Raw genomic sequence first — 72,089 nt, forward strand, 5'->3', positions numbered from 1 at the left:
GATGCTCTAATACAGGAGGCTAGGGGTTCTATACATAGGGCAAGTAACAATGGGGATAGTGGGCAACCTTGTCGGGTTCCATTTAGGATGTCTATAGGTCTAGATTGAAAGCCCGCCGCCCCAATCATGGCAGTCGGTGTCGAATATATTCCCCTAATTGCTCTCATAAATGTCCCATCAAATCCCATTTCAGTCAAAACTCTAAACATGTAATTCCAATCTACTCTGTCAAACGCCTTCTCCGCATCTAACGAGAGAAGCAGAGAAGGTGTCCCCGTCTCCACCAGATAGTCCCTTAGTACTACTGTCCTCCGAACATTGTAAGGGGCTTCCCTATCAGTGACAAAACCCACCTGATCAGGGTGAACTAGTAGTGGTATTATTTTTGTAAGTCTGTTCGCCAGTATTTTTCTTAGAATTTTAACATTCTGATTGATCAGGGAAATCGATCTATAACTCTGACAGAGTTTTGGATTTTTACCAGGTTTTGGAATTACCACTATTTTCGCTCTCAGTATATCGGTCGGTATCTCAGTCCCCTGCATTATAATATCACAAAACTTTGTGTGATATCAATCCAACTTTAAATAGTTTATAATATTCTCTTGTCAGACCATCAAGCCCCGCCTCTTACCTGCTTTTAGGTCTTTTATAAGGTTAAGAATCTCCTGTGTGGAAACTTCAGCATTTAATATTGCTTTATCTTCTACACTAATACGATTAAGTTTGGCTCTCAGTAAGAACTGTGTCAACATTTGTTTTGTCTGGTCATTCTCCCTAACTTTGTGACCGTCATATAGTCTATCATAAAATGTAGCAAAAGTATCTGCTATATCTTGAGGATTGGAGGTCTGGGTTCCATCCATTTTCTGGAGAACTGGAATTGATTGTGCCTTAATCTTCTATCTAAGTCTGTGTGCCAGGTACTTGACAGGTTTGTTGGAGAATAAAAATTAGCTTTAATTTTCTGAGCTGCTCTTATTGCTTTGGCATCTAAAATCTTTGCCAGGGTGTCTCTTTTCAGCTGTAATTGAATATATATTGTCTTGGATTGCGTCTGCCTGTGTTGTGATTCTAATGTCTGTAGTTTCCCCTGTATTTGGTTTATAGTGTGGTTGGAGATTCTAATATGTCTTGCTTTCTCTTTAATTAGAAGGCCTCTTATGAAAGGTTTGTGGGCTGCCCAGGTATTTATTGGGTTGGTAGTGGAGGCTTTATTAAGCTGCCAGAATTCTGTCATTGCTTTCAGAATCTTATTGTGAGTGAACTTATTCTTAAGTGTTATGGGATCAAAAGTCCATGAACGTTGCCTGTGTGTGTTGATAATTCCTGCCATGTCTACCAGAACAATGGAATGATTGGACCAGACACACGCATGGATGGAAGAGGAAGTCACATTACGAATTAAGGTCTGACTGACTAGAACGTAGTCCAGTCTTGAGTATGTATGATGCGCTGATGAGTAATAAGTGTGATCTGTTGTATTACCATGTAGGGCTTCCCATGTGTCAATGATTTTATGTGATGATAATATATCCTTTATATATTTGGAGATAGAGTTATGTCGGTGTTGTTTACTGGTCAATTTAGTCCTCCCTACATTGACCCAGGGTGTTAAAGAGATATTGAAGTCTTCAGCTAATATTATGCGGGTTTGGGATCACTGGGTAAGAAGGTGAGTGACTGGACGGAAGAAAGTATCTTGTTTTTTGTTTGGGGCATAGATGTTACATAGCGTAACCTGTATGTCTTGTATTCTACCCCTCACTATTAAGTATCTACCCTCTGAGTCTGTTATTACTTCCTCATTAGTAAATTGTACCGAAGAGTGTATGAGAATGGAGACACCTCTTTTCTTTTGGTCAGTGGTAGAGTGAAAATGTTGCCGAAACTGCCTATTCCAGTACTTCGGGATTATTTCCTGGATGAAGAGAGTCTCTTGCAGAAAGACTATTTTCACATTTAATCTATATTTGGCTAGCGCCTACTTCATTTTGATGTCAGTATTGAGACCTCTCACATTATGGGAGAGAAGTGTTATGTCATTTGTCATGTTATATCAGTGTAATTTCCCACATACCCTTCACCACTTCTGTTCATGAAATTTGTCTTTTCCTTCACCATGTCTGGGATAAACTTGAATCTTTCTCGACCCTCCTCGACCTGGTTTAACTTGAAACCACATAAAAAAAACATTAAAACAGCAAAATAACAATTACAATAACAACATCTCAGGTTATCTACCTGAAAAACAAACATATACATTCCATCGTTCAAGTGCAGTAATATCAACATGACTTTTCTCTATTATTTGTAACGGAAGTCTTAACCTGTTTAGGAAAATATATTGGTAAAAATCAACTCCACAAACCCTTCAATACCTCCTGGTAGAGTATCCCTCTATTTGGGGTTTTTGACAGTTATTACTTATCAACAGTTTCCAAATAAACGTATTCGTAAGTAAATTCTCTAACAAAAAATGGTTACATAATGTCTCAGGTTAGTCTGTAGCACCCCTTATGGTATTATGTTAGGCACACTTTGGGTGCAGACTGAGTCACATAACCTGGTTGAAAACAAAGGTATTAACTTATTAGTAGGACAGTTCATACTCATCTGCGTGGGTATCCCTTAGAAGATTATTTCTTGGGTGAATAAGCAGCATTTTGTGTCCCTTCCCCATTCCACAGTCAGGGTTTCTGCCTCTTTTTGGTGATTTTCGACCATTTTGACCTTTTGGATGGGCTCTCCCCCCCCTTGTAGCACTGTTTCCTTCGGATTCTTGTTGATTTAAACAGTTCTCCGGGACCTTTAGCTTGAGGAACTCACAGATTTCTTGAATATCTTTACTATCTTTCAGCGTAATAACTCTTACCTCGTGTTGGATTTTGAGAGCGAATGGGAACCCCCATCTGTAGTTTATTTGATTTTTCTGTAGTAGGAGAGTCAGAGGTCTCCGTTGTAAAGTCTGCACACAAAGATCTTGGTAAGAGTGGACTACTGTGCCCTGAAATTTGAAAATCGGGTTCTTCCTAGCCGCAGTGAGGACGTCCTACTTTTCTTGAAAGTGGAACATTTTAATGATTGTCTCTCTGAGGGGCTCCTTCTTTACGTTTAGGCTTTAGGGCCCGATCTGCCCTTTCTATCTGAAACCTGTCCTCCACTTGTCCTGTGATTGCCTGGAACAGCTGTTTAAGGTAGTGCAGGAGTTTGTTTGGTGTAATAGTCTCAGGAACACCTTTGAGTCGGATGTAACACCTGCGACTGCGATTCTCCAAGTCCTCCATCTTTTCTTGGATAATTTCCAGCTCTTGTTGATGGTCTAGTACTTGCTGATTTAACTATGTTATTTCTACCGCTACTGTGTTTTCGTTATCCTCTAGAGAGGATACCCCAGTCCCAAGATCTTAGATATCATGCTTTATTTCTGCCAAACTGCTAGTCACTGAGGACTGAAACGCATCCATCTTCTCCCACATTTTCTCGAAGATGGCAGCAATATCTTGCTTGGAGACTAAAGTTTTGATATCCGCCTTTGTTACTGGGGTCAGATCTTCAGAAGACCCTGGAGAGGTTGTGTCAGTGTCCTCAATAACATCCTCAGCTAGGGCTTTGTAACCAGTGCAGTGTCCCCCTTAGGTGATCTGAAGAATAAGCTCAAAGCCGTTGTTTTCACTGGTGCAGAGGTTTTGACTTGCATCCTGGAAGACATGATTATTATTATTATTATTTCTAGAGGACAAAATATATATTGGGCTTTGCTCCTTATCTTAAAAGCTGTGGCTTGTTAGTTATACCTTTAGGAAGCTCTTTTATATTCATACATAGGGAACACTGCTTTCTATATCCGTTGCAGGACCAGCAATCTTTTCAAGACTTGGTGCTATGTCTGAGTGCCCTACCCCTCCGGTGACTTTTCCTCTCTGTGGGGTGCTATAGTGACATCCTGATATAGGTAGTGCCTTCCTGGTTTCTTTCCCCTTTTGTGTGTACCAGATAGCTATGTGCTTTTAGTGGAAAATCAATCAGCAGTAGGAAATTTTGGGTAATAACTTAGATATCTTTCACAAAGAGCCATCCGCATGTTGCAGGTTTTGGAGTTTCAAATATTGATTGCTTTACCCACTTTTGCTGTGGTGGGGCCCTGGAATTACATGTGTAGTAGGTCCGTTGTCAGAGGGGTCTAGTGGCCCATTACTGCTTGCATTCATATCCTGTCTATCGCCACTATATTAACTGATTCAGTTAGGGAAAGTCTCTGTTACCCCTCATGGTCCCCTGTGTGTCTCCTGTATTAACCCAGTCTGGCTGCAGGGCTGATTGCCCTGATTCTTACCGCCATGTGGCTCAGCAAGATGGCGTCCCCACTCTGTTCAGGCCGGGTTCTTTTTGTCTCCAGTCCAACGTCAGCTCACATCTTACTACAGGGTAAGGGCTGCGACCAGAGCGTCTCTAGGGTCCCCACACTTATTTTCAGAAGGGTTAGTCAGGGTTGTGGGCCTTCCGTTATGCTGTCTGCACAGATCTCTTAACTTATGTTGCCCTCATCGTTCCGCTCCCAGCCTCAGGCTGCTTTTTAGAAGGTTGTGCGCCTATAAGTTGCTCCCTGTGAATGCTTCTGGTGTAGTGATCACCTCCTCAATTAATGTAGGCACTAGTTTAGTGTTTCTCAGGCATAAAAACTAAGTTTTAAGCAAACTTTTTACGGAGCTGCAGCTTTGTTCTCTCGGTATTCTTAGTTGAAAGCTAAACTGAGGAGGTTCATATGGTAATTTCTTAGCCCTTGATGGCCGCCTCTTATTTTAATGCATTTTGACATTTTTTCACAACTAGAGGGCATTAGTTAATGTGTGCCATATATATAACATTGTGTTCACGCCTGTGGAGTTACCTAGGAGTCTGCACTGATTGGCTAAAATGCAAGTCTGTCAACAGAACTCAGATAAAGGGGCAGTCTGCAGAGGCGTAGATACAAGGTAATCATTGAGGTAAAAAATATCTTAATATAACCGTGTTTAGTTATGCAAAACTAGGGATTTGGTAATAAAGGGATTATGTATCTTTTTAAACAACACAAATTCTGGTGTAGACTGTCCCTTTAAGGGATATTTGTAGTTTATTTTTAGATTTTTTTTTATTTTGGAGTGGGTTTTTTTATTTTGGGATTTTAGAATAGGCATAACTCTTTTTAAAAAAATACATTTTTTGTAATGTTAGGGTTTTTCTTTTTAAGTAATGTTATTTTTTTTAAGTAATAGTAGTTTTTTCTTTTTTGGTAATTGTAGTTTTTTTTGTAATGGTAGTTATTTTTGTAATAGTAATAGTAGGTTGTTTTTTTAAAAGGTAAGATTCGATTTTTTTTTTACTTTCACGGGTTAGTTTTATTTTTCTGGGAAAGGTAGGGTTAGTCTATTTTGGGTTAACTTAGGGGTTGTTAGGTTAGGGTGTTTAGATGTTAGGGGGTTATTTTGCGTTAAGGGTTGGCGGTTTAGGGATTATTAATGCAGTGGGTTACTTCGCATGGGGGGCTGGTGGTTTAGTGGTGAAAAGTGTAGTGAGGACTTTTGGGTAGGCTATGTTGTATTTTAGGGGTTATTAAAGTAGGGGTCTTATGGCGATTCAGGTTAGCGCTGAGTAGGGTGTTTTTTTCTCTACTGACTCCTATGGGGGGATAAGTTATCACATACATGATAGTGTAAGTTCTGCTTTTTGCACTTGCCATTTTAGCGCTGGAGCAATAACTTTTTACTTTCAACTCATAATACCAGCGCAACCCAACGAGCGCAAAATACTTACTTCTAGCGCAGTTACCACTCTAGTGAAAGCGCTAATTAGCGCTCCACTTTTAATCTACCCCATAATCTTAAATGATCCTTCACAAAGAAATGTTTTCTATATTATCAATGACAACACTAGTAACAATATCTATATCATCATCAATGCCATTAGTAGTGACATAACCCATAACAACGTCCTACACAAAGAAATGATAATTTCTATATCATCAGTGACATCACTAGTGACATCAATGACTTTAGCAAATGCTTAACCCATCAAATCATTCTTCAAATCAGAAAGATTATATTTCTAAAAGTATAACTCCCTAACAGCCACCACAAAAAGTATAACTCACTAACAGCCACCACAAAAAGTGTAACTCACTAACAGCCACCACAAAAAGTGTAACTCACTAACAGCCACCACAAAAAGTGTAACTCACTAACAGCCACCACAAAAAGTGTAACTCCCTAACAGCCACAACAAAAAGTGTAACTCCCTAACAGCCACCACAAAAAGTGTAACTCACTAACAGCGACCACAAAAAGTGTAACTCACTAACAGCGACCACAAAAAGTGTAACTCACTAACAGCCACCACAAAAAGTGTAACTCCCTAACAGCCACCACAAAAAGTGTAACTCCCTAACAGCAACCACAAAAAAGTTGAACTCATTAACAGCCACCACAAAAAGTATAACTCCCTAACAGCCACCACAACACACAGCAATTTATTTCTGCTTTTTAACCCTATTTTCCTCACCCTAGCCCATATCTTCATCTGTACACACTAACAGCTCCTCATTCCTCCATCTTATTTCCTTCCCTCGCACACAGCCTTACATTCTATGTTGCGCCTTATATCAACTACGTCTACATCACACTAGCACTTCATGACTCTTAGTTACCTTAATATGCACCTGTAATCTGTGGCCTTCCCCTTCCCCCATTAGTCTATTTTATCCCCCTCCTTCCTTTTCTCATATGGAGTCCTTTTCTCATCCTCTCCATTAATCATGCTGTCTTTCTCACCCTCTTATCTTTCTCTCTTATACACATCAGTCTTCTCATCCTTTACCTTTTATTGCCGTAATTTCTCAGGCACATGCAGCCTCTTCTGTCCTCTTGTACATCTCTTGCTTAGTTTTCTCAGACGTAACTCATCTCCTATAGCATTTTTATCCTTTTCCCTAACATAGAGCATCTTCCTATTCCTCTTACACCTGTCATACATAATCCATTCTTACCCTCTTAGGTCCCACTTAACACATTATATACAATCAATTAAGTAAATACAAACAACCTACTATATATCTCACTACATACTTTATTTGTCTAATGGAAACATTCATACATTTCTTCACATTGCTGTATATGGTGGTACCATTAATTACATCATACATGATGTCATAAACAATATTGCACAAAATAATCTGAGATATATTGTAATACATTGTTTCCAAATTTCTCTGATGTGTAGAAAATTGTCATGGGTTATGTCACTAACGATGTTACTGAAGATGTCATAGGTGATGTCACTAGTGATGTCATTGATGATTTTAAAAATATATAATTTCTCTTATCTGGGTTATTTCACTATTGATGCCATTGATAATGTCATAGATGATGTCACTAGTGATGTCATTGATGATGTCATCAACAATGTCATGTGTAATGTACTCAGTGATGTCATTGATGATGTCATGCAAAGCACCCAGGGCTGGGGCAGTTTAAGTTGGGAATTTCCTTGCTTTTTAAAGTTTGATTAAGAACTTAAACTCTAGGCAGTTTTTTTGCCAATTCATTTCCTTGAATGTTTGAATTCACACTCATAAGCACAATGAATATTTGTATACTTAAAGAAAATATAAATATAAAAAAAATACACAGAGAGGATAAAATTGACCAAAATGAGGATTAGATCATAGAGCAATTAGTAATTATTTAAACACTTTACACACAGTAATTACCATACAACACTATACAATAAGTCTGACACGCTGAGCTGTGTACCAAACACAGTGATTGATTACTATACAACACTGTACAATAAGTCTAACACGCTGAGCTGGTTACTGACACACAGTGATTACCATACAACACTATACAATAATTCTGACATGTTGAACTGTGCACCACACACAGTGATTGATTACAACATGAGGGGAAAGGGTTTATCAGCCAGCATGGCTATGTAAGTAATTTTGCTTACTTATTAAAAATATTAAAAATACTTGCCAGCAATAATTAGACTTTTTTTAATGCAAACTACTTTTACTTAATTAACATTTTTAGGATATGCAGACTGAGATCTCAACATGTTTTATGCCACTTTAAGTCTATGGAATTTTTAATTCATAACCCTAGTTTTTGAATCTCAAATATCTCAAAACCTACTTTAAGGGATACTAAACGCACATTTTTTTCTTTAATGATTCAGATAGAGAATGCAATTTTAAGCAACTTTCTAATTTACTCCTATTATCATTTTTTCTTCGTTCTCTTGCTATCTTTATTTTAAAAAGTATGAGGAGCTAGCCCATTTTAGGTTCAGCACCACGAATAGCACTTGCTTATTAATAGCTGACATTTAGCCACCAATAAGCAAGCATAACCCAGGTTCTCAACCAAAAATGGGACGGCTCCTATTCTTTACATTCCTGCTTTTTAAATAAAGATAGCAAGAGAATGAAGAAACTTTCATAATAGGAGTAAATTATAAAGTTGTTTAAAATTGCATGCTCTATCTGAATCATTAAAGAAAACATTCGGGTTTAGTGTCCCTTTAACCAAATAACTTGAGCAAAAATATGCTTATGGTGCCATCTTGCATTTTAGTGTAAAATAACTCAAAAATACTTAATAGACAAATTTTCACCCAGTTTTGTAGTGATTCCCAGTCTGGATCTAAGTGCCAAATTTCAACCAGATATGTAATTCCACTCCAAAAATAAGAGCATTGGAAAAAATTGATTTATAATGCACAGCTGTTTTCACCATCTTGGATTTTAGTGTAAAATAAATCAAAATATCTCAAAAAATAATAATCAAGTTTTCACGCACTGTAACCGCACATCCTCACCACACATCTATTTCAATTCCGGATTTCAAACAAATCCATGTAGCCAATTCTTAGATACATTTTTATGGTTTTCCAATGTTAAAGGCATTTTCAAGGTATTCTGTTTTCTCAATCTCAATCTGTGCCTTGTGCATTGAATTTAAAAAAAAATGCTTAGGTTGGAAAATATCATACCTAAGCAATGTGTTTCTATCTGTCGGTTTTCTATATAATCTTGATTCCACTAATCCATCACATTTTTAAAGTTTAACCTCTAGAAACTCTATGTTCGATTTACCCCACTTGGCTACTTGTCTTATGGGCCCCTGTATTTGATTCAAATCATCACATCTGTCTCAGATCCACCCTGTTGAAACTTAACACATCATCTATAATATATTAGGACATATATGTTATATTACCATATTACTTAAAGAGTAGTAGAGACCAATTATGGGTCTGTTCAAAGAATGCATTGGCATAACTAGGGGCCACATTGGACCCCATAGCTGTGCCAAAAAATTGTAAAAAGATTTTCTTTTCAAACTTAAAGACATTTTTATGGAGAACAAAATGCAAAAGTAAGAGAACAAATTCTATTGGCAGCCCTTTGTATTCAGAATGATCTGTTAGCAAAGTTCTAACTGCTTTCAAACCCTATTCATCAGGGATACAGGTATACAAATTTGAGACGTCACTTGTTACAAATAATAATGTCATTATTACAAAACTCTGCTGCTTTTAACTGCTGTACAAATTCAAATGAATCTCTAATGTAGGATGGGATTTTATGGACAGTCTCCTGTATTAAACTATCAATAAATTTAGCTTCTGATTTATTTATAGACTCCCTAGATGATATTATGGGTCTGTCTGTAAGTAATTCTAGTCAATAATGCTCTTTTGGGAAATTATAAAACACTGTCAATTTGGGGTTCTCAGTTGTCATGAAAGACCACTCAGCACTACTAATTCAGTTGTAAGTAAGTCCCATTCTTAGGATCTCAAGTTCTTTTTCTTTTTTTTCAAACAAACTTTATTAATAAGATTTTGTTACCAAAACAGCAGTAAGAAACGTTATTGTACAATATAATTCTTTGAACATGTGGAGGGTTAGAACATACAAAAGCGAACAGACTCTGTCAGTCCATTAGAATCGTAAATCAATAGATACACAAAAATTAGGGGCAGAATGAAAATCCACCTGACAAGTAGATTGAATGTTCTCATTTCGAAATAATAAATGTCTGTATTAGTCCTTGGGTCAAAACGTGTTGACAAAGCTTGATAATTTGAAATTTTTAATAGATTTAAAACATAAATCAGTTTCGTGATAGTCAAGCCGGAAATGAGCTTATAAAGTAAGAAATAAGCTCAGAAGGGGTCAAAAGTAAAGAGAAAAGAAGAAAGAGAGAGAGAGAAAAAAAAAGGGGGGGGAGGGGAAGGGGGGTGTTCATCTAGGGAAAAAAGGATGAGGGGAGTTTATTTACTATTCAGTTGCATAGAGGGCAGGTGTGTGTGAAGTGGGTGTTGACCTGCTTATTGGTGGCCATTAAGGTGCTGTGCCTTTCCAAATCGCCAACATCATCTCATGGGTTGCGGGCTTTTTAATTTTCATGTAATGTAGTTACTCCAGATTCAACAAGTCTTCCACCGCGTATTGCCATTCGTCAAGGGTAGGAACCCGTGAGGACTTCCACCCCCGAGGAATAAGCCTTTTGGCTCCAGTCAGCATAATCAGCATAAGTGCCCTAGTAGGGTCATCCCTAACCTTGGGTAAGCGTAAAAGTAGCAAAGTCTCAGGTGTATTAGGAATAGAAATCTGTAGCCTACGAGACATGTCCCCGAACACAGCCGTCCAGTAGTCCTGTATTCTGGGGCATGCCTACCAAATGTGAAGGAGCGTGCCATGGCAACCACAGCCTCTCCAACATAGGGAGCTCGCTGCTGGGAAGAGTCTATGTAATTTTGCCGGGGTGTAGTACCACCTAGTCAAGAATTTGAGGTGGATTTCTTGTACAACCGCCGAAACAGAGGATCGTTTGGTCAAAGTAAACGCTTTAATCCATTCATCCTCATCTATTGTATTGTTAAGGTCATTGCACCACATCAACGTATACGTAGGTAACTGTAAACCTGGTGGCAAGAGCTGGAGTTTATATACCTTAGATATCAACCGCCTAGGCGGAGTGTGTTCCACACAGAGGGCCTCAAACGGAGTGAGCTCTCTGTCAAAACTCCCTCTGTTTTTGTGGTGTCTCAGCCAGGATTGGAAGAGCTCCCTGTGGCACTCCGATAACTCATTCAACGTCCGTAGTTTTCCCGCATCCAGTGCGAAATGCACTATGCCATCGCGGAGACTGTAGCTAGTGCCCAAACGAGTACCCAAAACATGATATGGAAGCTCAGGATTCTCTATAATTGGGACCATTGGGGAGTAGGTCGATGCGATATGGGTGCTAGTGGCAATCACTCTATCCCATTCCTGAAAGGTTGTGATAGTTAAATGGTATTTGTGAATTATTTTGGGACGGCTCTGTGCGGGGATCCACGCCATAGCGCCAACGTTGAGTCGTTTGAAGATTTGACCGTCGAGCCTAACCCATTGTTTATGTGGCATGTTTCGGGACCACTCAACTAGTCTTTGCAATAGTATGGCTCGTCTATATTTAGACAGATCAGGGAACCCCAGTCCCCCCCTCTCTCGGGGGAGGTATAGAGTCCTTCTAGAGACCCTGGGTCTCATGCCATGCCAAACAAACTGTTCCAGAGAGCGTTGTAATTGTACAAGGAAGTCACTAGGTAGTGAAATAGGGACTGTTTGCATAATATATAATATGCGCGGCAGGATATTCATTTTAATCAAACTGATCTTTCCCAGCCACAATAGCATTTTATTTTTCCAGGATGATAGATCAGTAATTAGATCTCGCTTCAAAGTTAAATAATTGTTTTTAAATAGATCAGTCGGGTTAGCAGTCAGGTATACCCCCAGATATTTCAGTCTGGTAGAGACCAAAGAAATATTATGATTTAATGCTAAAGATTGAATATGTTCTCTGGGGGTATTAATGTTTAGCATCTCAGACTTTTTAGGTGAAAGTTGGAGAGATTCCCGTACTGTTCTAATTTGCGTAGGAGTTCCGGGACCGAGGTCTCCGCGTTAGTGAGGGTATAAAGAATATCATCCGCATAGAGCGCCTGTTTGATTTCAATATCACCCACACCAACTCCCGTGATCTTTGGATTCCTTTTAATTGTTTGCGCCAGCGCCTCGATAGATAACGCAAAAAGGAGCGGTGACAGAGGACACCCCTGCCTTGTCCCATTCGTAATTTTGAAAGCGTCCGATAACGTGCCATTTACCCGAACCCGGGCATTTGGGGCTGAATAGAGAGCGAATGTCATGTTTATGAAAGAATCCCCAAAGTTCATTGCTCGACACAGAAAAAGCCAATCGACCCGGTTGAAGGCCTTCTCCGCGTCGGTCGAAAAAAGGACCAATGGAATACCCACGTTTTGAGCGTGGCTGATCAGTTGTATCACCTTATTAGTGTTGTCTCGCGCTTCTCGACCAGGTATAAAACCAACCTGGTCAGAATTAATTAGAGCAGGGAGAAATTTATTAAGTCTTCTTGCCAATATCTTAGCAAAGACCTTTATGTCCGAATTAAGTAACGAGATTGGGCGGAAATTGGCAGGAGAGGTAGGGGGCTTGCCCGACTTGGGTATGACCGCAATATGAGCTTCCAACAAAGAGCTTGTAAGCGTAGGATTATGAATTAGCGAGTTGAATAGCGCCAGCATATGGGGGCCCAAAGCATCCAGGAAAATCCCGTAATACCTGGAGGTAAACCCATCCGGACCAGGACTCTTCCCGCTAGGGAAATCTTTTATAGCCTGAGAGAGCTCCTCCATGGAGATAGGGGCATCTAGGGAGTCCCTGTCCACGTCGTCTAATTGTGAAAGGTTTAATAAGGCCAGGTAGTCATCTATCGCCGCCTGTCTGCGCAATTCAGCGTTAGCCCTATGTTCGTCCTCTTGCATGGGAGAGATATTGTACAACTTATTGTAGTAAGCATGGAAGGAGTGTGCTATCTGCTTGCTGCCTTTCAGTATTGCGCCATCAGGGCCTTGTATGAAATGAATATATGTTTTTAGTTGCTGCCTCCGTATACTTCTAGCTAATAATTTGCCTGGTTTATTGCCCCCCTCATAGTAGTGTTGTTTTGTAGCTAACATCTTGCGGTGCAAAACCTCCAATTGATATTTTCGAAGTTGTTTTTTAGCATCTTCTTAGGTCTTATAAACCTCCTTATTAGTAGGGTCGCGTTTATGGATAGTTTCAAGCTGTGTAATATTATCTAATATCTGGTTATGCTTCTGATTTTGCATTCTGACCAACCGCGCCTTGTGCTTGAGGAATATGCCATGGATGACACATTTATGAGCCTCCCAAAAAGATGTTAGTGATGTGTGCGAAGGGTCATTGTGTAGTAGATAGTCTGAGAGGGATTTCTGAACATCCGCTTTAAGTTCTGGATTCTCTAGAAGAAATTCATCTAGCCTCCATATATAAGCTGTGGGGGGTATGTCAGGCCATTGTATGCTACAGGTGAGAGGGGCATGGTCTGACCATGTAATTGGGCCTATTGTGGAATTACTAACCATATCCAACCAAACTGAGTCAAACAGAAAGTAATCTATACGAGAATACTTGTTATGAGGTGGTGAGAAATAAGTGTAATCCTTATCTGCCGGATGTACTGCCCTCCAAACGTCATGGAGCTGTAAGTCTGCTATGGTTGTTTTGATAGATTTAATAGTTTTACTGGGTATGCTGGATGAACCATTAGAAGTGTCTATACTTGCATCAAGTGGTGTGTTGAGGTCTCCTGACAAGAAGACCGGCCCTTTAGCTAGGTCCAGAACAAGCTTCGCTATTTTTTTAATAAAGTGGTGTTGTTCTAGGTTTGGTGCGTACAGTGTAGCTAACGTCAGAGGGTGGTCATATAGTGTACCTGTCAGGAGTAAGAATCTGCCGTCAGGGTCTTTCTCAATATGAGTGATTTTTAAAGGGACAGACTGGTGAACAAGAATGCCCACCCCACCTTTTTTAGTGTTACCCGAGGCAAATACTGCCGTGGGATATTGTCTAGGGTTCCATTTTGGCTCCTTGCCCTTACGAAAATGAGTCTCCTGAAGGAAAATTATGTGACTGTGTAACTTACCAAGTTCTCTCATTGCTATCGATCTCTTGCCCGGATCATTAAGACCCTTTGCGTTAATCATGGTAAAATTTAGATTATGGAGAGTAAATCTACTTTGCGAGGGGGCCATCTTTATGCAGGGGGAATAGGGGAGAGTAAAGGGGTGGGAAGGAGAAAAAAAAAAAGATAGAGAGAAAGAGTTTGTTAAAACTGAATGCAAGTTTTTAAGAAAACAAGAAAGAAGAAAGTTATTACTTAAGGGTATTCAGACAGTGAAAGGAAGTGAAGAATAAACTTTAAGATCAGGAAAATGAGAACCTCTAAAAGAGAGAAATAACAACTGCCCGAGCCGTTAAGGTAAACCGCTCATTCAGATGGAGAGGTGAGATAGGGAGAGTAATCCTTTGGCAAATACAATCTTTATTATATTATTAGAAGTTTTCCCAGACCTAGGAGTTCCTAGGTCGTAGGAGCGTTTTGAATATGGCACCAGGGGTTAGAGGAGGGGGAAAGGGCCTAGATAAGAGGACTGGTAGGAGAAGTTAGATGAGAGTGGGGGGGATAAGCGAAAGAGGGCGAGGCTGCGTGGGAGGAGGGGAGAGGAAGGGGGTAAGAAGGGGAGGAAGGAAAAAGGGAGGAAGAAAGAAGGAGGATAAAGGAGAAGGGAAAGTGAGGGAGGAGGGGGCAGTGGGAGCGAAAGAAAGGGGATAGGGAAGACAAGGGAGAGGAGGGGAAAGATAGTGAGGAATAGGGAGGGGGGGTGTAGTGTCGATGAGATGGGGAAGGGGAAGAAAAAAAGAGGGGTGTGGGAGAGGGGGGCGGAAGAAGAAGAGAGGAAGATAGGTAAAGGAGGAAATAAGGAGGGGGAAAGGAGGTAAGAAGCGAGAAGGAGGTGGGAAGGCAAGAAATGCAGGTAAGAGGAGAGGGGGAGGGATAAGCGAGGGAAACTCGGTAATATACCAAAAATCATTTACAGAAACAGTGCTTAATTGAGCGAAGTAAAAACATATTTAAACATTGACATTGCTGCATAAATTTGTCCGTATCAATGACACAAATCTGAAACATATATAAACTTTGAACAATAGGAATACACCAATAAATATTGAGGCATTAGAATACACTCTAAACTATGAGTCAATATACTCTGCATGACCCAAAAGGAAGGGATAACATCATCCATTAGATCATTATCTCCAGAAGAGGATACTGGGTTGGGTCATGCTAATGGCTTAGCAAACTATTCCGGTAGACTAAATATGTTAGTGTTCCCTACAGTGTGAGTTAGGAAGGGGGGAAAGGGGAAGAGGGGGGTGGCGAAGGGTGGGGGAAGGGAGGGGAAGGGAGGGGGTGGGGGAGGGGGGGAGGTAGAAGGGGAAGAAGGGAGGGGGAAAGGAGGTAGGAAGAGAAAAGGAGGAGGGAGGGATAGGGAAGCTGGGGAGGGGAAGGGGGGGGAGAGACAACTTGGCAATATATTATAACTTATATACTGAGATAATGCCTATCTGAGCAAAACATAAACATTTTTAAACAATAACCTTGTTGCATAGATTTTTCCGTGCTAGTGGCACGAGTCAGAAACATGTATATCCTTTAAGCATCAGAGATGCAACAATAAACAGTGAAACATTAGGGTTTGGTCTGGCCATGGGTCAGTGTACTCAGCGTGACCTGTAAAAAAGGGGTGCCAACACCCCTCCGATCCCTAACTCAGAGAAAGAAAAAGGATACAGGATCGCATCATGCCAACAGCTCAACAAACTGTTCCAGTAGGTTGTATGTGCAGATTTTTCCCTTTGTTACGGTGTCGATATTGAGCTGTCCGAATCCGCGCCCCGTGGGATTCTGTTGCTGTCTACTAGCAGGTTGTCTAAGAAGGCCTGGGCGTCAGTTCCAGGATGAAAGATTGTTGTTTTGTTGTTTCGTGTGGCGATGATAGACACAGGAAAGCCCCATCTGTATGAAATCTTGCTAGCTCTCAACTTTGCCGTTATGGGGGTCAGTTCCCTTCTCTTCATCAGGGTAGCTGGTGAAAGGTCGGAGAAAATCTGTAAATTCTCCCCTGCATGTTGAACCTGTTGCATGGTATGTGCACATTGGAGTATCTCTTCTTTATCCTTGAAATTTAAGAAGCGGACTATTATGTCTCTAGGGGGTGCCTTGGGAGGTGGTTTTGCCCGCAAGGCCCTGTGAGCATGTTCTAATGGTAGTTCAGGGGATGTTGGTGTATTTTTAAGTGTGCGGAACAAACTTTGCAGGTACCCTTCAATAGCTGGAAGATGGACTGTTTCCGACACTCCTCTGATTCTTAAATTATTGCGGCGCCCCCTGTTATCCAAATCCTCCATTTTTTCAGATAAAAATTGTATAGTTTCAGATTGTTGCTGGATTTCTAATTGCATCTGTGTTACTGAAGTATTGGTTTCAGCTTGTTTTGTCTCAGATTGCGACAGTCTGGTGTCAAGTACATTAATGTCCTTTTTGAGATCATTAAACATGTTGCACATTTCTTTTACTGCATTTCTAATGTCCTCCTTTGAGGATAAATGCTGTAGATCCTCTCTTGTTATTTGATGTGCAGTCTGCATGTCTGTTGTTTGCAGGGATGGCTGTGTGAGTTCAGGTTCCATGTCACCTGCATGCACTGGGATGGTCTGTTCAACCTGCTTTAGATATCCACTTAAGGTACGCAGTGGATTGCCTTTATCTGGTTTATTTAATTGCTTCTTACAAGGCATTTTTTGTTTTAATAAATTAATCTGCCTGTCTGCCCAAATGTTACAGTATATGGGGGGCTCATCAGCTTTTATTTTGTTTTGGGACTCGGGAGCAATGTTTTCTATTTTCTATCCCCATATGTCTTATTCATTTGTTGTCCTGTTAATATTGCAAATACACTGTCTAATTCTCTTAATGTGCAAAAGCGTTACCCAGGGCCACTCACCCCACTCCACTTACTTTCCGTCTGTTAAAGATTAAATAAACTTTTGATAGGCCCAGAAGAGCTTTAGAGAATGTTCAGTATTCAAGACCATAAGATTGCAGTATTAATTCGAATGTCATAAAAGGATTAGCTTTTTCTGGCCACCCGTCTTTTAGTCTCTTTTTATGTCCTCTTTGTTTACTTGTAGCTACAGCTAGCTAGCGAAATGGAGAGCTATGCTTTGCTGCTACTCAGGATGCAGCAATTGTGAAGGAGCTGGTGAGGCTAGTTCTAAAATAACAAGTCTGCCGTGTGATGGGGTGTATGAGACATTATCGTAGTTTTACTGCTGTAGTGCTGAGGCGTGCGTGTGCTTATGGCGGAGCGTGTATGCTGTGGGTATTGCGTGAGACTTCGCTGTGCAAGCTTTCAAACGGAGATCTTACCCGGCTGCAATAAGTGTAAGTAGACCTCCTCACGCTCCTTACTTGCGATCGCTTGTTTGCTGTAGGCTCCAGTCAGACGAACAGTAGTCCCCCGCAGTCAGTGCGCCTCTGAGATTTCAGGCCCCAGGCTTCGCGCCAACACAGGCCCCCACCGCTCCGGTTCTTCTTTTGCGTGCTGAGAGGTACCAACAGGCTGTAATTTTAGAGACCTGTCAGGCAGTATGTTAGTCCAAGTTATCCCTCAGTTTTTAGGAAAAATAAATTAGGAAAGTGCCATTTTTATTTGATTATATTGCCAAAGGATTCAGGAGCTTATTCAGTGCACAGCCATTCGCCTGCGTGGCCAAGCTCCGCCCCCCTCAAGTTCTTTTTTATATTCACATACAGGATTTTTTTCCAATTCCTTATAGCATTGAGAATCTGAGAGTTGCCTCTCCACATCATTTTTATATTGCTTGTATTCCATGATTACAATACTGCCGCCCTTGTCGGCTGGTTTAAGGGTAAGGTCCTTATTATTCTTCATTAAAAAATATAAACTGGAAATTGTATTTTATGGTACATTATAATCCATACAACAAATTAGTAGAAATATAATATTTAGCAATAAAAATATAAAAGATACATTTTAAAACACAAAATTCTGATTGTGCTGAGGGATAAAAAAATAATAATCTAGTTTGGACCCTATCTATATTCTATCTATAGTCACATTCCTGGTTTCTGTCAGGAAATCGTTATTAGTATGATGACCACTTGAACACTTAAAAGGAACATGAAACCCAAAATTTTCTTTAATGATTCAAATAGAGAAAATAATGTTAAACAACTTTACAATTTATTTCTATTATCTAATTTGCTTCATTCTCTTAGTATCCTTTGTTGAAGAACCAACAATACATTACTGGGAGCTAAATGAATACATTATGTAAGCCAAAAACAGGAGGCATATATGTGCAGCCTCCAATCAGCAGCTCCTGGGCCTATCTAGGTATCTTTTTAAACAAAGGATACCAAGAGATTAAAACAAATTAGATAATAGAAGTAAATTGGAAAGTTGAGCTATGAAAAAAAAGAGAAAGGGCGCCTCCTAGTGTAGCCAATACTCAAAAGAATAATAGCACAAGCAAAAAAAAAAAAAAATGGGTACTCACAATTTGAGAAGGCAGAGATAATGCCTAGGTGTGTGGTCTGGGAACTCTGCAGTGAAGACAATAATTATGTGAGTGCATGAGTGAAAAAATATTGATATACGTACAGAAAAATTACGTGATGCAATATCTATAAATGTGAAATGATATAAAATAAACAAGTATCGATGATTACATATATAAGGGGAGAAGAATAACAACAACATAAAGACAATAAAAAATGATATGGTCACTTAGGAAAAAATGTGACTCGAAAAAAAAAAATCTAAAATATGGTGTTAGCAATATTTGATATAAAGTGCAATAATATAGAAGTAAGTGAAAGAAATTATATAATAAATGTGATGCTATACAATAATATACAATAAATACTTAGTGCACTATCTGTTTAGATAGAATATAAGTTATATGATCATATTACCTGTGGAGTTTCTATAAACTATGTGGTCTTATTACTTGTGAAGGTTCTATATCTGTGTGTCATTGTTTATATAAATGTGTAATTCTATTGAAAAGCAGTAGTGTCGATGACTTCGTTGAGACCCTCTGGATACAAAGAGCCACATTTGTATATCCAGAAGGTCTCCCTCTGACGAAGCCTGTACATTCTATTTTGTGAATAGATCAAAAGGATATTTTCAAGTGGGGTGATAGTCATAAAACATTTGTTTGTGCCATGTGTCGCACGGTGGTGTCTAGAAGTGCTGTATTTATCAGATCCCCATAAAATACATCTAAGGTGTTCTGACCATCTCTGTCTGATTTTTCTGCAGGTGCGGCCTATATATTGTAGGCCACACAAACATGTGATGCAATATACAATATATGTTGAGTTACAAGTCATTTTTTGTGTTAGTGTAAATGATTCTCCAGTGCTATTAGATCTAATAATTTTCAAGCCATTGGTAATGTATTTACACATACTACATCTGCTTTTATTGCACCTATAGGCTCCTATAGGGGGTGATTGACTCCGATTCAATAATGTCAATGATGTTTCATTAGGGGCACTAAGTATCTGTTTACACATAACAATTTTACTTGGCGCTAACTTTTCTTTAATTGTAGGTGCTCTTCTGAAAGTGCATAGAGGTTTGTCTCCTAAAATCAATTTGAAGATAGGATCTCTTCTGAGTAGAGTCCAGTGTTTAAATAAAATTTTCTTAATTTCTTTATGATTATCATTATATCTAGTGATAAAAGTGGATTCATATCCTGAACTATGGATTAATGTCTCTTTCTTTTTACTTGTTAATAATTCCTCTCTATTTAGAGACCGGGCCTTCTGATAACCGGATTCAATTAATGCATCCGGATAATGTTTTTCCCTTAATCTGTCTTTTAAGATCATACTTTGTGTATCATATGTAATAGTGTCAGTACAGTTGCGTCGTATTCTTCTGAACTGACTGTAAGGTATATTTTGCTTCCAACTGGAATAATGGTTGCTATTATAATCTAAAAAATTATTGCTATCTACTGTTTTAAAAAAAGTACATGATTTAATGTGGTTGTCTTCACCCCATATTAGAGAAATGTCTAAAAAGTCTATTTTTTCTTCTTGTATATTCCAAGTAAATTGGATGCCCATCTTATTTGCATTTAATTCATTTTGAAAGGCAGTGAGGGATTGTAATTTTTTTTGAGTCACATTTTTTCCTAAGTGACCATATCATTTTTTATTGTCCTTTTGTTGTTGTTATTCTTATCCCCTTATATATGTAATCATCGATACTTGTTTATTTTATATAATTTCACATTTATAGATATTGCATCACGTAATTTTTCTGTACGTATATCAATATTTTTTCACTCATGCACTCACATATTCTTTCACTTATGCACTCACATAATTATTGTCTTCACCTAAATGTATATTTTATCCCATATCTTCCAACATACACATCACACTATTATAGCGTAGACACATCGCATCACATTTCACTTGATAGGTTGCAGATTTGTATAGCAATTATATTTCATGGCTTCTTTCTTTAGTTTTTCTATTATTCATTATCATGCGACACTCGCTTCTATATCCCACACTTGCTTTATATATGCGCAATATTACAGATGTCTGTTACGCTTAGTTTAGTTTATATATATTGCCTTTCACACTACACTGACTGCATGAAATATAGTGATCTAAATGCTGGGGGGTTTTTTTTAAAAAAAAAAACAAAACAAAAAAACCATTTTTTTTTACACATACTAAGATCGTAACTATTTAAGGAACATCCTACCATTGGTTGATATAGACAAACCCCCTTTTTTTCTTAGTGTTATTATCGAGTGGTGATTCTATTATGCGACACCACTGGTCTAGACTGACACATTACTTTCAGCCTTGTATTACAACGGCACTATGTATTGTTATTATCATTTTACACCCTTATATATGATTTCTTCACTTTACGATATTTATTACAATTGTTGCCTGATTGCGCTAATACAGATGTTTGAAAAAAAGTACATTTGTCATTGGGCTTATACTGCAACAGCAAGTTTCAATAAACACATAGCTATTGGTTATAAACAAACACACCCCCAGTAGGAATATTTTCATTGGCAGTTCGACTGCACAAACTTTAGAGATACATACATTTGCAGTAGGGATATTGGGATTGGTTCAATTACGGCACAAACTTTCACATTGAAATGCCGTTTAAATACTGTGTTAATAGATTTGAGTTAAAGCCTCCAACAGCGATCTAATGAAAATAGTAACTTTAGTACAATACATTGAACAAACAGGTGTTACAATCTGCAAGGTAACAATAATATAAGTGTCATCCTGCACGATTCAATAAATGTATTTATTTCTATGTTAGTTATAAGTTCATGCTAAAATCTGTTTACAATATATATTTGTTGTTTATTTATAATATAGTAATTTGCTGCTGCTTTGTTTTTCATTGTTGTATCTTATAAATATTATGTATTCATTGCTGTTTAGAAACTGTGTAACACAATTGTTTTAATTATTTTAACACTTGTTGAATAGGGCTGAATTAGGGCGTAGCCGGCTACAACATTGGATAGTGGTTACATAAATAGGAGACTTCAGTCAGATACCAGTACTACCTGCCTGAGGAAACAGCGTGGTTAGCGCTGAGAAACGCGTAGCGTGTTTTACTGAGTATATTTCATTGTATATTTTATCTATGAATTGTTTTTAATACTTTGGATCATAAAGCAATTATTTTTATACTGGAGTCTCCTGTCCTTCATTCATGGTATACCAGCTTTTGGAACAGAATACAGCCTTGGTATTTATGTGCGCTGGGCCACTACAATATACCCAGCTTGCTTCATTAGCACTACAGTGTGCCGAATGTTTTGTGAGAATCCATTTAATTGGTAACTAGCAGTGGGTGCTTCTTGGACTTACTGATCTAAATTGGAAAGTTGTTTAAAATCACATGCTCTGTTTGAATCATGAAAGAAAAAAAATGCCCCTTTAAGGATTGAAAACTCATATTTTGAATAGTAGGACGCAACTCTTTGAAATCATGAATCTTGCACTATATTTGTGTGCTGAGAGATGATAAGGGTATCTTTATAGTTGCCAGAAATCCCAAATTATTTTACCTCTTTAGCTGTCGTAACAAACACATGATTCTGATACAGTGTGACATGTTATACAACTTTCCAGTTTGCTTTTATTATCAATTCCTTTGCTAAAGAATAATTATTGGTGAGCTCAGGAACGTGCATATTTCTTTATCTGGCAGCAGTGTTTTCAACAATGTTTAGAGCAATGTTATACATTGTTACAAAGACTGCTGTCATAGAATGCTAAACATCTGCACATTTCTAAGCTCCTATCATCCTACCTATATTTACTCTTCAAAAACATAACAAAGCAAATTTGACAATAGAAGAAAATATAAAAGTTGTTTAAAATCGTTTGTTCTATCTAAATTATGATCATTTAATTTTTACTTTATTGTCCCTTTAACCAATAAGAAAGACAGTGAATAGACTGTTTAGTTTGTTGCATTTACTAAACTCATAATGATTATAAAAAATTTCTCTTGTGCTTTTCAACTCTAATTATCCTCCTATCCAAAAATATGATTTACTTGTATTGAGACGTAGAATCACTGACATTAAAAAAAAACTAACTTACTATTACCAACAATTCCATAGAAATCCTTTACTGCATTTACAGAATATATTCATATGATATTTTTAATACATGAGCAAGTGGGAATCACAGAAGAGCAAGGGATTTTTTTTAACAAAAACAAAATCACTGAAACGTGATGACTGAAGGTTTCACAAAATCATGAGACAAATGGGGTTGGAAATGATGTAATCTATAACTGGTGCTCAAGAGACTAAATTAAAAAAGTACACGAACAGAAACAAACACACACATACACCCACTCACACACACATACCCACTTATACACACATATATGCACACATACATACAGATATACACACACACACATACACAATCACACACGCACACATACAAACACACACATACACCCACTCACACACACATACCCACTTATACACACATATATGCGCACATACATACAGATATACACACACACACATACACAATCACACACGCACACATACAAACACACACATACACCCACTCACACACACATACCCACTTATACACACATATATGCGCACATACATACAGATATACACACACACACATACACAATCACACACGCACACATACAAACACACACATACAAAAACACACATACATACACACATATACACATACACACACATACACAATCTACACACACACACACACACACTCATAAACTCATACACACACATACACCCACTCACACACACATATATGCACACATACATACAGACATACACACACACATACACAATCACACACACACACACACATACATACACACACATATACACAAACAAACACACACATACATACACACATACACAATCTCACACACATACACAAACCCATAAACTTATACACACACAAACATACAAATGTACACACACACACATACATACACACACATAAAACAGAATGATATCTTCCAGCACTAGTGATTGGAGTGCAAGCTTGAAGAGCTCCTGCCAAAGCCCCAAACAAATAGATCAAATACAAAAAGTTCAAGCAGCACCTCCACTTGTACAAAATATTCAATTTTATTGTACCAAGGCACACAAAATCATGACGTTTCGGGCTCAAATGCCCTTAATCATATGATTAAGGGCATTTGAGCCCGAAACGTCATGATTTTGTGTGCCTTGGTACAATAAAATTGAATATTTTGTACAAGTGGAGGTGCTGCTTGAACTTTTTGTATTTGATACATACACACACACACATGCATATACATACATACACACAAATACACACATATAGACAAACACACACATACACAAACACATACACCCACACATACATACACACACACATACACCCACGCACAAATACACAAAAGCACACCCTCACCCTAACACACACAAACGCACAAACGCACACATGCAAACACACACTCATACAACCACACACACACAGAAACCCACACATATATACAGTACTATGCAAAAGTCTTAGGCCACCATTAGATTTGTTGTTTTAACAAAGTTTTAATGACCATCCATATTTATTTTTTATATCTTTATTAAGATACAAACAGAAAATAGATGAAATATGTACACAAAATATAAAAAAATAAAAATGTTATAACAAAATGGCTTCTTTAGGCAAAAGTCAGTATTTAGTGTGACCTCCCTTGGCACTAAGCACATCTTGAACTCTTTTGGGGAGACTCTCTTTTTCTGAAGTAAACTTCTGGTATATTATACCTGGCTTCTTTCTGCACTTCCCAGAGTTCTTCCTTAGATTTAGGTTGTCTTTTATTTATTTGTCTGTCCAGTTGATCCCATACTGCCTCTATAATATTTAGGTCTGGACTCTGTGGAGGCCAGTCCATGACTGTCAGTGTTTGTTTTCTTTCCAAATATGATTTCACTGCATTAGCAGTGTGCTTAGGATCGTTGGCATGCTGAAAAATAAAATGATTCCCAATCAGGCACTTTTCAGAAGGAATTGCATGATGAATTAAAACCTGTCTGTACTCTTCAGCATTCATGATCCCAACAATTCGGACAATATTGCTAACCCCAATGGCAGAAATGCAGTCCCAAACCAGGTCAGACCCTCCACCATGTTTCACTGAAGGCCACAAGCACTCATTCTTCCAACTCTCTCCAAATCTTCTCACATATTGTCGAAGATTGGAGCCAAAATTTCAAACTTAGATTTGCCACTCCATAATACTCTGTCCCATTGATCTTCATTTTAATCTTTGTGAGCTTTAGCATATCTTAGCATTTTCTCCCTGTTCTCTTCTGAAAAAGAGGTTTCTTGGCTGCTACCCTTCCACAAAGACCAATCCTGATCAAGCTTCTTCAGGATTTTAGAAGGGTCAACTTGGCATCCCGATGAAGCTGGCAGATGCTGAGCCAGGTCCTTGCTGGGCGTCTTCCGGTCTCTCAAAGAAGAAACTCTGAGAAAATTCTCAACAGATTTTGACATTTTTTCTTGTTTTTCTATGAATTCTTCAAATTTCTTAATAACATCTTGAATACCATCTTGAGTATCCAGTTTGTTTGCTGATTTCCCTTTGAGAGTGTCCTTCCAGATGCAAAAGTATGATTTTTTTTTCTGTCAAATTCTGTGATCTTTGGGATTTTGAATGGAATGATGTTATTGAAAGCAAGCTTCCAATTAATTAAACTTATACCACCTCAAACCTGGTGTAATAGACCTTTTTCACAGCAGTCATTTTGACATGGAATAGTAAGACATATACAGGTGTTAGCAATGGAATTACTTAGGGTTCAATTCCATTTAGGTTAAAGAACCAGGTTCCTACTATTGCTAAAATGTAAGGGGAGGTCACACTAAATAATTGCCACTTTTGCCTACAAAGCAGTTTTTTCTAAAATAAAATCTGTTTTTCAATACTGCTTACACATATCTTATATTTTCTGGTTGTATTCTAATAAAGAGACTGAGAAATAATCATATATGTTCATTATACCATTGCTAAAACAACAAATGACTTTTGCACAATACTGTGTGTATGTATGTATATATATATATATATATATATATATATAATAGACAAAGTGAACTCCAAACTTCACCAATATGGCCTTGGGTGCAGCAAACAAAGTATCCAATCCTGCAGTAAGAAAGCGCACTCCAAAGGACTTGTACAAGAATCCACTTTTAATTTGTGAACGTTTTCAAGCTTAACAAGCTCGTCCTCAGACAGACAAAGTATCAACAGTTTCACTTACCACCACCGTGACTTTATACCCAATACACCATGCCGTCACGCTCTACACGTAGGACACGTCCCAGAGGGGAAGGGTCAGCCGTGTCAACGTAACGGAGTGGTGCAAACACCCCAAAGTGACATGTAAATCATTATAAGCCTAATAAACTTAACAACTCTAATGCGGATATTTGACAAATTCAAGAAAAAGACACAAGCGGAGGCAATAGGAATATATGTATCATGCTAGACGGTTCTAAAACCTAGTCATAACATGTATCCATGGAGACTGACAACAGGAGCCACGATTGGCTGGAGTACATGGCCAATCGAGGCACTAAAATACTCTATCACCGGTTGCTAACAGAACATAATATGAATCAGAAAAGCCTGTCTCTATGCTAATAGGTTTAAAGAACACCTGCATCTGAATGTTTAAAAAATGACAGATCTCCAACCCGTTAGTGTGAGTGGGACCGCGATCAGGCAATCCGGGCAAAAATCACCCTTCTACTGCACAACCAATCAGATGGTCGAGGTGTCACACACAACAGCGTAAGTGGAGTATCAACAAACATACGGCTAAAACCAGCTATGTATAACACATTCAAGAAATAGACACAAGCGGAGGAAACAAGAATATATATATCAAGCTAGACGGTTCTAAACCCTAGTCATAACGTGTATCCATGGTGACTGACAACAGAAGCCACGATTGGCCAGAGTAGATGGCCAATCGAGGCACTGAAATCCTCTATCAGCGGTGGCTAACAGAACACAATATTAATCAGAAAAGCCTGTCTCCATACTATTAGATTTAAAGAAAACCTGTATCAGACTGTATAAGAAATATAACAGATCTCCAACCTGTTAGTGTGAGTGAGACCGCGATCACACAATCCGGGCAAAGATCACCCTTGTACTGCACAACCAATCAAATGGTCGAGGAGTCACACACAGCAGCGTAAGTGGAGTATCAAAAAGCATACAGCTAAAAGCAGCTATGGATAACACATTCAACGCTAGAATATGCATCTGTAAACCCTATAGTACTTAATGTAACCAAAAAATAAGTGAGACAAGACTAAGAGACATACTGGGCACAGTTTAGCAGGAAAAGAATGAGAACAATAGAAGCCAAATCTAAAACAAAATGTCCCTATCTGTGTGATAATTAAAAGGAAGAGACAAGAAGACTATAGCTATAATGCTACCTGATATACTAATTCAAAGAGTAAAGGCTATGAATAAAAAGGCAACTAGAGGCCTCTGTTGAATGGATTATGGCTCTCAACATGGTACTGTAATGAATTTATAGGAACACCTGCCAGTCAAGGAATGCATTAAGTCCCTTAGGTGTAACCGTTTCCAACTGAATTATCCATCGCGCCTCTCTTTGAAGCAATATTCTGTTGCGATCACCCCCTATAGTTAAAGGGGGAACATGGTCTATGATTGTATATTTTAGATCAGCAACCTTGTGTTGGCAGTCCACAAAATGCCGTGCTTGGTGCTGACATTTGAGTAAATGGAAGAGATTTATCAGACATAACGATATTCCAATGTTTTTGGAATACCCCTGAAATAGCATTTTTGTCACCCGTGAACGTAGTGACAAAAGTCATGCGCTGGTCTGTCCTTTCCTTTTGAGGTATATCAGTCAGGTCTAGAGTTAATCTCTGTGCAGATATTAGGTCCTGGGGATAATCCCTCATGCGGAACCTCAGTGACATCTCCTCAAGTTGTTTTGCTTTGTTCTCCTCCTCTGTGTTGTTCCTTGCAACCCTCAGTAATTGCGATTTCGGCAATGATCTTTTTGTCGCAGGGGGGTGACAACTCGTGAAATGTAGCAGCGAGTTCCTATCCGTACTCTTCCGGAACAGGGTAGAATGTATCTTGTCTTGTTTTTTGTACAGGCGGACGTCCAGAAAATCCACTTGAACCTTGTCATAATGGATTTTAAATTCAAGGCTTGATTGGCCTTATTGAGATGTTCCAACCATTCGTCCAACTCTGTCTGTGACCCTGACCAGAATAGAAGTAGGTCGTCAATATATCTTCTGAAAAAAATGGATTTTTTTAATATCTGAAAAGTTTGGTTCCGAATTCCTCGAACCACGCCATAAACAAATTGGCGTATGAAGGGGCAACATTTGACCCCATCGCTCTTCCGGTAAGTTGCAAATAAAACATTTGCTCGAACCTAAAGTAGTTTGTAGTCAGACAAATTTCCAATATATGGAGTAAAATTTCAGGTGGTGGCCCTATATAGGGAGTTCTGGATAAATGGAACTCAACTGCTCTAATAGTATGGAGACAGGCTTTTCTGATTAATATTGTGTTCTGTTAGCCACCGCTGATAGAGGATTTCAGTGCCTCAATTGGCCATCTATTCTGGCCAATCATGGCTTCTGTTGTCAGTCACCATGGATACACATTATGACTAGGGTTTAGAACCGTCTAGCTTGATATATATATTCTTGTTGCCTCCGCTTGTGTCTATTTCTTGAATGTGTTATACATAGCTGCTTTTAGCCGTATGTTTGTTGATACTCCACTTACGCTGTTGTGTGTGACACCTCAACCATCTGATTGGTTGTGCAGTAGAAGGGTGATTTTTGCCCGGATTGCCTGATCACGGTCTCACTCACACTAACGGGTTGGAGATCTGCCATTTTTTAAACATTCAGATGCAGGTGTTCTTTAAACCTATTAGCATAGAGACAGGCTTTTCTGATTCATATTATGTTCTGTTAGCCACCGGTGATAGAGTATTTTAGTGCCTCGATTGGCCATGTACTCCAGCCAATCGTGGCTCCTGTTGTCAGTCTCCATGGATACATGTTATGACTAGGTTTTAGAACTGTCTAGCTTGATACATATATTCCTATTGCCTCCGCTTGTGTCTTTTTCTTGAATTTGTCAAATATCCGCATTAGGGTTAAGTTTATTAGGCTTATAATGATTTACATGTCACTTTGGGTGTTTGCACCACTCCGTTACGTTGACACAGCTGACCCTTCCCCTCAGGGGGCGTGTCCTACATGTAGAGCGTGACGGCATGGTGTATTGGGTATAAAGTCACGGTGGTGGTAAGTGTAACTGTTGATACTTTGTCTGTCTGAGGATGAGCTTGTTAAGCTCGAAAACGTTCACAAATTAAAAGTGGATTCTTGTACAAGTCCTTTGGAGAGCGCTTTCTTACTGCAGGATTATATATATATATATATATATATATATATACAGTGACCTTCACTAATATTGGCACCCTTGTTGAATATGAGCAAAGAAGGCTATATTTGTTAGATATATGTGTGGCACAATTATTGGCACCCCTATGAATTCATATGAGAAAAATATATTTGAAATATATTCCCGTTGATAATTAATTTTTTTTAGCACACCTGGTTGTTTAACAGGGGAATAAATATGAGGTAACACATAGGCCAAATTCCCTTAGTCATTCATCACAGTGGGTAAGACCAATTTATAGCTGTGATATGCGGCAAATGGTTGTTGAGCTTCAGACAAGGGGAAGTCGCTATAAGAAAATAGCAAAAGCAATAATTAAGAAGTTCCAGTCAACTGAAAATTTTGTAAATCAGCCTGGAAGACGTGTGTCTATATTGTCTTAACGCACTGAGAAGAGGATGGTTTGAGTGGCCAAAATATCTCTAAAGATCACAGAGGGTTATAAATTCTCAATTTGCTAAATATACAACTTAAACAGAAATGTTTTCACTACAATTTAACTTGTATTTGTCTCTAGTTTACTTTCTGTCAGTTAAAGGGCCAGTAAACCTAGAAAATAGTGTTATATAATTCTGCACATAGTGCAGAATTATATAACATTATATTAGTGCTAGCTTTATGCAACATAATATTGCGGTTACATTTTTATTAAAAAAGAAGGTTTTTCAGACCCGCCCTCTGTGCTCTACTGAGCGGGTCTGTTTTTTTCACTGAGCACATCTGGGCAGCTGTCTAGTCACAGCCTGGCCCGATCACGCTATTACACTCAATGTAGCTCGCTCCTGATCCATCTGACAGCGGGAGCAAGCTACATTGAGTGTAATGGCGCGATCAGGCTGGGCTGTGACTAGACAGCTGCCCAGATGCGCTCAGTGAAAAAAACAGACCCGCTCAGAAGAGCACAGAGGGCGGGTCTGAAAAACACTCTTTTTTAACTGAAAATTTTGTGAATCAGCCTGGAAAACGTGTGTCTATATGTCTTAACGCACTGAGAAGAGGATGGTTTGAGTGGCCAAAATATCTCTAAAGATCACAGAGGGTTATAAATCCTCAATTTGATACAAATACAACTTAAACAGAAATGTTTTCACTACAATTTAACTTGTATTTGTCTCTAGTTTACTTTCTGTCAGTTAAAGGGCCAGTAAACCTAGAAAATAATGTTATATAATTCTGCCCATAGTACAGAATTATATAACATATTAGTGCTAGCTTTATGCAACATAATATTGCGGTTACATTTTTATTAAAAAAGAGGGTTTTTCAGACAGAGCAGGAGCGAGCTACATTGAGTGTAATGGCACTATCAGGCCGGGCTGTAACTAGACAGCTGTCCAGATGCGCTCAGTGAAAAAAACAGACCCGCTAGTAGAGCACAGAGGGCGGGTCTGAAAACCCCTCTTTTTTAATAAAAATGTAACCGCAATATTATGTTGCATAAAGCTAGCACTAATATAATGTTATATAATTCTGCACTATGTGCAGAATTATATAACATTATTTTCTAGGTTTATTGGCTCTTTAAATAAATGTATTGTGAACTTTGAACAAACATTATCTGCATACAGCAGATTATATACATCGGTGAGACCTGCAGGTGTATCAAGCTTAGAGAATATAATACATTTTTCAGAGAGAGCTTCAGGCACACCCAGGGACGCAGGAACTCCCTTGTCCCTTCTTCTTTTGTTGGTTCCAGTCTGAGTTGAGGCACAATAGTGAAGCAGCTTAGGTCTGCCTTTTGCTCCGACAAACCTACATCCATATTTAATATGAAATAATATAATAAAATATACTGTGTTAGTGTTACTTACTTCTTGCCAAATAAAAGTGTTTGTTATTTTTGTAAATTTTAGGAGGAAATACATTTTTGAAAAGTCTTTTTTTTTTTTTATTCTAAACATATATGTAATTATATTATATTTGTTTTAAATTCATTGGCAAATTTATTGGCAAAAAAAAACTTTTGTTAAAGCCAGAAGTTTTACTTCTTAACTATTATAAAATGCTCTGATCTACTGTTTTCTGGTCTTCAGGCATGTGTATGCTTCCTAATAGAACATTGCTGTCTGTCAATCTTTAAATACATCCATAAAAAAAAAAAAAATATTTTGAAAATCTGAATCTGTAGCCAATCATCATCCTGCCCAACTGGCCTACTTTAGTGACAAGAATTTATTAATGAGCATGCGTGTAGTTGCGCAATTCTGTCTTTCCTTCGGATCTCCTCTTCAGTCTTTGTGCGCGTTCACAATATAGTTGCGCATGCGTATTGACTCTGAAGCGGAGACTGAGTGACGTAGGGGTAAACAGTGAATCAGAATTTTGTTCTTGATTCACCGTTTACTTGTAGCTATAGAAATTTAGAATTGGAGCATGCGCATTGATTAACTACTTCTTGGGAGTGCGCAAGAACGGTCACATATATATACTGGGTTGTACTGCTATATGCATCACTCGGATGCAGGGCAAAATTAAAAAAATACATCACTCGGATGCAGAGGAAGATTAAAAAAAAATGATTGCCCACTTAATACTTTTAAAACATATTTAGATTTTCTTAAATTTAGATTTTTTTTTAACAAGCGGTTGCAGTTTACAGAATCAGATTGAATCAATAGGCAGTATAAAATAACAGATTGTTTGCCATCACTTTAACACAAGAACTTCACCTCTAAAATGCCCTCAGGTACCAATATACATAGCCAGTGACTGGTAAGTACGCTCTTTTTGTGTGCATACAGAAACAGAAGCACTCTACCAAGAACAAACAACAGCTCAGTAGCTTGTTCTATGGCGAGTTATCACCTAGGAGCAGTCATTTTTAGCCCAATTGTAGAAAGGTGAGTCCACCCTAAAATACCAGGCAATCCTCCTCTAAACAAGAAACTGTAACGCTTGTAAGATACTCCTCTATCAGACCGAACTCAGCCAGTAGTCTTGTTATCCCGGCGTCGAGTCGGAATGATAGGGAATATCCCAGAGCAGAGAAAGTTAGTGAGATGAGGAAGGCGGCACTCACCACAGGCAGGACAGTCCCATGCGGCAACAGCAGAGCAGTCCAAGGATGAACCACTAGAATAGTCTGGCAGGCAGGGTTTGGCACCAGCAAAGCAGTCCAAGGATAAACCACTAGAATGATCAGGCAGGCAGGGTTTGGCAACAGTAAAGCAGTCCAGCAGATTGAGGGTTAAGGCAGGTAGAGTAGTCAGACAGGCAGGTTCAGCAATAGTAATCAATCCAGCAGTTAAGGGTTAAGGCAGGTAGAGTAGTCAGACAGGCAGGATTAGCAATAGTAATCAATCCAGCAGTTTAAGGGTTAAGGCAGGAGAGTAGTCAGGCAGGCAAGTTCAGTAACAGTATTTAGGAACTTAGAAAGAACGATCTGTCACACCAAGGAGTACACAAAGTAACACCTATACTTGGGCTGTGACAGATCATTTGTGGAAAGTTCAAATAGGCACAGGATTAGCGCCACAGAGGTCCGACCGGCATCAGGAGCGTGTGGCGATGACGTAAGCACTGAACGCTTCTGAGCCGACACTGCCCCTGGTAACAAGCAGGGAAGGAGACGCCGCACCCCTAGCAATGGTTAGAGCGGCGCGGTGTGATAGAAACATAGCAACCACAGATGATTGCCTTGGCCTTCTGTGTGCCTTTTCAGTGAGATGCAGCCATACCCCTCTAAGCACATTGGGCAAGGAATCCATGTCTGGTTTTCACATAACCCTTAGGGAGACTTCCCCAGGCTCATACTACAAATGCATACAGAAGGAGAATCAATCTACCAGGAATGGACAACAGCTCAGTAGCTTGCTCTATGGTGAGTTACCACCTAGGTGCAGCCTCTTTTAGCCCAGTTGTGCTTTTTACAGAGGAGAACTTTTCTGAAATATATATGCTCTTTTTGTACTATCTTACGGCTAAATTACGAGTCTTGCGTTAGCCTTAAAAAGCAGCGTTGAGAGGTCCCAACGCTGATTTTTAACGCCCGCTGGTATTACGAGTCTGGCAGGTACAGGTGTACAGCTCACTTTTATTCCGCGACTCGAGCTTACCGTATCCTATCTTTTTAATGGGATTTGCCTAATGCCGGTATTACAAGTCTTGGAAGAAGTGAGCGGTAGACCCTCTCCTGTCAAGACTCCTACCACATTTAAAAGTCAGTAGTTAAGAGTTTTACGGGCTAACGCCGTAACATAAAACTCTTGACTAAAGTGCTACAAAGTACACTAACACCCATAAACTACCTATTAACCCCTAAACCGAGCCCCCCCCCCACATCGGAAACACTTAAATAAAAAATGTAACATTGCCGCCACTGTAATAAATATATTAACCCCTAAACCACCACACTCCCGCCTCGAGAACACTAGTTAAATTTTATTAACCCCTAATCTGCCGTCCCTAACATCGCCAACACCTACCTACATTTATTAACCCCTAATCTGCCGCCCCCAACGTCGCCGCTACTATATAAAATGTATTAACCCCTAAACCTAAGTCTAACCCTAAGTCTAACCCCCCTAACTTAAATATAATTTAAATAAAACGAAATAAAATAACTAAAATTAAATTAATTAATCCTATTTAAAACTAAATACTTACCGATAAAATAAACCCTAAGATAGCTACAATATAACTAATAGTTACATTGTAGCTAGCTTAAGGTTTATATTTGTGCTTGTGCACAATTTCCCCATAGGAAACAATGGGGCTGAGCCGGCTGAAAAAAAAACTAACACCTGTAAAAAAAGCAGCGTTCAGCTCCTAACGCGGCCCAATGATTCATATGGGGAAAGGAATTTTATGTCTACACCTAACACCCTAACATGAACCCCGAGTCTAAAAACTCCTAATCTTACACTTAATAACCCCTAATCTGTCGGCCCTGACATCATCGCCACCTACATTATAATTATTAACCCCTACTCTGCCACTCCGGACACCGCCGCCACCTACATTATCCCATTATCCCTATGAACCCCTAATCTGAAGCCCCTAAAATCGCCGAACCCTACATTATATTTATTAACCCCTAATCTGCCTCCCCAACGTCGCCGCAACCTAACTACACTTATTAACCCCTAATCTGCCGCTGCAAACGTCGCCACCGCTATAATATAAAGTTATTAACCCCTAAACCTAAGTCTAACCCTAACCCTAACACCCCCCTAACTTAAATATAATTTAAATAAAGCTAAATAAAATTACTACAATTACCTAAATTAATCCTATTTAAAACTAAATACTTACCTATAAAATAAACCCTAAGTTAGATACAATATAACCAATAGTTAAATTGTAGCTAGCTTAGGGTTTATATTTATTTTACAGGCAACTTTGTATTTATTTTAACTAGGTAGAATAGGTATTAAATAGTTATTAACTATTTAATAGCTACCAAGTTAAAATAAGTACAAATTTACCTGAAAAATAAATCCTAACCTAAATTACAATTACACCTAACACTACACTATCATTAAATTAATTAAATAAACTAACTACAATTAACTACAATTAAATAAAATAAACTAAAGTACAAAAAAAAACACTACATTACAGAAAATAAAAAAATAATTAAAAAAATTTTTAAGCTAATTACACCTACTCCAATCTCCCTAATAAAATAAAAAAGTCCCCCAAAATAATAAAATTCCCTACCCTATACTAAATTACAAATAGCCCTTAAAAGGGCCTTTTGCGGGGCATTGCCCCAAAGTAATCAGCTCTTTTACCTGAAAAAAAAATACAATAACAGCCCCCCAACATTAAAACCCACCACCCACACACCCAACCCTACTCAAAAACCCACCCAATCCCCCCTTAATAAAACCTAACACTAACCCCTTGAAGATCACCCTACCTTGAGACGTCTTCACCCAGCCGGGCACAATTGGACCTCCAGAGGGGCAGAAGTCTTTATCCGATCCGGGCAGAAGAGGTTCTCCAAGCGGCAGAAGTCTTCCTCCAGACGGCATCTTCTATCTTCATCCATCCGGAGTGGAGCGGGTCCATCTTGAATCCAGCCGACGTGGAGCATCGTCTACAAATGAAGTCCAAACGAAGAATGAAGGTTCCTTTAAATTACGTCATCCAAGATGGCGTCCCTTGAATTCCGATTGGCTGATAGGATTCTATCAGCCAATCGGAATTAAGGTAGGAAAAATCCTATTGGCTGATCCAATCAGCCAATAGGATTGAGGTCGCATTCTATTGTCTGATTGGAACAGGATTTTTCCTACCTTAATTCCGATTGGCTGATAGAATCCTATTAGCCAATCGGAATTCAAGGGACGCCACCTTGGATGACGTCATTTAAAGGAACCTTCATTCTTCGTTTGGACTTTGTTTGAAGAGGATGCTCCACGTTGGATGGATTGAAGATGGACCCGCTCCGCTCCGGATGGATGAAGATAGAAGATGCCGCCTGGATGAAGCCTTCTGCCCATCTGGAGGTCCTCTTCTGCCCGATCGGATGAAGACTTGGGGGTGGGGGGTATTGTCTTTTTTTTACAGGTAAAAGAGCTGATTACTTTGGGGCAATGCCCTGCAAAAGGCCCTTTTAAGGGCTATTTGTTATTTAGTATAGGGTAGAGAATTTTATTATTTTGGGGGGCTTTTTTATTTTATTAGGGGGATTAGATTAGGTGTAATTAGTTTAAAAAAATTGTAATTATTTTTTTATTTTCTGTAATTTAGTGTTTGTTGTTTTTCATACTTTATTTAATTTAATTGTAGTTAATTGTAGTTAGTTTATGTAATTAATTTAATGATAGTGTAGTGTTAGGTGTAATTGTAATTTAGGTTAGGATTTACTTTACAGGTAAATTTGTACTTATTTTAACTAGGTAGCTATTAAATAGTTAATAACTATTTAATAACTATTCTACCTAGTTAAAATAAATACAAAGTTGCCTGTAAAATAAATATAAACCCTAAGCTAGCTACAATGTAACTATTAGTTATATTGTATCTAGCTTAGGGTTTATTTTATAGGTAAGTATTTAGTTTTAAATAGGATTAATTTAGGTAATTGTAGTAATTTTATTTAGCTTTATTTAAATTATATTTAAGTTAGGGGGTGTTAGGGTTAGGGTAAGACTTAGGTTTAGGGGTTAATAACTTTATTATAGTGGTGGCGACTGGCGACGTTGGCGACGGCAGATTAGGGGTTAATAAGTGTAGTTAGGTTGTGGCAACGTTGGGGGGCAGATTAGGGGTTAATAAATATAATGTAGGGTTTGGCGATGTTAGGGGCAGCAGATTAGGGGTTCATAGGGATAATGTAGGTGGTGGCGGTGTCAGGAGCGGCAGAGTAGGGGTTAATAATTATAATGTAGGTGGCGATGATGTCGGGGCCGGCAGATTAGGGGTTAATAAGTGTAAGATTAGGGGTGTTTAGACTTGGGGTTCATGTTAGGGTGTTAGGTGTAGACATAAAATTCCTTTCCCCATAGGAATCAATGGGGCTGCGTTAGGAGCTGAACGCTGCTTTTTTGTAGGTGTTAGTTTTTTTTTCAGCCGGCTCAGCCCCATTGTTTCCTATGGGGAAATTGTGCACAAGCACGTTTAGCCAGCTTACCGCTATCGTAAGAAACGCTGGTATTGAGGTGAGATGTGGAGCTAAATTTTGCTCTATGCTCACCTTTTTGCGGCTAATGCCAGGTTTAAAAAAACCTGTTATACCAGCGTTGTCTTAAGGTAGCGTTAAAAGAAGGCTCATTAGCAACGCATCCCTGTTACCGCAAAACTCATAATCTCGGTGTTAATTAATAGACATACATATCCACTAATGTAAGCTCTGAGATTGGTATTGATCATGTGCACATGGTGTTGAGATATATATATATATATATATATATATATATATATATACAGTATATATATTAATTTTTTAATAATAAACACCTTTTGAAACTCTATATCCCCTGCATACTATTAGGCTGTCCCTCTAACCCAAATGCATACAGAAAGAGAAGTGATCTACCAAGAATGTGCAATAGCTCAGTAACTTGTTCTATGGCTCGTTACCACCTAGGAGCAGCCTCTTTTAGCCCAAAAGTGTGTCAGTCTGATGACGCCTAGAAAGATCAGTCTAGCTTCGAAATACCAGGCAATCCTCCTCTGAACAAGGAACATGGCAACCCCAGATGAATGTGTCAGCCTTCTGTGGGCCTCATCAGTGAGATGAAGCCATATCCCTCTAAGAACATTAGGCCTTGTTAGACTCCACGTCTGGTTTCCCTCATTACCCTTAGGGAGACTTTACCAGGGTCATAATACAAATAGAAAGAGAAGCTCTGTACTAGGACTGAACAACAGCTCAGTAGCTTGTTCTATGGTGAGTTACCACCTAGGTGCAGTCATATCCCGCTAAGCACATTGGTGATGGGGTAAACCTGACGTGGACTCCTTGCCCAATGTGTTTAAAAGAATATGGTTGCACCTCACTGAAAAGGCCAACAACGGGCCGAGACGATTGTCTGGGGTTGCCATGTTCCTTGTTCAGAAGAAGATTACCTGGTATTTTGGGGATGGACTGACCTTGTTAGATGGAATCACACTGATATACTTCACTAAAGTTCCCCTCTGTAAAAAGCACAATTAGGTTAAAAAAGACCATTCCTATGTGGTAACTTGCCAAAGAACAAGACACTGAGCTGTTGTTTATTCCTGGTAGAGCGTTTCTCTTTCTGCATGTATTTGCAATATGACCCTGGGAAAGGTCTCCCTAAGGTTGATGGGGGAAACCTGATGTGGACTCTTTGCCTAATGTGCTTAAATGAATATGACTGCACCTCCCTTGCGAGGCCCTAAGAAGACTTAAATGATTGTCCCACGTTGCCATCTACCTTGTTCAGAGGGGGTACTGCCTGATATTTCACTGCTGGACTGACCTTGTTAGGCGGGATCAGACTGATATACTTCAGGAAAGTTCTCCTTTGTTAAAAGCACAATTGGGCTAAAAGAGGCTGCTCTTGTGTGGTAACTAGCCATAGAACAAGCTACTGAGCTGCTGTTCGTTCCTGGTAAAACGCTTCTCTTTCTTTTGCAATGTTACCCTAGGGAAGTCTCCCTAAGGCCCCCGATATTATTAGGATCACTACGTCAGCTAAACATCACCGACATCGCCATTTGTCAGCACATTCTGCAGGTGGGGGGCGTATTTGAAGTGTTCCTACAAAGCACAGACAGTGTGCTCACTGAAACCAAACACGGTTTCATGGTGTCTTAACAAGTCAAATAATGCCTGTGTGACCTAACTCTAACTACACCTACACTACCTGCCTCACATTGAAAAGTCTTGCCACATGAGATAAACATGGCTGACACCCTACTCGCCACCTGTGCTTCAAAGATTGGAATATATCGCACTGATGGGGAGGTTACTCCCCCTGGAACGCCCGGTGACTCTCTAATACCAGGGCCGGTGCTAGGATTTTTGGCCACATAGGCGAGGACAAATTTTGTGTCCCCCCATTACATACCATACCATTGCTGGTTTTTAAAAATTTTTACAAAGATGTACTAAAAAAAGAAAAATAATTTCCCATCACGCCTTAATTTTTATTTATATATATATATATATATATATATATATATATATATATATATATATACACACACACCATATATATATATACACACACTATATATACACACACACTATATATATATACACACACACACTATATATATATGCACTATATATACACACTATGTATATATATATATATATATATATATACACACACACACACTATATATATATATATATATATATATATATATATATATATATATATATATATAAAAATATATATATTTTGCAAGAAATGGTCAATTTTGACTACAGCGCATAAGAGTCAACTATATGAAGTATGTATATCAACTTTAAATACAATGATTTTAGAATAAATAATATATAAGAGTCACATAAAAAAGCACCAAAAAGAGTCACATAAAACAGATACACCACTATTATAATTGTGGCTACATCCGTTTCAAGTACAGTATTTCCAAGTGGGAGGGCTATAAAAAGCAATGTAAAATAATACTGTGTTGCTATAACAGATGATATAAAGGTGCAAATAACAACGAGTTATAAATTGGTGTGCTGTACTGATAAGACAGTTATATATGAAACAAATAGTGCACACACAGACCTGGCCAGGCATGGACGTTAAAATACAATTATTCCATAGATTTAGAGGCTGGCCTGTCTACTGCTTATTATGGGTCTGGTTAATCAGTAAATTATAGATGGCACCAGACCCTCACCCTTAAGAGACCCCCACGGCCCACCACTATCAATCAAGTGTGCCCCACCCCCACCCCCAGGACCACAGCCATTCCAGATTTTCCTACCTGCTACAGTCCTCTCCTCACAGTCACTCCTAGTCGACGGTTGACTTCACTGGACCTGGACTGGGCGTCTGACTCTGCGACTGCGGGCAGCGGGCTCACCTCACGTGGCTCAGATGGAGCCAGACAGTGTGTGACTTGTGAGCCTGTCCCGTGGAGACATTAGGCAGCCGTGGCTGTTATCCCGCTGCTTTCTCCCTCTCAGAGTGAGTGACACAAGGGAAGTGAGAGTGAAGTGAGCTCCGCCTCCACGCGCCTTGTCACCAGTCCTCCACTGAACTCTGAGAGATCTCATCTGACAAACACCAACATGGTCACAACACAGCCCACTGTGGGAGGGACAGAGCGGCAGTGCGTCACACAGGTCATCACTCAGGTTTGGTCTCCCATCTCAGATCAGCTCAGCTCAGGATCAGGATTAGAAGTTATAAGAACTTGTATGGAAATGGAATTGGAATTTGGTGTAAAGTATAAACACAAACAGTTTAGTTGCGACAGTCACAGGCGCGCAGATGATGGTGGATCAAATTTAAAAAAAATTAAAATGCATTTTTTTTATCATCATAAGCAGCAGTCGGCACCGCTCTCAGCGCCCCCTGCTGGTGCGCCCTAAGGCGGATGCCTATGCTGCCTATTACAAAACGCCGGCCTTGTCTAATACCACCTACACGAACAGCATGTCTTAGATACACTCCCCTGAAACACCCAGCTAACTCCCTAATACTGCCTATACCTACGTAATGTTTTCCCTATACTCCGCCTGGAATTCCCAGGCCACAGAATGCCTACACCTACATAATGTCTGCAATCTACCTGACTAATAAAGTATACAAAAACTCCCTATTATAACTACATGAGCTATGTCACTACATTTATATCCAATGTTAAAATAATATGCATTGTCATGTATAATCCATATTATTTGAAGTGTTTAATTTGAAATGCAGTTATCTTTTTTGTTATTATGCTTAAAATAGCAAAAAAAAATTATTTTTTTTGGGGGGGGGGGGGGGTTAAAGAGAGACTTTTAGTATAGGCATAACTGTGGGTTTTTTATTTTCACTAGTGTTTTTTTTGTTTTCTGTAATGTTAGGTTTTGTTATTTTTTGTAAATAATTAATTTTTTATTTTTTGTAACACAGTGGGTTTTAGCTAGTTAAGTAGTGTAGGATAGTTTGCATTGTTTTTTGTTGTTGTGTGGTATAGGGGTTAATAGGTTAGTGGGTATTGGCAGGAAAGTTCTCAACAGTGAAAAGCACAATTGGGCTAAAAGAGGCTGCTCCTAGGTCGCAACTCGCCATAGAGTAACTGAGCAGCTGTCCATTCCTGGTAGAGCGCTTTCTCTTTCTAACCACCGTAAAAATCATCAGTAAGTCCCATCATCTAGTCTAGCATATTCAATTGTTTAATTTACTTCAATATGCTTCTGCCTTGCTTGGAGCAGTATAATAATGAACAGCTCTTCTGCACCCAGGGTAGGTTCATCACCAGCCTCCCCACCCTCTCCAGTTTGTTTAGTATTCACAATATTTGAATGATATTCTATGAATCATATATATTCCCAGAAAAATATGCGCTTCATTCTTTAGCTAGTGACATAGGAATGGATATAACTTTGGAGAACTGGAGTAGCTGTGAGTGAATATACCCAACTGTGTGCCCTTCAGCTGCTGCTCCCCCGGGCAACTTACTGCCTAGTTGCTGTTAAAGGGACAGTAAAGTCCAAATTAAGCTTATATGGATTTGATAGATCATGACGTTTTAAAAAACTTTCCAATTTACGTCTATTATCAATTTTGCTTAGTTCTCTTGGAATCCTTTATTAAAGGATAATCCTAGGTAAGTTTAGGAGCGTGCACATGTTTTAGTCATCTGGCAGCAGTGTTTGCAACATTGTTTATATTCATATTATACATAGTTGCAAACACTGTTGCCATAGCCTGCTAAATACACGTGCCCACTCCTGAGCTCCAATTAGCCTACCTAGATTTACTCTTCAACAAAGGATACCAAAAGAACAGCGCAAGTTTGATAGTAAACGTAAATTGGAAAGCTGAAGGATGAAAGTTTAATTTTGACTACACTGTGGCGTAGCGAGTACAGCTTTAGGCTTAAAAAGCAGCGTTAGCCAGTCCTAACGCTTGTTTTTTCATGCCCACTGGTATTACGAGTCTTGCAGGTACAGGTGTACCGCTCACTTTTTTGGCCAGACTCATAAATACCACAAATCCACTTACGTAAATTGCGTATCCTCTTTTTTCAATGGGACTTGCATAGCGCCGGTATTACGAGTCTGACAAAAAGTGAGCGTTAGACCCTCTCCTGTCAAGACTGGTACCGCATTTTAAAGTCAGTAGTTAAGAGTTTTACACTACAAAGCCGTAGCATAAAACTCTTAACTAAAGTGCTAAAAGTACACTAACACCCATAAACTACATATTAACCCCTAAACCGAGGCCCTCCCACATCGCAAACACTAAAAGAAAAATTGTAACCCCTATTCTGCCGAACCGGACATCGCCACCACTATAATAAATATATTAACACCTAAACCGCCTCACTCCCGCCTCGCAAATACTAGTTAAATATTATTAACCCCTACTCTGCCATCCCTAACATCGCCGACAGGTACCTACATTTATTAACCCCTAATCTGCCGCCCCCAACGTCGCCGCCACTATATTAAAGTTATTAACCCCTAAACCTAAGTCTAACCCTAACCCTAACCCCCCTAACTTAAACCTAACTATAAAATAAACCCTAAGATAGCTACAATATAACTAATAGTTACATTGTAGCTAGCTTAGGATTTATTTTTAGTTTACAGGCTATTACATTAACTATTTAATAACCATCTAGCTAAAATAAATAAAAAAGTTACAATTACATCTAACACTACACTATAATTAAATAAATTAACTAAATTAAATACACTTAGCTAAATTAAATTAAATTATCTAAAGTATAAAAACAAACACTAAATTTCAGAAAATAATAAACAAATTACAGATATTTAAACTAATTACACCTAATTTAATAGCCCTATCAAAATAAGTCCCCCCCAAATAAAAAAAAAACCCTAACCTAAACTAAACTACCAATAGCCCTTAAAAGGGCCTTTTGCGGGGCATTGCCCCAAAGTAATCAGCTCTTTTACCTGTAAAAAAAAATACAAACAACCCCCCCAACAGTAAAACCCACCACCCACACAACCAACCCCACAAATAAAATACTATCTAAAAAACCTAAGCTCCCCATTGCCCTGAAAAGGGCATTTGGATGGACATTGCCCTTAAAAGGGCAGTTAGCTCTTTTGCCGCCCAAAGTCCCTAACCTTAAAATAAAACCCACCCAATACACCCTTAAAAAAAACTAACACTAACCCCCTGAAGATCGACTTACCGGGAGACGTCTTCATCCAAGCCGGGTGACGTGGTCCTCCAGACGGGCAGAAGTCTTCATCCAAGCCGGGCAGAAGTGGTCCTCCAGACGGGCAGAAGTCTTCATCCAGATGGCATCTTCTATCTTCATCCATCCGGCGCGGAGCAGGTCCATCTTCAATCCTATTGGCTGATCCAATCAGCCAATAGAATGCTAGCTCAATCCTATTGGCTGATTGGATCAGCCATTAGGATTTTTTCTACCTTAATTCCGATTGGCTGATAGAATTCTATCAGCCAATCGGAATCTAAGGGACGCCATCTTGGATGACGTCACTTAAAGGTACCTTCATTCTGTGTTAGTCGTCGGATGAAGAGGATGCTCCGCGTCGGTTGTCTTAAAGATGGACCCGCTCCGCGCTGGATGGATGAAGATAGAAGATGCCGTCTGGATGAAAACTTCTGCCCGTCTGGCGGACCACTTCTACCCGGCTTGGATGAAGACTTCTGCCCATCTGGACGACCAGTTCGCCCGGCTTGGATGAAGACGTCTCCCGGTAAGTCGATCTTCAGGGGGGTTAGTGTTAGGTTTGGTCTCCCATCTCAGATCAGCTCAGCTCAGGATCAGGATTAGAAGTTATAAGAACTTGTATGGAAATGGAATTGGAATTTGGTGTAAAGTATAAACACAAACAGTTTAGTTGCGACAGTCACAGGCGCGCAGATGATGGTGGATCAAATTTAAAAAAAATTAAAATGCATTTTTTTTATCATCATAAGCAGCAGTCGGCACCGCTCTCAGCGCCCCCTGCTGGTGCGCCCTAAGGCGGATGCCTATGCTGCCTATTACAAAACGCCGGCCTTGTCTAATATTAGTTTAGGTTTTATTTTACAGGTAAATTTGTATTTATTTGTCTTTTGTCTCTGAATACAGGGGTTAGTGTTTCTGTTTTACCCATTGGTGTTTATGTGTGTGTGTATGTGTGTATGTATGTATGTGACTGTGTGTTTATGCATGTATGTGTGTGTGTATGTTGGTGGAACCAGCAAATTACAGACCTTGTTACTACAGCATGGGGGAGGCGGGGGGTAAACAGTGTCAGTCTATACAGTACCACTATATACAGTACGGGGTGGCTAGACCATGTCACAGACTACTGTGGTCACTGTATAGTAAGTACTGGGGCGGGTAGGGTCAGGCCAGCCATCTCACCGGCAGATTACAGACTGTATCACTGACTCACTATATACAGTACTGGTGGGTCAAACAGTGTCACTATATACAGTAATAGGGGGTCAGATCATCTCACAGACTGTGGGCACAGAGTACCTCTTTTGCATACATGTAATCTGATTCACATTTTTTTTCTGTGTTTTAATTATATAAAAAAAAAAGATATATTAACTAAGATAAAATCTAGCGAATTAAAATTTCCTACACATGGCCTTCCAATCTAACAATAGGGCTAGTAGAAACATAAACTTTTTAACCATAAATACAAAAGGTCTAAACTCTCCCCGAAAAAGAACAACAGCAATAAGCGACTTTAAGAGGAAAAAGGGAGATATAATCCTCCTCCAGGAAACCCACTTCCTAAAAGGAAAAGAACCCAAAACATTCCATTATAAATTCGGTAAAAGTTATTATGCATCCCACCCACTTAAAAAAATACAAGGAGTGGGCATCCTGATTAAAACGGGAATCCCATTTCAGGAAATCTCGGTCAATAGAGATAAAGAGGGCAGATATATTATTTTAACAGGCCTCTTGTACGGCATCCCCATCACAATAGTCTCAATTAATGCACCACACACAAAACAACATTCCTTCCTTAATAAAGTATCGAATGCAGTGATAGAGCTCCAAAAAGGGACGTTAATAATAGGTGGAGATCTCAATCTACCATTAAACCCCAAACTAGATAGTTCCACTCACACTACATCCACTTCCAAAACCTATATCAGGAAATCGAACAATATACTAAGACAAATGGGCTGCCTAGACGTCTGGAGAACAGTACATCCAGATACTACAGATTACACATTCTACTCCTTCCCCCATAAAACATACAGCAGACTTGATTACATATTCACAGATATAACTAGCATGAGCCTTGTAAGGTCTGCTAACATTTCAGCGATAACATGGTCTGACCATGCGGGAGTTAGCTGTGCTCTAGAATGGCCCTCTAAACCTATAAAAAACTATATCTGGAAACTAGATGACAGTCTACTAACGGACCCCGCCATTAAGTTGAAAATACAAAATAAGATAGACGACTTTTTCCTACATAACGTACACACGGACACATCCCCAAAAAACAACTGGGAAGCTCACAAATGCACTATTAGAGGCGAGTTAATAGCATGCAAAGCATATCTTTCTAAACTAAAGAGAGAGGCAACTACCAACCTTATTAAAGAAATATCACAACTAGAGAGTACCCACAAAGCAAACCCCAAGGACACATCCACCCTACAACTCCTCCAAACTAAACGTTTCAATCTCGCTTCCATCATAGGAAAGGAACAGAATAGGAAAACTTTATTGATTAGGCAATACTCACACATGGATTTTAATAAACAAGGGCGTGCACTAGCTAGATACATTAAAAAAAAATCAAAATCTAATTATATTCTCCACATAAAGGACAGCAAGGGTAAATCACACCAGACAACACAAGCAATAGCAGAGACATTTAGGAGATACTACCAAAACTTATACAACTTGCCAACCTCTTCTCAAGGGGACCGCATAAACACCCCAACAAGACAACAACTTATCACAGAATACATATCCAGCCTAAACCTCCCCAAAATAACTCAACTACAAAGGGAAGCACTAGATTAACCTTTTTCACTAGAAGAATTACAAATAGTAATTAAAAATCTCCCCAATAGCAAAGCCCCAGGACCTGACGGTTACACGTACAAATATTTCTCAACATTCGCTGAACAATTGTCTATACATCTCTTACAATACTTCAATTCCATAGATGCTAACCACCCCTTCCCGGAATCAGCACTTGAAGCTCATATATCCATACTACTAAAACCCCATAAACCTTCAGAAGACACCACTAGCTACTGCCCAATCTCTTTATTAAATACAGATATCAAAATGTACTCGAAACTATTAGCTAACAGAATCAGTGCCCTGTTGCCTGATCTTATTCATCCCGATCAGGTAGGCTTCGTGGTGGGAAGGGAAGCTAAAGATAACACAGTCAGAGCCCTTAATACAATCTTTTATGCACAAAACCAGAAACTGCCGATGATAACACTGTCTATTGATGCTGACAAGGCTTTTGACCGGGTCGCATGGGATTATTTACAACTCACACTCCAAGCCATGGGATTTGGGGAGGAGGTGACACATAGAATATTCGCCTTGTACGCTAATCCTAGCGCTAAAGTACTAATAAATGGGACCCTTTCGGATTCGTTTAAAATCTCTAACGGGACATGTCAAGGATGCCCATTATCCCCCTTGTTATTTACCTGTGTAATCGAGACGCTAGCAGCCAAAGTTAGATCCCATCCAAATATTACAGGAATCTCAATAGACAACCAACAATACACCATATCCCTGTTTGCTGATGACTTACTATTTACTTTAACTAACCCCGAAATATCTCTGCCCTTGTTGGTCGGGATATTCCATGATTTTCATGTCATGTCAAATTTCCTGGTCAATATTACCAAGTCCGAAATACTAAACGTCTCATTTGATCCCCACAAAAGGGAGGCATTAGAAAAACTTACACCGTTTAAATGGAACAAAAAATGCCTTAAATATCTAGGAATATATCTAGCCACATCCGTAGAGGCACTAGTTCAACTCAATTATGAAAAGATTAAATTTGAGGTAATAAGAGACCTATCAAACTGGAGATCCAAAAAATTGTCTTGGTTAGGTCGTATCAACCTGATAAAAATGAACATATTTCCCAGAATATTATATATTCTTCAGACCCTACCAATTCCTTTACCAAAAAAATATTTAAACTCCCTACAACAAGCCCTCAGTGACTTTACATGGCATAAAAAACACCCTAGAATCAATAAAACCATTATGTCAATGCCTAAAGCACAGGGTGGGTTGGGCCTTCCCAATTTGATCTATTATAGATATGCAGTATTCTTACAAAGAATTGTAGACTGGAATATCCATAAAAAGTATAAACGATGGGTGGATATGGAACACGGGATAGCCCGATCACAGAACCTCTGCAGATCATGTTGGTCCCTCAAATCACCAAAAAACACACCTTCCTGGTCGAGTGTCACCATATCAGAAACTTACAAATCATGGCATAAGATATTAATCCTTTTTCCAAACCTCTCTTCCAGACCCTCCCCATTAACATCTCTCATAACAAATGGAGAACTCGACATAGGACCTAGAATAAGTAAACACTCCTACCCATCTCATCTACATGACTTCCCAATCTGTTGGGTCGTTCAAAATGAACAAATTAAAACACAAGCAGAACTAGTACAGCAAGGCTTTTCTTGTTTGAATAATTGGTTTATATACCGGCAAATCCATAATTTTATTACAAGCAATTTTATCATAAGCAATCCCTAAATATGACCAGACCACTGACTACATACGAACAATTATGCATCAGAACACCACCAATTCGTCACACTTTATCATTAATATACAAAATATTAATCACACCTTTCCCAGGATACCCCATCCCATACTTAGAAAGCTGGGAAAAAGATCTAGGATTGGTAATCCCACAGCACTTAAGGTTGAAGATAATTCACACAACACTAAAAACTTCTATCTCCACAACCACTATGGAAATAAACTTAAAGTTGCTCCACAGGTGGTATTATACACCTCAAAAACTACACCGTCTCTTTCATAAAACTAAAAACAAATGCTGGCGCTGCGGCCACTTTAATAGTGGCATGGCACACATGTGGTGGTGCACGGTCTTCCAAAACTTATGGAGGTCTGTTATATCCAAAATAGAGGACATACTTGAGACACAATTCCCTTTAGATCCCCTACTATGGTTATTAAACAAACCCCCTAAAATAAAACATAGACCCTCTCTCAAGCTATTTTTCATAATGTCAAATAGTATAAAATTTTTGATAGCCAAAAACTGGAGATCAAAAGATCCTCCCACTATAGAAATGTGGGTACAAAGGGTATCTGAACAAATTCACCTTGAAGAGTTATACTACTTAAAAACGGACAGGATGGAGATATACGCAGAGATCCTAACAACATGGGAGACATATCTTAAAGATAGTTAGATGGGTTATGAACAACTACGTGAGGAACTAGGCATATCCCCTTACTGGGTTATTCCTCTAAATAATATACCACATAGGGATACGGAGGCTATGAATACTTATTACAATTTCTACTGTAATTGACCTTATATTGATGTGTGTTGGTTGTCCCAGACCAAGGTTAAAGTTCTTAAAATTGAATCCGCTCAGAATATAACATGTTATACCTTACCTGATATGTATTACCTTGGAGCTGCGCCTCCACAACTTGTATCTTTATGATTATAACTATTAAATAAAGCTGATTCAAAAAAAAAAAAAAAAAAAAAAGATATATATCAAATTCACTTTTTTTTTTGGGGGGGGGGGCCTTCTTAGATTCTTGCACCTGGGCCCTGTGGTTTCTAGTTACGCCTCTGGGCGGCGGTGTCCGGAGCGGCAGGTTAGGGGTTAATAATTATAATGTAGGTGTCGACGATGTTGGGAGTGGCAGATTAGGGTTAATAAGTGTAAGATTAAGGGTGTTTAGACTCAGGGTTCATGTTAGGGTGTTAGGTGTAGACATAACTTTTATTTCCCCATAGGAATCAATGGGGCTGCGTTAAGGAGTTTTACGCTGCTTTTTTGCAGGTGTTAGACTTTTTTTCTGCTGGCTCTCCCCGTTGATTCCTATGGGGAAATCGTGCATGAGCACGTTACACCAGCTCACCGCTGACTTAAGCATCGCTGGTATTGGAGTGCGGTAATGGGCAAAATTTTGCTCAACGCTCACTTCTTGTCTTTTACGGATGGGTTTGTAAAAACCCGTAATACCAGCGCTGCATGTAAGTGAGCGGTGAGGGAAACTGCTCGTTAGCACCGCACAGCCTCTAACGCAAAACTCGTAATCTAGGTGTATGTTAAGAGATTATAATCCATCAAATAAGATATTGTCGTTGTTCATTTCATTTTTCCATTTTGTTCTTTATGTTTACACCTCTGAGTAACATAAAGGGGTCTGTTTAAAGCATTTTCTTCCAAGGTTTTCTTTCATCAGTATGTGTACATGATCTAATATATAATAAAATATAAAGCCCAGTTCATATTTGCACATCAATAATACAGTGTAACAGGATATTATACTGAAAAAGCAAAGGAAGAAGAAATAATGCTCAGTTTGTGTAATGTAATTAAAAATAAAAACATTTGTTTTCCAATAATGAGTTGCAATACTTTGGTAAATTGCACTTAAAACAATAAAATTATTCAAACATAGTCGGAAATAGTTGAATAGCCAAAGTTTTCATAACTGTTGCAAGTTACAAATGAGTAAGCAGATTTCTGCATTTCATTAATTGCTCTGTGATATTAGATCCCTTATGAAGTGAAGTCGTTATGACAAACTAAAAAGTAAAGTGAACTGATTTACAACAAACCACCTTATCCTCATCACTTTACTATACTTGTCAGTTGGAACCAGTGAAAAGAATTGCAGATAGCGAGAGTGAAACTACTAGTGGCAGACAGTTGAGGTTTGCTTTTGCATGGCTGTAAAAAAATATTTCTCTATTATGAATACCGAGAGATGTGACCTCTTTTAAAATTAAATTACAATTTTCTCGTGGCTTACAAGTGCTTCTATAAAGATACTGATCTGGGCAATTTCACAAATCTTCTAAATGGCCTAAAACTAATGGCAATCAGGTAATTTGTCAAAAGGACATTAGAGAGATATTATGAAACAGTGCTCCTTAAGTAAATAATATTTTTTTTAATCAAAGTAAACATAAAAAGAAGCAGATTGTGTTAAAAGGACTTGAAAGGCCTTTTTTTCTGTCATGGTTCAGATAGAGCATTCAATTATAAACAACTTTCCAATTTACTTCTATCAACTAATTTGCTTTGTTTTCAAAGGAGATAGTTGCGGCTGCACAGCTCCCGGAGTTCTCTGCCGAAGTCTGTCCCGGGTATATGACGTCACCCGCTGTAGCGGACGCGAATGTCTCCGTGGTAAGTCTTCGATTCAGGAAAAGGTGCAAAGCTCAAAGGTGCGGGAACCAACCGCACATACTAGTACAAAAATAACGGAAGAGCTGCACAAAAGTTCAAATATCATAAAGCAAATTTATTGCATACAGATGAACGAAACAAACATAGCAAAAAGGTGTCTGACGCGTTTCCCGCCCTCTAGTGGCGCTTCATCAGAGACATAATGAGCATGTACACAACCTATCCTTATATCAGGTAATACCTGCCCACACTCTTGCCCACACATAACTAAATTTAAAACATAAAAATAAAGTACAGTGAAAAACAAAAACAAGTGTGTATATAAAAACAGAACAAGATACATCTCATTTACAGTGCTGTCCCTGTACTAGTACACAACATTCTATTAAGGAATCCGGCCATTATGAGCAATGTTGTTTTCAAGAGTAAAGAAAAAAAAAAAAAAAAAGACTTTATAAGATCAAAGAGAAAACATTATATGTATATATAACAAGAACAAAAGCAAAAAAAAGATAATTCAGACAGTTCAGACAAATTAAACATTAAAGGGATACTCCAAAAAGTTGTTTATTATCCAATTTACTCAGAGGGCCCCTATTATATATGCTAAAAGACGCTGGTGCAAAAAAGCACTCCACTATAATAGAGACACTTTCCATATATATGAGCTGTTGTACAAGGAGCTTATAAAAGTTCTCTCCACTTATCAGCACTTGTTATAGTGCAGTAATGCACCAGCATTCATCAGCATATCCAAACTTCTCATCGTGACAGCAATATCGCATCACTAATATATATTCGCTAGCATCTACCAATATGTCCAATATGTCCCATATTATGTGCCACAATAGGTGCAGCATTTATCTGGCTATTCACATAGTCAGTCATAATAGTATACCCTGGTGTCATAGTTATTAGATCTCACAATATAATATAATATAATACACCATTTTGGGTACGGTCTCCTGCAAGGTTCAACTCTAATGGTATCTGGAAATAACAAAATCTAAAAGTTAGTGTGAAAACACATACAATGATTAAATATATCCAAAATACCTATTGGCTTGTGCCCAATGGTGTCCCCAAAACAATATAGCTATCTTGAGTTTTGCAATATACAAATGTTCATCCAATATGTGAGTAATTGGTTTGTGTACATGGTGCATCTGACCGTATAGCTATATCTGATATAGGAGAGGATTTCCTCTTTTCCTTTTTCCATGATATTTGTATATTGCAAAACTCAAGATAGCTATATTGTTTAATTTGTCTGAACTGTCTGAAATATCTTTTTTTGCTTTTGTTCTTGTTATATATACATATAATGCTTTCTCTTTGATCTTATAAAGTCTTTTTTTTTTTTTTTTTCTTTACTCTTGAACAACATTGCTTATAATGGCCGGATTCCTTAATAGAATGTTGTGTACTAGTACAGGGACAGCACTGTAAATGAGATGTATCTTGTTCTGTTTTTATATACACACTTGTTTTTGTTTTTCACTGTACTTTATTTTTATGTTTTAAATGTAGTTATGTGTGGGCAAGAGTGTGGGCAGGTATTACCTGATATAAGGATAGGTTTTGTACATGCTCATTATGTCTCTGATGAAGCGCCACTAGAGGGCGGGAAACGCGTCAGACACCTTTTTGCTATGTTTGTTTCGTTCATCTGTATGCAATAAATTTGCTTTACGATATTTGAACTTTTGTGCAGCTCTTCCGTTTTTTTTTGTAATTTGCTTTGTTCTCTTAGTATCTACCAAATATGTTCTATTTATAAAGTCAATATTAATTCTTATCTTTAATATTTTAGAAACACAAAAACTAATTTTAGCCCATAATTTATTAATCTTAGGACAATCCCACAAGTAATGTTTTAGTGAAGGATTAAACAGATTACATTTGATACATTTATTTTCACATCTGGACCATTTAAAGGGACATTAAACGCCTCAAGATATTAATATAAATAGTTTAATTACATGTAGTTAAAAAAACTTTAAATATTATTCTCCTTTCCTGTAATTTAATTTTGAATATTGTGGGCTTTCAAAATTCATTTTAAACATGGAAGTTAAGACACAGCTGTATTCTACACAGTCATTGGTTGCACACTCTAGGAAGCCATTTATAACCATTCCTAATTGGCCTCAGCAGGAAAGGTAACCTAAGTTACAATATGGCAGTGCCCATTTCTTTATGGTTTCCCTTAATTTTTCAATATTTAAACAACTAATGTAATTTTTAAAAATACATGTACAAATTATTCTCAGGCCAATCTTTTCTTTGAACAGTCAAGCAATGGTTTATTTAGTGTTTAATATCCCTTTCTTTTAGCCTTCTCCCAGTGTTTAAACGACTATGGGTCGAATTGCGAGTGGAGCGTTAACAGTTACGCGCAAGTGAAAAGGGGTTTATCATGGGAGACTGCACACGTCGGGTTTTTCGCTTGTATTACAAGTTGAAAGTAAAGACGATCACTTGAGAACAATTGAAGATAACGCGCAGTGGGCCCTAATTGGCCACAGCAAAGAAGGTCAGATTAATATACAATAGGTTGTTTAAAAGTACAGTCATTTTTTCTCCCCTTTAATGTGTTCCAAATGATCCAGTTTACCTATGGAGTGTATTCAATTGTTTACAAATAGTTCCTTTACCTTTGTTTTGTCATTTAAAATAGCTGATTTCACTGCTTTCACAGCATGAGGTTTATCATAACCCCAGACTCTAAAGGCAGCCTTACAGGTAGGCTTAGGGAGGCCCTTATAATGCACAGTAATACTTATGGGAGCATGGTAAGGTTTACTGATTTGTCCTCATATAGTGGAACTAAAAATTATACTCTAGATTTGACAAGCAGAGGCCTTCTGTAATTATCTCTGATTTCAAATCTGAAGAGAGTAAATATTTACCCGTCATCAAACAACAAGTACATTTATTTTTAAAAGACCGAAAGCCTAAGAAAGCACCAAGCTCTGACAATATTTCTCCTGCTACATTGAAACATTGTGCTGACCAACTTGAACCTATTTTTTACTGATCTTTTTAACCAGTCCTTAAAGGGATAGGAAAGTCAAAATTAAACTTGCATGATTCAGATAGAGAATGTCATTTTAAGACACTTTTAAATTCACTTCTAGTTTCAAATGTGCTTTGTTCTCTTAGTATCCCTTGTTAAAAAATGAATATGCACATATCATACACTAGTGGGAGCTGCTGCTAATTGGTGCCTGCACACATTTGTCTCTTGTGATTGGCTAAATAGATTTTTTTCAGTAGTGCAATGCTGTCCCTTCAGCAATAGATAACAAGAGAATGAAGAAACTTTGATAATAGAATTAAATTGGAAAGTTGTTTTAAATTGTATGTTCTATCTGAATCATAAAAGAACATTTTGGGGTTTACTATCCCTTTAATACAATGTGATGCACCAGCTTGTTTTAAATCATCAATTATTGTTCCGGTTACAAAAGAAACAAGAGATTTTGAGCATGAAAGATTAAAGGCCTGTTGCTCTTACATCTGTTATTATGCAATGCTGTGTCATCTAAACGCCTTGACTGACACTACAGTTTGCATACAGATCTAATAGATCTGTGGATGATGCGATTAATCTATTTTTATATTATATTTTACATCATTTGGATAATCCTCGCACCTATGTCTGAGTTTTATTTGTGGATTTAAGTTCTGTTTTTAAATCTATGTTCCTGATTTGCTTTTGGTTAAATAAAAACAACTTAATGTGCTCTTTTCCATATGCCAATGGCTTTATAGCTTTTAAACTAATAGGACACAATTTGTTAAAGAGAATGGGCTGATTTCCGACCCTGTCTTCTTCAATACTACAGGGTTGTGTTCTTTCTCCGCTGCTCTATTCCTTATATACCAAATTGATCTGTAAAGTTATTGAAATTTGCGGAAGACACCACTTTGATTGGTCTTTTCTCAGATGAAGATGAATTGAGCTATAACATGGAAGTAGACAGGCTGGTAACATTAAGTAAAACAAACTATTTAGAATTAAATGTTTATAAAACCAAAGAGATGGTAATTGATTTAAAAAAAAAAAGTCTACATCACCTTCTTCTCTGAAAATTAAAGATTTCATAGTAGACAGAGTTACATCGTACAAATTCCTTTGCACAATTCAACATGATTTAAAATGGTACATTAATATTTTACTATAATTAATAATGAAATAATTAAAAGTCTCAACAATGTTTGTACTTCTTAAGGCAACTTAAAAGATTTGGCCTGTCTAAAAAACTCTATTTTATCCTGGTATAGTTCTGCTACATTGCCATTAAAGGAGAAACTACACCAAATTGTGAGATTTGCAAAAAAAAAATAATTGGGTGTCAACTTATTTCTCTTAAAGGGATATTATACCCAATTTTTTTTTCTTTCATGATTCAGATAGAGCAAGCAATTTTAAGCAACTTTCTAATTTACTCCTATTATAATTTTTTTCTTCGTTCTCTTGCTATCTTTATTTGTAAAAGAAGGCATCTAAGCTAAAGAGTCAGACAATTGTTGATTCAGACCTGGACAGCACTTGTTTAATGATGGGTGCATTTAGCCACCAATCACCAAGCACAACCCAGGTTGTGAACAAAAATTGGCCGGCTTCTAAACTTACATTCTTGCTTTTCAAATAAAGTTTCATGCTCTATCTGAATCATGAAAGAAAAAATGTGGGTTCAGTGTCCCTTTAAGGACCTTTACTTTTCAAGGAGGAATCAGAGTCAATAACATTTTTATTGTTTTTATATATTTTTATTTATTATCCAGTATTAATACATGAGCATAAATGTAAAGCAAGGTACACATATAAAGAAAACATCCCAATAGTAATATCTTACTAGATACATTTCAAAAATGCGACTGGGTAAATTATTAATTTTTTGCAAGACAAACAATCAAAAATGAACAAACAAATAAAATGATAACCAATAGACAGACATTTCACTGTGGATGTTAGACAATGGAATCTACATAAGTCCCATTCATATTCCTTGCTATAAGAAGGTCCTACTTGGTAATTTCACCGTTTTGTATATAGACCTTTGTTTTTGTGTTTAAAAATGAATATTACATACACTTTAGGAACAAAGGAATATCTAACATACAATAATCAACCATAATTCACCATAAGTGCCTTTGAAAATAATGAGATAATGATGGCCTTCAGTTTGATAACCTACTAAGACATATTTAATATAACAACCTCAAAGGAGAGAAAACCCAATACTCCCTCTTATTATTTAGGAAATCTTTGTGCTAAATATGCGTCCCATTGGATCTGTATCTGTGCATATAGAGGTTGGCATCTTAATCTTAGGCAGTAGTATTCTTCTAATCGTAATATCTCATTGCATTTGTGTATCCATTGGGTTATATCTGGTATGTCTGGAGCCCTCCACGGCTCCACCTCTGAGCCAATAGAGATTTCAAACTGTTGCTTAAAATTTTAAACATTTTTTTGGGCTGTAGGGAATTTTTGGGGGGTTTTATGGAAAAGCCATCGACATGGATTAAGGGGGAGTGGTCTTTGTATAACTTTTGATGATTCTACTGCTATTTTTTTCCATAAGGGGGCGATTTAAGCGCAGGACCACCACATGTGGGACATTGTGCCTGTTTTAATGCAAAAGTCAATAACATTTTATCCGATTCATCTCACCCTGTCCATTGTTTTTTTAATCATTTATCTTTTTATCGTAGGCCAAGGTTGAGAGTTTTACAAACTCAGACAAATCTTTTTCTGAATATTTTTTTCCTTAGGCTACTACAATAGCAAACACGAATACTTCTCTTATTTCACTTTTGGTATGATAAATTACACTTTACTCACTCTTTGTGAATATATTTGGTGGTTAGAATTTTACACTGCTGATTGTATTTGTTTGTTCATTGTCATCTGATACATTTGATCCATGAAAAATTAATTGTATAATTTTCTTTTTTAATACTTGGTAAATAAATTAGTCTATTCTATTTTATTCTATTCTAAAAATAATTAAGACAAATAAACGTTAGACAATATTTGCATTAAAAAAAAAAATTTTTTTAATTTTCTCTTCATATCATATAAATATTTATTATTACACATAAACCATATTTAAAGGGACATGAAACCCAACATTTTTCTTTCATGATTCAGATAGAGAATTAAATTTTAAACAACATTCCAATTTACTTCTAATATTTAATTTGCTTAATTCTTCAGATATCCTTTCTTGAAGAAATAGCAATAAACATGGCTTCACACAAGGCATCTATGTTCAGCCACCAATCAGCAGCTTTTCAACAAGCTATATCAAGCATTTCAACAAGCTATATCAAGCATTTCAACAAGCTATATCAAGCATTTCAACAAGCTATATCAAGCATTTCAACAAGCTATATCAAGCATTTCAACAAGCTATATCAAGCATTTCAACAAGCTATATCAAGAGAATTAAGCAAATTAGATAATAGAAGTAAATTTAAATGTTGTTTAAAATTGCATGCTCTTTCTAAATCATAAAAGAAAAAAATTGGATTTCTTGTCCCTTAAATTCACATTTTCTTATTTTTTAAACAGCCTTTATCTTCATATTAAATAAAAAATTAATTCAAAACAAAATTTAGCAAATTAAAATTGACATTATTGTGCACATTGATAACTATAATTTGTAGCTATCAATGGACAGAGAGCACTGAGTTCATAATGAAAGTATAATATGTATAAGCCAGCCAAATCACTACTTATATAAAACAGGTCAAAAAGTGCTCTGTAGTAGGCGCACTCCTGAGTTTATATTCAATATTAAAGTAACAGGAAACCCTTTTTTTTTTCTTTCATTATTCAGATAGAGAATACAATTTTAAAAAAGTTTCCAATTTACTGCTATTATCAAATTTGCTTCATTCTCATGTTATTCTTTGTTGAAGTGATATCTAATATTAGGTAACAGGGCTGTAAAAGCAGTCTATATAAACAAATGGATGTGGTTTGCTTTTCAGTGGTTCCATCTTCCATGAAACCATCTTTCCTGTAGACTTTTGCTCTCAAACCCAGCACCTCCTCATCATTCACATGTAGTGGCATACATTTAAACAACTTTTACTTAAAGGGACAGTCAAGTCCAAAAAAATTTACTTTTATCACCAATTTTGCTTTGTTCTCTTGGTATTCTTAGTTGAAAGCTAAACCTAGGAGGTTCATATGTTAATTTCTTAGACTTTGAAGGCCGCCTCTAATCTGAAAGCATTTCACCACTAGAGGACATTAGTTCATGTGTTTCATATAGATAACATTGAGTTCATGCATGTGAAGGTTCCTAGGAGTGAGCACTGATTGGCTAAAATGCAAGTCTGTCAAAAGAACTGAGATAAGGGGGCAGTCTGCAGAGGCTTAGATACAAGGTAATCACAGAGGTAAAACGTGTATTATTAGAACTGTGTTGGTTGTGTAAAATTGTGGAATGGGTGATAAACAGATTATCTATCTTTTTAAGCAACAAAAATGCTGGTGTTGACTGTCCATTTAAAGGGACACTCAAGTCAAAATAAACTTTTATGATTCAGATAGAACATTCAGTTTTAAGACACTTTACAATTTACTTCCATTATCAATTTTTGCAGTCTTTTTATAGTCACACTTTCTGGGGAACAAGAGCCTACTGAGCATGTGCGCAAGCTCACAGGGTTATACGTATACTAGTTTGTGATTGGCTGATGTCTGTCACATGATACAAGGGGGCATAGAATGTCAGAATAAAAATCAATTTCTTATTTGAAATTAAGAGTAGGTATTATTGCATTGTCTTTTTATTTTGCACTTGTTAATTATGACATTTTACTGCATTGAGTGGTCCTTTTAATGTTTTGCAAACCAAAAATGTTTCTAACGTGTAAATGATGCTCTTTCCTATGCATGATAGAAAACTGTTGTGTATTTTCCTGGAGGAGTATCAGCAAGCATAAGTTTCAAATGTATTTTACGGCAAAAGAAAAAAACATAATTAAATGTTGCAATGTCGTTCTGTTTTCCTTAATTAAACTTTTCACAGGGGATTACATTTTGAGTTTGAAAATTTTTTTTTTTATATTTTTTGGAAAAAAATTCCTTTCCATTAAAGTCAGGTGTTTGCCCCATCACTAAAACATTTTGTTCATAGAGACTTTTTTTTAATTTAATCAACAACTTTCCTATATGATTTCAGCCTTTGCATAAAATCTCATAAGACACAGAAAATCCAGTGACTGTAAGAAAGTCTCAAAAGAAGGTGGCTTTATGGGAATTTCCATTCAATCTGCGTAACATTACAGTAAATTGCGTACAGTATAACTAAATGTCCCTAAAAAATTTACATTTGTAATAAATGTAGTTGCTTGTTTTTCGCATTAATTTTGTTACTAGTCTTGCAACTCACTATCTCATACTCTGGGGTCTATATCCAATCCACTAGCAAAGAGAAAAATAATGTTTATTCAGCACACAAGCATCAGTTTTAAACAATTAGCACAAATGCATTTTAAAAAGCTCCCTTTTAGATTAAAAAAAAAAGTCTCTAAAAAAAAGTTGACAGTATAATATGAATTAACATGATTATCTGGGATTTACATGAAATCAAATTAATGTAAATTAAGTATAGGGGTCTATTTAACAAGGGTCGAATGCCCCCTGTTCCCCTTGTTTCCGCGCCTCTGAGGTGGCGTATAGCAAGCCCGATCATGTATGATCATGTATGATTGAAACCCCCTGCTAGCTGCCGATTGGCCGCAAATCTGCAGGGGGCAGCATTGCACCAGCGTATGCTGTCGGCATTTATCAATGTGCAGCGAACATGGTTCGCTATAGCGGATCATGTCCGTCCGCACAACGATAAATGGACCCCATAGAGTAACTTTAAACCTTAAGAAAAAAAAAATATTTCCCCTGCAGAACCAGAGGAGAAAATAAATAAAGTAAAATACTTGTACATAAACATACCTCATATGAGTAATCATTTTTAAGTTCCCCAACTACAGAGAACCAGGCACATAGTGCAAAATGTAGGGCATTAAAGTCACGGTAAATTCATAATTTAGATAGAGCATGTAATTTTAATGGGCGGTAACATCAAAATGAAACGATCATGATTCAGATAGAGTGTGCAGTTGCAAACAACTTTCCAATTTACTTCTATTATCAAATTGGCTTTGTTCTCTTGATATTTTTTATTAAAGAGTAAACCTAGGTGGGCTAACAGGAGCCTAGGAGAGTGCATGTGTTTTTTTGCAATCTAATGCAGGAGTGTCTGTAATTATATATAATATTGCTGGTGTAAACACTGTTGCAAGATGGCTAAAGACATGTGCACGCTCCTGAGCTCTAGGATTACTCTTTAAAAAAACAATACCATGTGAACTATGCAAAATTGAAAAAAAAAAAAAAAAAGTAAATTGTAAAGTTGTTTAAAATGTCATGCTCTATCTAATCCATGATTTGAACAGCCAATAGGATGTAAGAAGCTCTCATCCTATTGGCTGATTTGAATTTTTTATCCAATAGGAATGCAAGGGTACCCCAATATGAAAGGGGAACCTTGCATTCAATCTTCAGTGTGTGGCAGATGATCGCATCAAGAGGAGCCTCCACATCGCTGATGACCACCACCGAGGACCACCGCTCCGGATCAGTGCATCAGAAGACCGCTCTGCACCTCCGGCAAGAAGATAGAATATGGCCCTCATTGGAAGAAGATGGATTCGCCCGGATGAAGACTTTTTGCCGCCTGGATGAAGATGTATCGCCGGACTTCAGTTATGGTGAGTACCTATCTTGGGGTTAGTGTTAGTTTTTTTTTGGGTGGGGGGTTATGGGCAGTAAAAGAGCGGATTGCAATACCCATACAAATGCCCCAATAGGCAGATTAGTTTTTTTTTTTAAATAGGTGCTTTTTATTTTGTGCGGTTGGTGGGTGAAGGGTTGTAATTTTAGGGGGGACTTTGTATTTTTTGTTGAAAAAGAGCTGATTTCTTTAGGACAATGCCCTACAAAAGGCCCTTTTAAGCTTTTTTTTTTAGCTTTTTTGTTTTTAAGGGGTATTAGATTAGGAATAACTTTTAATGACCTTACATAACTTTGCAACAAATAACAATTAATATTGGCACTGTGTCTAATGTGTGTATAGGATATTAGAAGTAAAAGAGTAAATAACTTTGGTGCTGCCCCTTATGGTTAATCAAATAGTAAGGATAGGGAAGAGGAGTGGGGATAAAGAGGGGATTAGTAGCACTCTTATCCTAAATATTGTGACAAGCTGTTATACAACAGCACATATAAAGCAAAAATCAACACTTTAAATCCAGTACAACTGCAAAGCTATTTAAATGTCACCCCCCCTGTATTCCTGGCCGATAACAGGAAACATCGGCATCAGGTGTCAGGGGTGACACAGGATAGCATATACAAGCAGTTTCTAGATAACCAAAAAAGTAGTTGCTATTGCTCAAATATTCTTAAAACCAGCACACAAACGCGTTTCGGCCGTTATAAGGCCTTTCTCAATGTGTTATTGATCGGAAAAGTGACAAGCCAATTGACTGTCATGCAACCCTTTTAAACCCTGCACCAAACAGTAAGAACCAATCATAGCATAGCATAGCAGGCGGACGCGCCCCCCCAGTGGCCAATTGCATTCATTTGCTTATGTGTTGGAGACAAACTCAAGTTACCAGCGCAAGGATTGGATGTTATGTAGTGAGCAAGGGTCCAATCATCTTCCAGCCTAATATCGAGCCTCTAATCCTAATGCTTATGTGACTCGCAAGTCACTTAAACGATCGGCAATCATTAGTGACAAAGTGGCTTCATTACGACGGAATATTTGCTAGTATGATCCACTCCTATTTATCCATCATTCTATACAGGGCCAAGCATATCATCGCTCTGGACCATATATGTATAACATGACCCAATAATGACAGTGCTCGATGTACAATTCTATTTCTACCCTGTCAAATGCTGCATGTTAAAATTATTAAGAGAGCTCGTCATATATTAACTGTAAGATCAGGCAGGAGAATCGGGTTGACAAATATCAGAATTTAAATTTTATACAGGACATGCACTAGATTAATTTTACATTGTAGACCTTAGAAAACACATGCACAATGTCATAACTTGCATATGCCACAATCACATGCTTGTAATATATTTATGACGATGTGATATTGCGAGGAGCTACAAAAGGGGCCCAAACCTATTCTGGTGTGATACAGGTTCTGAATACTGATTCATTAAGAAAAAAAAAAAAGAAACAAAAGAGTATTTTTTTTTTCTTTATATTGAGGATATGACCTGTAATGTCACCTTTAATTTTAGTATGGTAACCCATTCGGGGTGCACATCTTGTATATTAATGGGTAATAGATTGCTAATCATATGTCAATAGAGACTATGAATTAAGTATCATATAGATACTTATAGATTGTAACTAGGCATACCCTCATTATCCATAGTATATATATAGCCATTATTGCAATCAAAAATAACTATTGAGTTATAAGATAAATTGTTGTAAGTAACTCTGGTTAAATATATGATTGCTCATAAGTTAATTAGCTTTTCTATAAATAAACCCAAAAATTATTATTCTCATTCATGCCATGGGGCATGACGGAATTAAGTCTAAAGAACCATCTGGCCTCTTTTTGAGAAGGGCCTGTTCAGTGTCACCTCCTCTAATCCCAGGTTTTAACCTCTCCAATTCCCAGCACTTTAAAGACTGAGTTTTGCCATTATGATTTGTTAGAAAATGTCTGGCTACACTTGTTATTTTCTTGCCATTTTCCAAGTCTTTACTGGCTAATCTGATGTTGCTTAAGTGCTTGGTCATTCTTGTCCCAAGACATCTAGTCGTCATTCCGACATAGAATAAATCACAATCACATGATAAACAATATATGACATTTGTGCTTTTGCAATTTATGTGGTTATTGATAAACCACTTCTTGCGGAACCTGTCTGTTATAGTTCTCTTCTTTATCATATGTTGACAGACTTTACAGCTGCCACAGGTAATTGACCCTTTGTAAATTGGAGTTTTTTTTAGCATTTCTGTTATAGTGACTGCTTGTAAGGTGGTCACCCAGATTGTTGGCTCTTCTATATGTAAACAAAGGTTTGTCTGGGATGACAGTTTGCATTTGTTCAAAATTAAGGAGAAAAAAGAGGGCGCTAAAAGCTAAGTTCTCACCACACTTAGTCAAATAACAAGGAATGCAAATAAAAATTGAAAATAATTACCTTTACTCACAGTAAATACAATTACAACATTACACATAAAAATTGAATAATAAGATAGAAGGGACGTCTCCCTTATAAAATTGGATTACCACCTTAAAAAATGTAAAAAATGTGGAAAGAGGAATATTTAACGTTAAAATGCTTGAGCGTTTAAAAGATGTAGCAGAATTGTTACAATGTTAATATCGTTGTTGAGTCAGATCTTCACAGTATTTGTAACATAGTTTCTTGTGTTAACTAATCGAAAAAGGTGTTACAGTTCAGCAAATAATGTCAGCGTGGAGTTGGTATAATAGAATTTTTCATCAGAGTTAAGCGATCATGTTGATCACCTTATTATCAGGTTATACTCACACTCTTCCAGATGACTCTAATAACGGCTTGATAGTTTACACTTTAGGAGATTATCAAAAATGAACAGTATCTCCAAAGTGTTAGTAACTTTTCTTGCTTGCTTGAGTCGGCTGAACCAGGTCAGCGTGATTGGAAACTGCTTTCTTTGCTCCAAAGTTCCTATGTTTGGATCGGCTGAACCCGGTCAGCGTGATTGGAGACAGCTTGTTTTTTCAGCTTGTTTTTTCAGGCCTCTAGGTGTCCAATATTTCAGGATTCCAGGAGGATAATGACGGTCCACAGACCCGCACTTAGCGTGAATCACGCGCGGGCTCCAGAGTAAAACTAGGTACCTAGATTTAAAATAGAGTAAAGTCTTTTGTTGGGAACAACACAAGTAAGTCTACGCGTTTCACCCGGTAGGGCTTTTTCAAGATACTGGTTAGTTCCCGGGGCAAGGTTTAAATAATCATTGGATTGTGTTCATTGGTTGTGAGTTTTTCCAATTAAAGGTGGAATTATGACCAAGCTTATTTATACTTAAGGTGGTATATTATCTTCGTTAAAATTAGGTCATCCGTAAAAGCTGATACACATAATGTTTATAGAAATTTATCGCGCTCAAACTTGGAAATATCGTAACAAATGTTTGAATATTCAGTTAAGGTGGTGGAATTCGATTAAGGTGGTAAATCCAAAGGTGGTATTTTGTAAAAAATTAGTGAGATTCATATTTATTGAAATGGACAATTTAATCATCTAGTACATAAAGAAGACAAATGGTCATAGAAATTATCTATTAAAATTCTTTAGGCATCAGCTTATCATCGTTGGGCATTAAATGGTATTAGGGAATAAAGAATGATTTTTATTGTATACAGTCTTGTAATAAATTCTTCAAACTATGAAACCTTATATTAATTACTAACTATTGTAAAATTCTTTTTTAAAAATCTAAAATTCTAAAAAATTATTTATCTTTTATACATTTTTAAAAAAGGTTCATTATAGAGCCGGTTCTTTATAGGATTTAGGATATTTTCTTTATAAATATATTATATCTTAATTCCTAAAAAAGGGGATAGGTCTATCTCTGAATTGAGACCTCGGGGGAAAAGGGTATCAAATTTATAAATTAGTTCAGCTTCTTTTTTAAGTAATTTGTTTTCGAAGTCCCCTCCTCTCCAATCTCCTCTGACCTTACATATTCCCCAATATTTTAGATGTTGTAAATTATTTTTGTGGATCTCTCTAAAATGTTTATATAAGTGGGTGTCTAGATTCCCTTTTTCAATATTACAGAGATGTTCCCTGATCCTGTCACGTAAAAATCTGGTGGTCTCTCCAATATAAAATAAATCACACGAACATTTTAAAAGGTATATAATGCCTTTGTGAGAACATCTTATGGTATCTTTGATTTTAAAATCTATATTTGTCCCTGTTATCTGAATGGAGCTAATTTTGCTACTATACCTGCAGGCCCTACATGAAATGCAGGGAAAGAAACCCTTTAGATTATTCCCTCTGAGATCTTGATCTACCATAGTGACAATGTCTTTCTTTAGGACACTAGGAGCTAGAATTTGCTTTAGGTTTCTGGCTTTTCTAAAAATAATTTTAGGTTTGTATGCTAGAAGATCTCCTATCAAGGGATCTTTTTTAACTATGTGCCAGTGTTTTGTAATTATTTTGCGTAATGTTTGATTTGTTTGCATTTGTTCATCAGCTTGCAAAATATGCCAGTATTAGTCCTAAAGCCCGTGTACACGGGCCAATTTTTTAGGTACCGCGGTTCCAACCCTTGCTCCCTCTCTCTCCCCCCCTCTTTTTTGCGCTCTCTCCCCCTTCTCTTTTTCTCTCTCTCTCCCCCTTCTCTTTTTCTCTCTCTCTCCCCCTTCTCTCTCCCCCTTATTTTGCACTCTCCCCCTTCTCTTTTTCTCTCTCTCTCCCCCTTCTCTTTTTCTCTCTCTCCCCCTTCTCTCTCCTCCTTCTCTCTCCCCCTTCTCCCCCTCTCTCCCCCTTCTCCCCCTCTCTCTCTCTCCCTTCTCTCTCCCCCTTCTCCCCTCTCTCCCCTTCTCTCTCCCCCTTCTCCCCCTCTCTCTCTCTCCCCCTTCTCTCTCTCCCTTCTCCCCCTCTCTCTCTCCCCCTTCTCTCTCTCCCCCTTCTCCCCCTCTCTCTCTCTCCCCCTTCTCTCTCCCCCTTCTCCCCCTCTCTCTCTCTCCCCCTTCTCTCTCTCCCCCTTCTCTCTCTCTCTCTCCCCCTCTCTCTCTCTCCCCCTTCTCTCTCTCTCTCCCCCTTCTCTCTCCCCCTTCTCCCCCTCTCTCTCTCTCCCCCTTCTCTCAACCCCTTCTCTTTTTCTCTGTCTCTTCCCCTTCTCTCTCTCCCCCTTCTCTCTCCCCCTTATTTTGCACTCTCCCCCTTCTCTTTTTCTCTCTCTCTCCCCCTTCTCCCCCTCTCTCTCTCTCCCCCCTTCTCTCTCCTCTTCTCTCTCTCTATCTCTCTCTCTCCCCCCCCCTCTCTCTCTCTCCCCCCCTTCTCCCCTTCTCTTTTTCTCTGTCTCTTCCCCTTCTCTCTCTCCCCCTTCTCTCTCCCCCTTATTTTGCACTCTCCCCCTTCTCTTTTTCTCTCTCTCTCCCCCTTCTTTCTCTCCCCCTTCTCTCTCTCTCTCCCCCTTCTCTCTCTCTCCCCCTTCTCTTTTTCTCTCTCTCTCCCCCTTATTTTGCTCTCTCTCCCCTTCTCTTTCTCTCTCTCCCCTTCTCTTTCTCTCTCTCTCCCCCTTATTTTGCTCTCTCTCCCCTTCTCTCTCTATCTCTCTCTCCTCCCCCCCCCCCCCCCTGTGGTTCACTTGCCTGAGCCTCGCGCTGCTGTGGTTCACTTGCAGAGGTGCGCATGCGAGGTCGGGTGGGTGCGCGTGCGCTTGCGATCAGCTGTGCGCTTTCTAAGATCTTTTCACTTGCCTGATCCTCGCACTGCTGTGTGCCTCGCGCTGCTGTGTTCCTCGCGCTGCTGTTTCATTTGCAGAGGTGGGTTGAAGTGGGTTGTTATTTTCTACACTTTTAGGCCTCAAAAGTTCAGATCTGTCTCTCATTAAAGCTTTATTATAAGCTTTCGCTAAGGCTTTTCTAGAATAGCCTCTCTGGAGCAATCTATTCCTTAGCTCTTTAGCAGCACAATTAAAGGATTCCACAGTAGAGCAATTCCTACGAATCCTAAGGTATTCACCTATCAGTAAACTTTTAATAGTATTCGGATGATGATGACTATCAGCACATAGGATGTTGTTAGTGGATGTAGGCTTTCTGTATGTATCCGTCTCCACATAATTATCAACCCTCCTAATAGTGAGATCCAAAAATTCTACCTTATTCTTATCAGTCACCATGGTAAGAAATAAGCCCAAAGGATTCGTATTTAAAGTGGAAATAAATTCAGATAAGAGTTCATTAGTCCCTTCCCACACAAATAATATGTCGTCTATATACCTGGACCAGTGGGTAATGTGCTGTGTAAACCTTCTCATAGTATCAGGAAATACTATAGTTTCTTCCCACCAGCCCAGGTATATATTTGCATTTCCATTCCATTGCATTTCCATTGCCGTCCCTTACGTTTGCAAATAAAACTTGTCATTGAAGACAAAATAACTGTGTCCCAATACAAATTCCAATAACTCTATTAGAAATTCCTTAGTGATATTGGACATGCAATCATTTTTAAGCAGAAAATGTGATACTGCCTTACAACCCCATTTAGTGTCAATACTGGTGTACAACGATTCAACGTCACAAGTCACTAAGATAGAGTTAGATGTTAAATGAATCTGATCAATTTTGTTGAGAACGTGCATGGTATCTCTCGTATATGATGGCAGGGACTCTACAATATATCTAAGTCTTGCGTCAGTGTACTTGCTAGCCTTTTCCGTTAGAGATCCTATACCCGAGACAATGGGTCTGCCCGGGGGGCATAACAGATTCTTGTGTACCTTAGGCAGCAAGTACAGTGTAGCTACTTTTGGTTGCTTAGTTTCTAAAAATTTGAACTCTTTCTGATCAATTATGCCACTAGACAGTGCTAAACTAATGAGTTTATTGTATTGCACTAGGAAACCCTCTGTTGGATTGCCGAAGAGGCTCTTATAGTTTTTATTATTACTGAGTTGTCTTTTAGCTTCTTGTAGGTACATGTGATTAGGCCAAAGGACTATATTACCGCCTTTGTCACTGGGTATCTGTCCACTGTGTTAGTTATTTTAATGCTTGTTTTTCTTCCAATATTAAGTTAGAAGCACAAGACTTATTGTTATCTGGGAGACTTAAAATATCTTTGCAAACTAAGTCCAAAAAGGATACAGTGTTGTGAGAGATGTTACTAGGTGGTACAAATTGTGACTTGGATTTAAGTATATTTCTCCAATTTGTGTCCTTTTGTGTGGCCTGGGTATTGTCTACATTAGCATCCTCTAATAAAGAAATTAAATCTTTAATAGCAGCCATATCTGCTTTGTATAGAGATTCACTTTCAGTATTTTTAGAAAAGTATTTCTTCATTAATATTTTTCACGCAAATAGATGGACATCTTTAATAACTTCAAACTTGTCAGTTGTGGGTGTCGGTACAAATGTAAGACCCTTATTAAGTACTGAAATTTGAGTATGAGTGAGTGTTTTGTCAGTAAGATTAATTATGTTTAACTCTGTTTCTGATTGTTTGATTTGTTCGTTTTGTTCTGGGGTTTTGAGTGAAATTTGACTTGTTTCCTTGTCCTTGGTCTTTTTTCTCTGTCCTCTGCGGACTCTCCGCCTAAAGGGACACTTTGTGTATTACCATGTGGCGTTATTTTATTTCTCAAAATAGGTCTTAATCTAGTTTCATCATCGGATACATCTATATCAGTTTCCCCATCTCTATCAGAAATGTCAGAGTTACTCCCTGTGTTTTTGTTTTGATTCCACAGGTAAACTTTGTTATTAATATAATCATTAACATCTCTGTCAATTTTCCTTTCCTTTTTATCTGATATAAATTTGGCAAATTTTTCCACATCCCCTTTTATTTTGATATATGATTTTTGAAAATCATCTCTGGCTTCATACAGTTTAAGTTTCTCACTGATTTCTGAAATTTGGTCTGTTATTTCTTGTAGTTTCTCCATTTCATGTTCTATGAGATAACTAATGAGTTTCAAGGAACGTTCTGTTAAAGCCCCTTCCCATTTACTTTTAAGTTCTGGTTTTAAATCCTGAAAAGTAGGGAACATTTTGAGTCACATATGCGAGTCACATAAGCATTAGGATTAGAGGCTCAATATTAGGCTGGAAGATGATTGGACCCTTGCTCACTACATAACAGCCAATCCTTGCGCTGGTAACTTGCGGTTTTGCCTCCAACACATAAGCAAATGAATGCGATTGGCCACTGGGGGGCGCATCCGCCTGCTATGCTTTGATTGGTTCTTACTGTTTGGTGCAGGGTTTATAAGGGTTGCATGACGGTCAATCGGCTTGTCACTTTTCCAATCAATAACACATTGAGAAAGTCCTTATAACGGCCGAAACGCATTTGTGTGCTGGTTTTAAGAATATTTGAGCAATAGCAACTACTTTTTTGGTTATCTAGAAACTGCTTGTACACGCTATCCTGTGTCACCCCTGACACCAATGTTTCCTGTTATCGGTCAGGAATACAGGGGGGTGACATTTAAATAGCTTTGCAGTTGTACTGGATTTAAAGTGTTGCTTTTTGCTTTAGTTGTTGTGGGTATTATTCTGGCGATTAGTATATCGCATTTTCTAAACCTTGTTTTAGATTTTAAGTAATGGAATAAAAACTTGATGTTTTAAATATTTTTCTCACCTCCTAGCAGTGTATATATGCTGTTGTATAACAGCTTGTCACAATATTTAGGATAAGAGTGCTACTAATCCCCTCTTTATCCCCACTCCTCTTCCCTATCCTTACTATTTGACTTGCATAACTATGTATCATCTGTAAAAATAGAGATGTTGCTATTTAATTCTTGCTCTAAGTCATTAATAAAAATATAAAAAAGAACAGTAAGACCAGTACTGATCCCTGGGGGACTCCACTGATTAACTTTGTCCAATCTGAGTATGATCCATTTACTACTACTCGTTGCTCCCTATACTTTATCCAGTTACTTATCCATGAGCTAACATTTTCAGCTATTCCCAGTTCCTTAATTTTGTACATTAATCTCTCATGTGGCACATGATCAAATGCCTTTGCAGCATGTAAGTATACCACATCAACTGATTCCCCTTTATCTGTATTTTTACTTACTTCTTCATAGAATCTAATTAGATTAGTTTGACATGATCTTTTTTTCATAAAACCATGCTGATTTGAACTCACAATCTTGTTTACATGAATATACTCATCAACATAATCCCTTAAAATCCCATCAAGTATCATTCCCACTATTGATGTCAGACTAACTTGTCTATAGCTTCCTGGATCAGACCTGCTTCCCTTTTTGAAGAGTAGCACCACATCAGTTTTATGCCAATCCTGGGGTTCTATGCCTGAGGATTACGAGTCTTGAAAAACTAAGAGAAGAGGTTTGTCTATAACAGTGCTAAATGCCCATAAAACCCTTGGGTGTATTCCATCTGGGCCTGGAGTTTTATTTACTTTAATATTATTCAGTTTTTTCCTGATATCCTCTAGACATAACCCAGTTAATGGTATGGGCTGGAATGCTATAGTTTGTTCTAAAATATACTCCATTGGTTCCTCTCTTGTGTATACTGAAGAAAAGAATTGGTTTAGTACCTCAGCCTTCTCCCTGTCACTGTTAATCATGCTACCCTCCACACATTTTAATGTACCTATATTGTCCTTCTTAGATTTTTTTGCTATTTAGGTACTTAAAGAACATTAGCAAATGTGGAATATTTACAGTAAATACATAGTTAAAATCTTTATTAAATATATATATTACATATACTGTATGTGTTTTATCATGTTTTCCTCTTCTTAATGGCATATGGATATAATACACTTATATAATTATATATATATGTACATACAGTATATATTAATGTTTTATATGTGTATATATGACTGTAAATAGATATATACACATATAAATACATTAATATATATGTACACATATAAATATATACAGTGTATATATATTTAATCTACAACCAGCTAGTAAGGATTTTAGTGGCTAGGGACAGGGCACCGCAAAATAGTTAACTGTGGTGGTCCTGGTGCAGGAAGTTTAATTAATTACATTAATCTAAGAGAAAACTATAAATAAACCTAATCCTGCATCCCCCAATCAACCAATCAAATACAAAATTCTGACACCTCTCTTTCTAGAACAAACCAGTGTATACATCACACTCCAATTAAGATAAATCAAAATAATATTTATAAGGGCAATAAAAACAATTCAACTGAGCCTATATCAGGGATCAAATAACACTGAAAAAAGTGAATTGCGCTATATGTTATATGAACCGTGCTTTGATAGAGTGTATATGTGCAGGTACACACACACACATAAACTTTGTGTGCATATATATATTAAAAAGTCCTTATACTGGCTGTAACGATCACTTACTTGACTGTGTACACTGCTAATAGTCAAATGTTTTTCCAAAATATATTGTTAAATGCAAGAAAAGGTAATACTACAAAATATTCAAGTATCTAAAATTCTAAATTATAAAAAGATTGCAATAGTGTATACTTTACCAATATTATGATATTATGTGGCACTTATATTTTACGATACCTTTTTACTTTTTACTTTTGGCCATATAGATCATACGGCACATTCCAAATTATATAGGGCAAAAGTTCACAAATATGTCCCAAAATGTTGATATCTGGTAATGAATGATATTGGTTAATGTCACTTTAAATTTTCAGTCCAGAGTACTTTCCTATGCTGCTCCAATCAAACCATGTGATTCCAAACCTCAGTTTCAGAGACAGTCATATGCAAAGAGAAGAAAAAGAGCAAGCGCACGGAAAGACTCAAGTGTAAATTTTATTTATACAATATGCACACAATTTATGTTGCACTTACTAGATAAAAAGTTTAAAACAGCATTCAGGATGATACGCTCATTCCTCAGCGTTTAACCGCCTCACACTGCAGCCTAGGATGTCAGTGTCTCAAAGTGTTGCAACAGAGAGCGTCCACACAGGGCTTTCCGGATGCCCTGACTGTCTGCTCGTTTGCCGGGGAAGGAGGACAATTTGTGCTTTGGCTATGGCATCAGCTGGTACCTGAAGCGTTTCCCCAGGTCAGCGGCCGGGCTTTTTCAAAGGTAAAAAACAATGGATAGCGTGTTCCTAAGCGCCCTTGGCTTTTAAAGGGCTGAGAACCAATCAAAGCTAGTGGGTGTGTTGGCTGTGACCAATCATAGACTTCAAATACATAAGCGTGTCTGATAGTTTGTTTTGACAACAGTCCTTTGTTGATATACGATCTCTGGTTGTAACAAACAAATGCGCTAAAAAATGATGTGTTAACATTGATTTGCAGATACAAAGGGAGCAGTTGATACACAATAGTAATAGCATAAAAACATCATATTTTATTTAAAATACGAATATACTAATACAATGCATATTAAAACATTACATTCAATGTTAAAATAAACTACTACAATATACATAAAAACATTACATTTGGTATATGAACATACTATATAAAAAAATGTTTAAGAATAGGATTTTTTCGTTTAATGCAATTCACTACCTTTATAATACGACAAATGCACTTAGTCGCTTTTTAAAAAACGATATAAATATACTAATTCCGTTATTGACATCTTGCATTTGATTGCTTGTATTCATGAATTGCTAATTTATTTGATATTATGTTGAAATTAAGATCAATAAAAAATATATAACGTATATTGATGTGTATGAATAAACTAACAGTTGGATTTAACTTGATTATGGCATTATGATACAGTGCACATGCCAGTGATATAGCACTTTGTCATATTTGGTGCTTAATGATTAGATTAAGTTTTTTAATTATTCATATTTTGGAGTGATTTAAATAATATCCTAAAATTCATAATTTACTTCATAACTGATCACGAATAAACGCTAAAATCTGATATGAGATAGTGAAACCAAAAGAATATGAATCTAATCTAATGAAATAATAAAATAAAATACTACCTAAAAGCTAAAATTCATTAGAATTGTTATTATGATGATACAATTTGTGAACTATTAAAACCAACTGATATACTAACTATTATATCCTAATGTAATTATATATTTGAGAGGGTTTTACTGAATATAATTAACCTCTATCAAAGCACGGTTCATATAACATATAGAGC

The sequence above is a fragment of the Bombina bombina genome, chromosome 4 (assembly GCF_027579735.1).
Source record: "Bombina bombina isolate aBomBom1 chromosome 4, aBomBom1.pri, whole genome shotgun sequence".
NCBI lineage: Eukaryota > Metazoa > Chordata > Amphibia > Anura > Bombinatoridae > Bombina > Bombina bombina.